The sequence below is a fragment of the Hibiscus syriacus genome, unplaced genomic scaffold (assembly GCF_006381635.1).
Source record: "Hibiscus syriacus cultivar Baekdansim isolate YM2019G1 unplaced genomic scaffold, ASM638163v2 tig00013680_pilon, whole genome shotgun sequence".
Lineage (NCBI taxonomy): Eukaryota > Viridiplantae > Streptophyta > Magnoliopsida > Malvales > Malvaceae > Hibiscus > Hibiscus syriacus.
Window position 1 is genome coordinate 373,165 of NW_024062306.1, and position 72,089 is coordinate 445,253.

General features: G+C 34.9%; 2 protein-coding genes, 2 long non-coding RNA genes and 1 pseudogene across 4 annotated transcripts; 2 read left to right on the plus strand and 3 right to left on the minus strand.

The window, feature by feature from the left end:
- Positions 1-6,062: 6,062 nt before the first annotated feature.
- LOC120206275 (ubiquitin-activating enzyme E1 1-like) lies at positions 6,063-11,495 on the plus strand. The gene is made up of 6 exons (XM_039205976.1): positions 6,063-6,655; positions 7,182-7,399; positions 7,765-8,559; positions 9,055-9,923; positions 10,019-10,451; positions 10,586-11,495. Exons 1-6 carry the CDS (start codon positions 6,094-6,096, stop codon positions 11,180-11,182), a joined length of 3,474 nt encoding a protein of 1,157 aa, XP_039061907.1. The 5' UTR covers positions 6,063-6,093; the 3' UTR covers positions 11,183-11,495.
- Positions 11,496-20,417: 8,922 nt separating this feature from the next.
- Positions 20,418-21,034, minus strand: LOC120206299. The gene is made up of 3 exons (XR_005524098.1): positions 20,948-21,034; positions 20,790-20,852; positions 20,418-20,603 (listed from the first exon to the last, which is right to left on the minus strand). It is a non-coding gene; the product is annotated as an uncharacterized LOC120206299 (long non-coding RNA).
- A 417-nt stretch (positions 21,035-21,451) lies between these two features.
- LOC120206300 lies at positions 21,452-22,143 on the minus strand. The gene is made up of 3 exons (XR_005524099.1): positions 21,988-22,143; positions 21,854-21,905; positions 21,452-21,486 (listed from the first exon to the last, which is right to left on the minus strand). It is a non-coding gene; the product is annotated as an uncharacterized LOC120206300 (long non-coding RNA).
- Positions 22,144-59,837: 37,694 nt separating this feature from the next.
- On the plus strand, positions 59,838-60,456 carry LOC120206276 (annotated as a pseudogene).
- Positions 60,457-62,552: 2,096 nt separating this feature from the next.
- On the minus strand, positions 62,553-66,327 carry LOC120206316 (ethylene-overproduction protein 1-like). Its single transcript, XM_039206002.1, has 4 exons — positions 64,102-66,327; positions 63,596-63,887; positions 63,207-63,516; positions 62,553-63,024 (listed from the first exon to the last, which is right to left on the minus strand). The coding sequence occupies exons 1-4, from the start codon at positions 66,060-66,062 to the stop codon at positions 62,789-62,791; spliced, it is 2,799 nt and encodes a 932-aa protein (XP_039061933.1). The 5' UTR covers positions 66,063-66,327; the 3' UTR covers positions 62,553-62,788.
- Positions 66,328-72,089: the final 5,762 nt, after the last annotated feature.

The window sequence follows — 72,089 nt, forward strand, 5'->3', positions numbered from 1 at the left end:
TTTAGGGTTTAGAGCCCTCTAACGTAAGGAGTGCATGATTGAACATTACGTTTAATAGTTGTATTCAATTGTTGAAGAATTGTTCTTAATTTTATATAAGGGTAGTTTTATTGGCTATGTAGTCAACATGAGTAACCTGGATAATTCTAGTTACATAACTGATTCCGGCCATGATTGCGGGATACTATAGTCTACATATTGTTTGGTATTTATGTGATGATGCAGATGAAATATTAAATGGTCTCGTAAGCCACAATCAAAATAGACTAAGAGAGGAAATTTTGTTAATGTAGGGTTAATTTTGTATAAGTTATATACGATTTATAATTTTGTATGTGAATTTAATTATGTATGAGATGAGAAAAGTTAGCAATAGGTTGTTGTACATGTTTCTTATACACAATAGGAGTCATGTTAATACTTACGATATATGGAGATAGTTGTCATCATGTGCGGGACTGAATGGCCATTCTATTCCGTCTTTGAAAAAATCAGTTGATGTAGGTTGTGTGCTTATATTCAAACTGAGCTTGACTTGAGGACATGTTAGTTTGTTATGTCCCTCACCGTTGCAGTTTCCACATCGCCTAATTTTCTTCTCGACCTTGTTCTTCGGTACTTCTTTTCGTTTGCGTTGTTTTCGTTGAGGACCGCGAACGTTGTTTACTACACTGCTCTAGTTGACTGAATCATTCAAACCAAACGAGTTTTCAAATTCTTCTATTATTCTTTTCATCTCATCTCTTGAGGTTTTGAAAGATACGTCTGTCTTTGATGCAATGTTGCATAACCTACTTGATGTTGAACGTAGAGCAGTGAACCTTGCCATTTGCATAACTTCTGGAGGCACATTCAAGTCAACATAACAGGGTGCAGAAGCCTTCGCATCCTTAGTCCACCTACTTTGAATCAAAGTCCCGGGCAAATGTGTGTAATCCAAGTGCTTCAAAATGTGAAGTTGATGGCGACACGGAAGTCCAACAGTTTTGATTTTTTTTGTAAGAGCAAATTAGGGTTTCCATACGAGAATCAAAACTAATTTCAAATGTTCTATTTTTTCTTTGTATTTTGTCAAAATATAATGTTGACATTAATCTGATAAGGACTGAATCTCTTCCTCAATCCGGTACAATGTCTCCCGTTGAAGTTCATCTTGGAACGCACGAAAAGATTCGTGGGTAAAAATCTCTGCAACATGGCTTTCAAGTTCGACCAGTTTTGTGATCTGAAAGGGCTTCGTCTGGGAACTTAAGTAATCCGCTTTCAACTCGTTCATACGCATTCTACTAATTCTATATTCAATTGCACGAACAACATCTAAATATATCTTTTTGTGTTTCAGTGCAATCGCTAGTGAAGCATTCATAGACTCGCACCTTTGTGTTGAGCGAATATTGGAAAAGAAATGACCGGTTAAATATGTTTGTGCCCATACGTGCCGAGTATTTCCCTTCTCAATCACCCATTGATGATTTTTGACGTTAAATTTTGAAACAACTGAACACCATTGAATATTGAATTCCTCAGTTGTCCACCAGGAAGCCATGCATTTTGAGAATGATGCTGTAAATTTTGGGTCACCAATGTTAGCTTGTGCATTGCGAGAAAGATGCCAAGAACATAATCTGTGCTTAGCATAAATGATAACAGATTTGATAGCCCTCTGCATTGCACTATCCCCATCAGTGACAACTGAAATAGGCGATTTATTCATCATGGCTTCTAAAAAATTCTGTAGCACCCACTCAAAAGATTGGGACGTCTCGTCAGCGATTATGGCAGTGGCAAACACAATTGTGTTATAGTGATGATTGACACCGAGAATAGGCATAATTGGTCGACCATACAAATTATCTTTGTACGTTGTGTCGAACGCAATTACATCACCGAAGTATATGTAATCTGATCTTGATGTAGAATCTGACCAAATAAGATTATGCAATGCCCCGGATTCATCTACCAAGTATGTCATAAAAACCTGGGATCATCATGTTTCTTATAATCAAAGTAAGCAATAAGCGCATTCACATCCCCATCGATAATTTCCTTTGCTTTACCTCTTTGAAGTGCATTGTAGATGTCTTTATGTGTAAATCCAACATTATGATATCCCCCTGCCTACTGCGTTAATAGTTCATTACTTGTGACGTGCCAACACTGACCTCTTTCAATGTTGTTACCTCATCGATATCAGCCTTACTTATAGCTTTATTAGAACGCATAAATGGTGTCATAGCAGGTATGCACAACGCATGATTATGTTTCTGATAAGACTTACTTATAACCCAATGATCGTTTGCATTTGTTACTGTAACTACGACTCTAGCCTTGCATCTTGTTCTTGTGACTGGCGTATGAGCACATTGATGATCAACAATATTAGCTTTTGATACTCGAAACCCTTCTTTAGAACAACAAAATTCTTGTGTCTTCAGATTCCCTTTTACGTCAAGCCGTGTTGTTCCCTTACGTGCACTAAACCCATGATCTCGTGCGAATCCCTTGTAAAAGTACCAAGTTTGATCACGTGAAGAGAATAGCTGACCAACCAATCTGTCAGATTCATTAACATTATGTACTTTATGGCATTCCTCGGTTGGCTTAACATTGTCTGCATCAAGATGATCCATGGCAAAAATTTTGTTGTGCAATTTCAGTGGTCCCGGAGTTGATGGAGATGTAAGTAAACGTTCATTCAACATGTTTCAGTCGTGCTTTCAATAGGATGTGGTATTGGCAGTAGTAGTTGAAGGGTTGGTACAACATTAAATTCGCGTGACATATTTAGGTGTGTACAATAACTACCTAAATATGTGTCGATACATTTTCTAAAAGTATCGACCCAAAAAACATCGAAACCAATAATTATAATGTAATAGGTAAATTAATAATGTAACCGGTATAAATATACCGGTTAATTAGAAAACATGTCAACATAATGTATCGACACTTGTGTAATTTGTGTCGATACTTATTGTCCAATAATTAAAATCGAAACCGATAATTATAATGTAATATGTAAATTTACAATGCAACCGATATAAATATATCGGTATAAATATACCGGTTTTATAAGAAAATAGGTCATCATAAAGTATCGACACTTATTAAATTTGTGTCGATATATTTTGTCCATAATGAATGTCAGACGGGTGCACTCATAAAATGTCGATACATTTTTAAAAAGTATCGATCCCAAAAATATCGAAACTCATAATTATAATATAATAGGTAATTTTGAAATATAACCGGTATATTTATACCGGTTTTATGTGATAATAGGTCAATATAAACGCTACCTATTATATTATATAAGCGCTACCTAATATGTTATTGTACTTGATAATATTTTCGGTTAAATTCCTATTTTATTATATAAGCGCTACTTATTACATTACATAAGCGTTACCTAATATGTTATTGTATTTGATAATATTTTCGGTTAAATAATATAACATAACCGGTCTAAACACTTATTTAACCAGTCACGTCGTATATTAGCCGTTTTTTAGGCGCCGCACAGCAGAAGTTCCCATCAGTCCATGGTACTACATAATAAATTACAATTATTATTATTATTATTGTTGTTGTTATTATTATTATTATTATTATAAAATGTAGTCATCATACGGTTATAGAAACCATCAATTTTTAGGGTAAATCATTGAGATAGTCGCCTAAATATTAGTGTTCTTTTATATTGATTACCGAATTGGGTTTTTTTTTTCTGATTTGGTCGTTAGCATTACAAAAGATCATCATTTTGATCACTCAACTTTATATCAATAATGATGATATGTATTATTTTTAATTGGATAATAATAATTTTAGCCTTTAATATTATACACTTTATCAGTTTAGTTATAACTTTAAATAATTCAATAAACTCAATCATTCACATTTACTGATTCTATCAATGTAATCTTCCAATATATCGTTATTGTGATCACCATCATCTTCGTGTACATTTCAAGAAAATCAAGGTATTTCCCCATCAAATTCACTTGAAGTTTGAAATGACCACTTTACTTCTTTCATTTTTTTATATTTTATTCTTATCATTCCTTTAGGGCGTGTTTGGTTGGGGGAATGTGAGATTATCGGGAGAATGAAATTCACATTCCCTCATTTGGTTGGCCGGTAATCTCATTCCCGGTAATGTTACATTACCAACAGTGGATTTTTTGGGGTATATTACCGGAAATATCATTACCCCTTTCCCTTATGTATTGTTGGATTACCGGCGTTTTGAACTAAAATACCCTTAATTTTTTTTTCTTCAAAAATATTCTTCTTCTATAATTGAATAATAAAAAATCTACGAAAGTTAAATTACAAATTTATCCTTAAACTATTTTAGATTTATAAAAAAAGTCTATAATTAAAATTTTATATGAAGTTCAGGGGTTAAAATAAAATTTTACCATTTCATTAAACATTTTTATATTGTCAATTTTGTAAAAAAATATATATATAAATTTTATGAATTTAAATTTTTTAAAGAAAATATATAAATATCTTATAGTAATATTATAGTAGAATTCAACTTGTTAAAAAACAAATATATAATAACGACAATTTGATCAAATATACATTCCAATAATTTTTTATTCCTTTAATCAAACACGTTAATCTTACATTCCTGCTAAACCAACCAAACACAAAATACAACATTCCAGTAATCATATTCACTGATAATCTTTTATTTCCACTGGTAATCTTACATTCAGTGAACCAAACACACCATTACTTTTTTTTTTTAATTCCATTCATTTTCTCATTCTTGATGTCCTCTTCTGCCAAACTCTCTTTTCACTCTTTACAATATTCAAACACCAAACAAAAAATAGAACCAAGTATAGCACGCCTAATTCTAATATTCAAAACTTATCCGAAATCAATCAATATAAATCTGAAAATGGATTCAATTAATTAGAATTCAAATTTCATTTCTTTTTAATAACTTGTTTGTCTAGTTAATAATTTAGGATTATGAATTTGATAAATAATGAAAGAATTATTATGGTAAAGTACTAAACTAAATTAAATGCATAGAGTAAAACCGAAACTATTTTAAAAATTATTATTTTTATATATTCAAACGGATGCTAGCCATCCTCTCTATATATAAAAAGTATTTTTTGCAAACCTAAAATTCTTAGTTTTCCGTTTATGAAAATTCTCTCTTATTTAAATTTTGATTTACCTTAAATAAAACATGTGATAAATCAGTTAAAACATATAATTATCATAATTATATATTTTAATTATTAAAACCGAAAATTATAATTATTTTATAAGCTTAAAACTCTTAGTCTTTTAGATTGGGTCAAGTCAATTGACGGCCCAAAGAATCTAGCCTCCCCCTAATATTTGCAACCATTCACGATTAATTTATGCAAAGGTAAACTACTCGAAAGACTACTTAATTATAGGGATGGTGTCAATATGAACACCATACTTTTAATTTTGTCAATTTGACCGCATAATTATTTAAATGGTTCCAAATTAAACCACATGTTGTTAACAATTAATTGAAGTACTGATCTGGCAGTTAACAATTAATTTGTGTAATTATACACTTAGTCCTTAGTACTTACATATTCTATCAATTTATTACTAGTGAAATGTGTCACAATAATCTGTTTACACGTGACAACTCTTGATTGTAGAGTTAATTTTTTTGAATAAAATTAAAATTATGACTAAATGCATAAAATATGTAAGTACTAAGGATTAAATGTATAACTATGCTAATTTTGTTCAACTGTCATGTCAACACTTCCGTTAAATGTTAATGGAAGGTGAATTGATTGAAATCACTTAAATAGCTATGTGGTCATATTGAAAAAATTGAAAGTATAGTGGTCATATCAATACCAACCCCATATTTAAATGGCCATTTGAGTAGTTTACCCTTGCTTAAATTAATTGTGAATGGTTGCATAGCTAGATTCTTTGGGCCGTCAATTGGCTTGACCCAATTCATCATCTCATTGGAACCAAAATGACTAGATATTCTATTCTTCTGTAGGTGATTGTCTTAGTCAGTGTGTCTTCTTTGCTTCTCATTTTTTCTTTAGAATCGGTTCGATGCTCAAGTTAGGTTTTATAGTTTTAGTTCCGATACTTGTTGGATATTTCTACCGAAACTTTGTTCCTCTCCTCCCCAATACCTGCTTATTAATTTTATATTCCACTGTGGTGGCAGTCGCCGTAATTTCTATGGCTTTTTGTGGCATTTTCGGTAGTTTACCTCTACATATGCTTCCTAGAAAGAGAGCTTCTACCGATGAAGTAGTTGCTATAGAAGCTGACCACGAAACCTCCAGCAACACCAACCACAACGGTGCAACCGCATCATCATCCTTCAAGAAGCACCGCCTTGATAGCTGCACCATCGCCGGCGGCGGTAACGAATCAACGGCTGATAACGGTGGTAATAGTGTAATAATAAGAGGTAACGGAGATCGGAGTAATAGTAGGGTTGTTGAATCTTCACCGTCGATCATGGCTCTTGGCGATGCGAATCATAATGAAATCGATGAGGATCTCCATAGTCGGCAGCTTGCCGTCTATGGCCGTGAGACTATGAGGCGTCTTTTCGCTTCGAATATTCTTATTTCCGGGATGCAGGGTCTTGGTGCTGAGATTGGTATGAATTTTAGAAACTTATATACTTTTTTTTATCTTTTATGTTTCCGTAATCCGTTAAATGTTTTGGATCGTTTCAGAGTCATGATTGCTTTTCCTTTGATCAAGATAGATCCGGTTGTATTTCCATGGAATGGGTGTCCGGAATCATGAGATTTGAAAGTTGATTAGATTTTTGATGAATCGATCTTTAGGTTTCCTTTAAAATTTGTTTTGTCTTGTTTATGATGATTTTATTTGATTGGTCGTTTCTTTCTCTGAATTTTCTTGTCCAAACTTCGGTATTTGGATTGCTAAGTGGTCGTTAAAAATTTTGAGCTTAAAAATTATTTCAGAACTAATAAATCTATGGTCTTTTATGAAATGCATGATTCCCCAGCCCTGTGTTTAAAAATCCTTTTTACCTTGTATGATGTCTATATTAATGATGGATTGAGTGTTGATGTCCTAGATTCGTTTGGTGCGTTTTTCTTGCAGCCTCAGGGCTGATATTCACTCTTATACTTTTATTTATTCTGCTTGTGCAGCAAAAAATCTCATTCTCGCCGGTGTCAAGTCTGTGACGTTGCATGATGAAGGGGATGTGGAGTTGTGGGATTTGTCCGGTAACTTTGTGTTCTCTGAGAGTGATGTTGGTAAAAACAGGGCTCTTGCCTCTGTCCAAAAATTACAAGAGCTTAACAATGCGGTGATCCTTTCCACCTTAACAACAAAATTAACAAAGGAACAACTTTCTGACTTTCAGGTAATTCCTTGTCGTTGGATCTCCTAATTTATAATTGCTTACCATTTATATTTGAAGTATTAAAGGTTAACTGAATTCCGAATTGCTCCCTTATGTTTCATATGAAACCTAGAGAAGTAATGCTGAAGCTTGATTATGTCATCTCAAAATTCCACCATTTAAATCTAATTTAGTAATAAAGCTAAGTTCACGGACTTTTAAGCTGGTAAAAGATGGGATGTAGAACAGAATCTGGGAAAGTGTGTTTACAAATGTGTTTGGAATTTGATCTAAAATCTCGCTCTATATTGCATTTGTATTTTTGATGATTTTATGTTCTCTGGATATTTCAGCATATAACTAATCTTCGTTGCTGTTTTGTCCAGGCTGTTGTATTTACTGATATCAGTCTCGAGAAAGCCATTGAATTCAATGATTACTGTCATACTCATCAGCCTCCCATCTCTTTCATCAAGGCTGAAGTTAGAGGTCTTTTTGGTGCTATATTTTGTGATTTTGGACCTGAGTTCACTGTAGTTGATGTTGATGGAGAGGATCCTCACACGGGTATAATTGCATCTATTAGCAATGACAATCCAGCACTTGTATCATGTGTTGATGATGAAAGGCTTGAGTTTCAAGATGGGGATCTTGTTGTCTTCTCTGAAGTTCATGGGATGACGGAACTAAATGATGGAAAACCAAGGAAGATTAAGAGTGCAAAGCCATATTCATTTGTTCTTGAGGAGGACACCACTAATTTCGGTACATATGTAAAAGGTGGTATTGCTACACAAGTGAAACAACCGAAGGTATTAAATTTTAAACCATTAAGGGATGCTCTCCAGGACCCTGGTGACTTTCTGCTGAGTGATTTCTCAAAGTTTGACCGTCCTCCTCTGTTGCACTTGGCATTCCAATCATTGGATAAGTTTGTCTCTGACTTGGGACGCTTTCCTGTTGCTTGTTCAGAAGAAGATGCTAATAAGCTTATTTCTATTGCTGGTAACATTAATGAGAATTTGGGAGATGGAAGGGTGGAAGATATCAACCCAAAACTTTTGCGACACTTTGCCTTCGGTTCCAGGGCTGTGCTAAATCCAATGGCTGCCATGTTTGGTGGAATTGTAGGACAAGAGGTTGTCAAAGCATGCTCTGGAAAGTTCCATCCCCTCTTTCAGGTTAGTGTTCATTATTCCTTTACCGAATTGCTTTTATTTGGAATGGATTATTTAGAATCTCTTCAACTCACCCTTGGTCATGAACATGTATTGTGTGAATTATACGTGCTTTGTGAAATTCTTTTTGGGTACAAAATTAGAAGGTTAAATTTTTTTGGTTTCGTCATATAAGAGAAAAAAAAAAGGAGTTTATCAGATTAGCAATTTAATCTGAGTCTTCTGCAACGAAAGGAGTTTATCAGATTAGCAAATTAATCTGAGTCCTCGGGAACGAAAGGAGTTATAGGTAACAATAGTATGGAATACCTTAATTTGTAGCTCAAACATCTAAATGAATCCATTTAACCTCCCCATCTTCCTCTTTTTTATTATTGCCACAGATACTTGAAAAAAGAGTTGCTGAATTTTTCTTTACAGTTTACTGACACTCATACAACTCCCCCCCCCCCCTTTTCCCCTCCCGTTCTACTAATTTTCTATCATTTGATTCTTCAGTTCTTTTATTTTGATTCTGTGGAGTCACTGCCAACCGATCCTGCAGACCCTAGTGATTCCAGACCATTGAATAGCCGTTATGATGCACAAATTTCAGTGTTTGGATCCAAGTTTCAAAAAAAACTGGAGGATGCTAAAGTATTTATAGTGGGATCTGGTGCACTAGGTTGTGAGTTCCTAAAAAATATTGCTCTGATGGGAGTTTCTTGTGGTCACCAAGGAAAACTGATAATCACTGATGATGACGTTATTGAGAAGAGCAACCTCAGCAGGCAGTTTCTTTTCCGGGATTGGAACATTGGGCAGGCCAAATCCACAGTTGCTGCTTCTGCTGCAGCATCAATAAATCCTTCTTTACGGATTGAAGCTTTGCAAAATCGCGTGGGTCCCGAGACTGAAAACATATTTGATGATACCTTCTGGGAGAATTTAACAGTGGTTATTAATGCATTGGATAACGTAAATGCCCGGCTTTATGTTGATCAGAGGTGTTTATATTTCCAGAAGCCACTTCTCGAGTCTGGAACTCTAGGTGCTAAATGCAACACGCAGATGGTTATCCCTCATCTAACTGAAAACTATGGTGCTTCAAGAGACCCACCTGAGAAACAAGCCCCGATGTGCACTGTGCACTCATTTCCTCACAATATTGACCATTGTTTGACATGGGCTCGGTCTGAGTTTGAAGGTCTACTTGAGAAAACTCCTGCTGAAGTGAATGCTTATCTGTCCAATCCGGTGGAATATAAAGATGCACAAAGGAATGCTGGCGATGCTCAGGCAAGAGATAATTTGGAGCGAATTCTTGAATGCCTTGAAAAAGAAAAGTGCACGACATTCCAGGATTGCGTCACCTGGGCTCGTCTAAGGTATTTCTTTTGATGTTTTGATCTAATTAAATGTGCATTATTGAAGATGGTGCTTTGTTGAATTTGTTTCTGACCTTATCCTTCTTTCTGCTCAGATTCGAAGACTATTTTGTGAACCGTGTGAAGCAACTGATTTATACATTTCCCGAAGGTGCTGCAACCAGTACTGGGGCTCCCTTCTGGTCTGCTCCAAAACGATTCCCTCAGCCACTTCATTTCTCAGCAGCTGATCCAAGCCACCTGCAGTTTGTTATGGCTGCTTCTATCCTTCGAGCTGAAACATTTGGCATTCAAATTCCTGATTGGGTTAAGCATCCAAAGATGTTGGCAGATGCCATTGACAGAGTGCCAGTTCCAGATTTCCAACCGAAGAAAGATGCAAAAATCGTAACAGATGAGAAGTCTACTACTCTCTCTACTGTATCCATCGATGATGCAGCAGTTATCGACGAACTCATCTTCAAATTAGAACTTTGCACAAAAAATTTGCCTCAAGGGTTCAAGATGAAACCTATACAGTTTGAAAAGGTTTGCTGTATTTATTGTTCTGATTGTTTAGCTTGTATATCCTTTGGGCATGCTTTTCACTTTTGAAACTTATGGAACTGGAACAAATGCATTTTAAAAAATAATAATTATAATATTGACTTGTGAATTTGCAGGATGATGACACAAACTACCACATGGATCTAATAGCTGGGCTTGCAAATATGAGGGCCAGGAACTACAGCATTCCCGAGGTCGATAAGCTCAAAGCCAAGTTTATTGCTGGAAGAATCATCCCTGCAATTGCTACTTCCACAGCAATGGCCACAGGTCTTGTCTGTCTGGAGCTTTACAAGGCTCTTGATGGAGGCCACAAACTGGAGGACTATCGCAACACTTTTGCAAACCTTGCACTGCCTCTGTTCTCTATGGCCGAGCCAGTTCCACCCAAAGTCATCAAACACGGTGATATGAAGTGGACTGTTTGGGACCAGTGGATCCTGAAAGACAACCCAACTTTGAGAGAACTCATCCAATGGCTTAAGCACAAGGGACTGAATGCCTACAGCATATCGTATGGAAGTTGCTTGTTGTATAATAGTATGTTCCCTCGGCACAGGGAGCGAATGGACAAGAAGGTTGTGGATCTAGCCCGGGAAGTGGCCAAGGCTGAACTGCCTCCAAATAGAAAGCATCTGGATGTCGTCGTGGCTTGTGAGGACGACGACGATAATGATATTGACATTCCTCAGGTTTCTATCTACTTCAGCTAAGGTTATTCTTTCACCCTGCTGCTTCGGGTTGTGTGGTCTACAATGTTGTTATGAGTGAGCACCCAAGATGGATATTTTTCACAATAAATTCTTCATCGCAACTTGAGTTAATATGATGACCTTCCCTATTTACTTGGTTTTCTTCTTGTGTGGCGATCTCGTCAGTCATCTACTGGGAAGATGCCCGTAGATTGCTTCTATTTGCATCTAGAAGTATATTTATTTTTAGGCTTAATATATATTTTCTCCTCGTATTTTACCTAAATTTGCAATTTGACCTTTATATTAATTATTTTCCCAGATTGGCATTGCACTATAATTCTATCATTTTATCCTATTAAGCATAGGTGTGGTCCATTTAGAGATTGACGCATGTAATTAAAAAGCAAAAAAGAAACTAAAAATCTTTTAAAACTAAAAAAATTAAATAAAATTGTTGATGTAAAAAGTTGGAATTGGAAGCTGGTGATTCTAGGTGGTTCACCTTGTTTAGTACGTGATAAAATTATACGTTGTGGCCATAAAAGATACTATTGATACAAAGTTGGAATTGTACGTTGTTGCCCTATCTTGTTCTTTTTGGGTGCAAACTTAGATATCCTCGGTCCACAGTAAACTTACAAGGATTAATCCTCATCGGACAGGAAATGGTTAAATAAAAAACACCCAATAAACTTTTCGAATCGAGTTTATGCTATACTCGAACTCGGCTCGATCGTTTACAGCCCTACTTCTGCCCCTTCAATTGTCTAGAATCAATCGATTTATTTCACCACGATCAGTTACATTTTAAGCACTGTTTCTAACAAGAAAGTATGGTTTTGAGCCATTTAAAACAAAATGTTTCGTTTTTTGTTTTCTTCTGTTAGCTACATGATGAATGGAAAAAGGATTAATTATTATGAGCGCTTTCATCAAATGCAGCAGAGTTAACAGCTCGAAAATCCAGCTGCTTCTGATGCTTTTTGGGCGCCGGCGTTCATCGAAGTCATCCCGCCCTTCAAACTATTCAAAGGATGGTTTTGATTAGGACATCCAAAATGACTTAACAACAACAACGAAACCCTATTCCCATATGCAATGGGATAAGGGGGAGGTAGAGTAGTAGGCTGCCCCCAACGCCAGGTTGAGAGCAACTTCCGTGGAAGACCTCCGACAGTCATAAAAATTACAAATAAAAATAAAATGCAACGCATGTATAAATAAATAAATAAATAAATACATAGTTGACCGTTTTTTTTAATAAGTAGTCTTCTTATGCGTTTATGTAATGGGAAGTAATCCCTACAAAAAAATCCCTGCAAATAAATCCCTACATAAAAATCTCTGCAATATAGACAGAAACGTAAGATCCGACTAAATTTAAAAAGAGGAAACATGAAGAGAATGATATACAGAAGTCAACGATAGCAAGCTACTAGAAGGAGTAAAGTCAAATGTGTTAAAACCTAAACTAAGGCAACACTATTCTGCTACCCTAGATCTAAGCCTTCATAAATTCCACTGATAGAAACGTGAAGAAAGTAGAAGTCAGTGAAATTACTACAAATGCATTAAAAAGAAGACATAGATGTTATAACCTATGACGACCCGCACTACTCGGCTACCCTGGTCTTAAGTCTCCATTCTTTCCTATTAGAGGTCAGTAAAGGTTAAATCCTTCAAGTCAGATCTCAAGCAGTCTTCCCACTTCCGCCTTGGTCGTCCTCTCATTCTGGCACCATCGACTGTAATCAACTCTACCCTCCTGACCGTATCCGACGATTGTCACCTAAGGACATGCCCAAACCACCGTAGTCTTCACTCCCTCAATTTTTCGGATACATGCACCACCCCCAATGACGTCCTAATAGCAGAGTTTGGTGTCATGTCCCACATAGTCCTACCACATGCCCATCAAAGCATTCTCATTTCTGCGGCCTCAATCCTCCTTACGTGATCCTTCTTGATTGCCCAACATTCTGATCCATACAGCAGTGCTGGTCTTATTGACATTCTATAAAATTTTCCCTTAAGTTTTAGAGGCATCTTATTGTCACACAAAACTCCAGTAGCAGCCCTCCACTTTAGCCATCCCGCCTTTATACGATGTGTCACGTCATCATCAACACCCCCATCTTTATGTATCATAGACCCTATGTACTTGAAACAATCCTTTGAGGGGAGAACGTGTCTTTCTATGCAAACTTCTACATCTTCATCGTTTTGTTTCCCACTGAAGTTTGAACATAAATACTCTTTCTTTTCAATATTGATCCTTAGACCTTTTTCTTCCAAAGCAGTCTTCCAAATAGCTAGTCTATTATTCAGCTCAGTTTTTATTTCAGCAACTATGACAATGTCATCAGCGAAAAGCATACACCATGGAACACCGTCTGGTGTCGCGCAATAGATGTCGTCCATAATCAAGGCGAATATGTAAGGGCTAAGAGCCGACCCCTGGTGGAGTCTGATTTTCAACGGGAATGCCTGGGTATCGCCAACTGTAGACCTGATGTATGTAGTAGAAATACAGTACATATCACGAATCGCCCGGATATAAGCAGTTGGGATCCATCTTGTTTCCAAGGTCTTCCAGATCGTATTGCGGGGAACGTTATCATACGCATTCTCAAGGTTAATGAACGCCATATGAAGATCTACATTTTTTCCTTATATTTCTCCATAAGCCGTCGAAGTAGATGAATCGCCTCCGTAGTAGACCTGCCTGACATAAAGCCAAATTGGTTTTCTGAAACCTTAGTTACATGTCTCAACCTAGCCTCTATCACCCTTTCCCATAGCTTCATGGTATGGCTGAGTAGTTTAATACCTCTGTAGTTGCCACAACGTTAGGGATCTCCTTTATTCTTATAGATTGGTATCACCGTAAACTCTCTTCACTCTTCTGGGATCTTGGCAGTCTCTAAAATAATATTAAAGATGTTGGTCAACCACTGAACTCCATCTTCTCCTAGGGCCAACCACCAGTGATGGGAATTTGATCTGGATTGACAGCTTTGTCCCTCCCCATCTTTTTAAGAGCCATTTTGACTTCATCAAACCCAATCCTACTTGTAGGGCAGACATTGCACATCTAGCTCAGTTGGTAGAGCACAAGGCTCTTAACCTTGTAGTCGTGGGATCGAGTCCTATTGAGGGCAATTCATAACGGAAGTCTTTCACGGAAGCTATTCTCAACCTGGCGTTGGGGGCAACCTACTACCCTACCTCCCCCTTACCCCATTATATATGGGAATAGGATTAGCTAATTTAAAATGACTCAAACCACAAATAAGGTCATTATTACCTAGATGTACATGTACACAACTGACGTAGGACGTCCATTGTGATTTCAGTGTTATAGAGATCCAGTGTTGCGAGCTGAATAATGTACTTCAAAGATGTTAATTATTACCGAGATGCAACGCCTGCAGCCACAGTAAAGACAATACGGTAATGCACGACTTAAAAGAACATGTTTTAAGGGATTTGACATTAACATTACAATTACTTCACAATGGAAACGTAGTCAAATTACAAGTAATATAAGGAGTAACCTAAAGATTGATGGATACAACTGTTAAATACTTCAAAGATGTTAATCCTTCCCACTGAAAGGCTTCATCTTAGAAACCATTTGCATCAAGGAACAGTTTCTACAAAGTGTTGAGATTCAAACACTAAATTGTATAAAATAATATACAACAAGTTAACCATGTATCTCAAATGAAATTCCTGGAACACAAAGGGGAAAAATGTTCAATTTACCTGAATGGAATTCAAACAGCTGATTTTGTTCGGTACATCATGGATGTTGTTGTTATTGACATCCATGACTCTTGCAGACGATCCACAATCCCATATTTCATCAGGTATGACTTTACAAAATCAAATCAACAAAATAATAAATTGGAAAATTTTAAACATAGGAACCTGACTTCTTCAAGCTATTAAGTAAATAAATGGGCGAAAAACAACACTTAAAAATATGAAAACAAGAAAAATGGTCGACTGACTAAAGCAATGCCCCTAAATCATCACAAAGATACCTTCAAATTGCAATCAGCCAATGCAATAAATCCAGTAGCCTTCCATCGTTCCAAACGACTCTTATCCATAATAAAATAGTTACGAGAACAGAAAATAAAACATGGAAATCTGAAAAGTAAAGATTATCCCTTCTCTTAAATCATTCATCATCTTCCATAATTGATGGTCTCTGTTTTCATCTAACTAAAAGTAAGAATGACAATTTAAAAATGTTTATAGAGAGAAATCAAAATATTGGTTAATCTCGAAGTGCTCATTGTGAAGAGCTCGAATCACATAATTTTATCTTAAAACCAAAGAAGATGAAACACATTCTTTAACCAGAAGACTCCAACAATCTTGTATATTCCAGTTCTAATTGCATCATGGCTTCTTTGAAAAGAACACACACCATGTTGTTTACTCCCTTGCCATTAAGGCAAACAAAGAACATGTTGTTAGATTTATGTGACATGAATTTCGTTTTGTTGAACTTGAATTGTGAATGAACTCTAGATTTATTATATTGTAAAAGTGGCATACAATACAAGGCAAACCAGACTTAGTTAAGCAACACAAGAGAACATGCAGTTACACGAGCTAACCTGTAACAAACTTACAACTGTATAACAACCCTCATAACAACCTCATAACCAATCAGTCTTCAGCCTTCTATACTACAATATGCTCTCTACTTCTTCCCATCTGAACACCTTCACTTTCTATCGAAATCCAGGATAAGAAACCGTGGACAAAGGTTTCATGAATCCATCAGCAATTTTATGCTGAGTAGGTATGTAATTGACAACCAGAATCCCGTCTGCCACCTTTTCACCAACAAAATGAACATCCAGCTCAACATGTTTGGACCGCGTATGAAAAACGGGATTTGCACTCATGACAACGACGCTTGTATTATCGCTCCAAATAACTGGTGGTTCATTTAAAGGCACACTCATATTAGTCAACAAAGCTCGTAGTAAGATAACTTCAGATGCAACATCGACTATTCCATGATATTCAACCTTGATTGTAGAACGAGACACAGAGCGTTGACGCTTAGAACTCCAAGAAACCAAATTTCCTTAAAACACACAGTACCTACAGACATACTTTCTATCATTCAAGTTACTTGCTCAATCCGCATCAACAAAGGCTACAATCTTAAACATTGCATCAGTGCTGTAAAAACAAGATCATAATCTAACGTACCAATCGAATAACGCAATATCCTTTTCATAACTGCCCAATGAAGTTCACAAGGTTGATGCATGTATTGAGCAACCCTATTTAGGTTAAAAGAAATATCATGACGCGTATGGCTGAGATAAAGAACTATACTTTTGAAAAATAAACAAATAGAGAGAAAAAACGACCAAATTGGGCAAATAATCCACCCGGGGTGGATTATTTGGCCCAATAGGGCACCCAAACTTTTAATTTGGGATCTAAGGCAATTGCAACAGTCCCCGTGGAACTCGTCAAACCGACGTGACGAGTTCCATGGGATATAATTTTTAATGGGCCGTATTAGGTGGGCCCTACAGCCAGAATAAATTTAATATATCTTGAGGGGCTCGTCACGCCAATAAAAAATATTTTTTTCTAAAATTTTTAAAAGAAAATTAAAAAAATAATATTTTAATGCCCATGGAACTCATCACGCCGGTGTGATAAGTTCCAATGGGTATACTTTTTACTTTTTTTGACCGTTAGATTAACCTTTGTTCAACGGTCGATTTTTTTTTTTAAAATTTCAATGGAACTCGTCACGCTGGTATGACAAATTTCAACGGGAAAAAATATGTATTCCCTTTAAGTTATGCACATCATCTTCAATCTCTTACATAACACACTTCTTTCATCTTCAATCTCTTACACAACAAACTCTTTTCATCTAACCAAAAAACATTTCAAACAATGAGCAACAAATTCTTCACAGTTGTTCATTATAATGGAGAAATTCTACAAACTAATGTTGGTGTTGTGTTTAAGTCAGACAAACAAATCAATATGATGTTTCCTGTAGATGTATCTCATAGCCAAATGAAGCAAAAAATTGAGAGAAAACTTGGAGTTTTTTGTTTCATGTTTAAGTTATCGGCACATGATCTCCTCAAATCCAATGACATATGGAAAAGTTCAGCTTGATGATGATGACGATGTTGCTGTTATGGTTGGACTTCATAAATCATAAAATAATAATATGGTGGAGATATACGTCGAAACCACAAATGCAACTGATATTCCAATATCATCAGTACCAGCTCGAAGAACAGAAAAAGCATGACCCTCTTAACCACATTCAAGTTATGGTGATGATAACCTTGTTGGACGGTTCGAGAAAACCTTGTTGAATTTAGTGAGGATGATGAAGATATTGTTCCATTGGTAGATGACACACCATTAGTTGATGAGTCTGATTTTTTTGAGGTTGCTTTAAAGGGATAAGGTTTGGATGTTGAGGTTGATGTATGGGAGGCAGCTGTTTCACTATGTCAAGATTGCAGAATGCTCCAAATGTTTGGGAAAGGACAGACCTTCAACCTAAAATGCCTCACCATGATTTGCCTAGATATCATCATAAAGTTGCAATGCATGACATTAACTACGATGATGTCGACAATGGTTTTCGTTCGAGTGACGTTTCTATATATTATTATTATATTTATATTATTATTATTATATACATAATAAATATAATTATTATTATTATATTTATATTATTCTACATGACCCAAATAAAATTACAACCCGAAGGCCTAAACACGAAGTTACAACCCGAAGCCCGATTACAATTAAATTCTAGCAGACTTGAATCCAATGAAGACATGGATTCGGCCCGAATAATGCTACAGGCCCAGAAGCGAACCCATGTTCAGCTAGGGTTTTCACGCAAAGTTCTAGCCCCGCACGAGTCCCAGCCGTCCGATCCAGAAGCCAGTCTAACGGACCACAGACGACCAGCAGAAACCCTAGGGTACTCATTATAACCCTAGGGCTATTCCAGCGCCGCCGTAGAGATGATGATACCCCGCCGATGAACTTACCAATCAGCAGCAACCACGTCCTCGCCAGATCTACAAGATCTGGGTGCATTTAATGCACCCAGCCTCTCCACCGCACATTTCACCTCCCCTTGGGTGAGTCACCAACGTAGCTTCAGTGACTCACTGGGGTTCATTCGTTTAATCGGTCTGAAATGGGACTCGAAAAACCCTATAACTAGGGCAAACCTGCGAAGAACAACAACGACAACAACAGAGAGAAAACCACCCAATACACAACAACCAAAGTCCAGGAAAATATAAAGCAGAGAGTGAGAGAAGCCTTACCCTCGTCGGAGCACTCACGCCATGTGCCGTCGGAGAAGATGAACCATCGAAGGTATAAAATTTTAGATCTACTGTTATTTAGGGTGTTTTAGGAGAAACGGTAGTCGAATTCGGTTTTAGGATGACTCGGGTTTCATTTATGTATGTTTGGGTAAAATCTGGCCACCGTGGGTGGTGACCGGTGGTGGCTATCGATGACGGCGCATGGTGGCTGGCCGGGAACGAATTCCCTTCGGCGAGGGAATTTCAGATAGATGTGAGAGCTCTCTCTAAAGAGAGAGAAATAGAGAAGAAAAATGGGAAGCTTTGGGGTTTTAGGCCTAATTCAGCCTATTTATATCTCTCCCCAAACGGTGTCGTTTCGAGGAGAGACCTACGTGTAATTTGTGATATGGGGAAATTAACCTGAGGTTCCTATAACCTTGTAACCTCATAATTTAGTCATTAAAAAACATGTTTCATGCATTTTAATTTTATTCATAAATTTTATTTATTTATATTATGGTCATTATCATGTATATATATATATATATGATTTAGGATAAATACCATGTTGATCCTTAGTATATTTAATAACTTACACTTTGACCTTTTTAACAACTTAGGGTAAATTACATTATTAGTACACTAGAATTATGTTAATTAATTTTAATATTATATGTTTACATCATTAATTATTATTTTAAGACTAATTATAATATTATTATAATTATATATATTATGATAATTTAAGTTATATAGTTTTAATATTAAATATTATAGTGTTAATAATATTTATATTAAGTATTTATTATTTATATTAAATTATTTTTAAATAAAAATATATATATCATTTACTGCAAAGACACTTAATTAATAAATATCGATACCAATTCTGGGCTTTGTGTGAATGCTAATTCTTTTCCATAAGTAACCGACTCCCGAACTCATTTTTCTAGTAAAGTAAACCCGAGTTGTATTATTTTAATATTATTCTTATGAATATGTATTAAAATAATATGATATTTTGGTGACCAATCTCACCATATAAAAGATTGGTGGCGACTCTACAACTTGGTGTTTTATCTGATTCTTTGAGGATAAACACTTACTTTTTTCGAGACTATTTACACCATCTAGGGTGTACTATTTGCACTCTCTATCGCCAGGGCAGAGAAACCAATTTATGTGTACAGATTTATTAATTATTCGTCTTTACAATAAATAATAAATTTGATTTGTTTTAATTTTGTTTTAATTATTTTTATTATTTTAATAACTTTTTGTTTTTATGTGTACATATTTTATTTTGGGTCATTAAAATAAAACAATAGGTTGTATATTATTTTATTTTTTTGTTATGCTTTTCCTCACCCAATGTGCACTGCATTCATGACATGAGCTAAAATCCTGCTTTTATACTATTTAAGTGAATGAGAAACTATTCCCTCGTGTGGTTTTCACATCCGTATGGGATTAGGGGTGTAAACGAGCCGAGTCGAGCTCGAGTATTGCTGAGCTCGACTCGAACTCGAAAACTTTAAACTTAGGCTCGACTCGACTCGACTCGAAAACTCATGAGCTAAAAATTATGAAGCTTAGCTCGAACTCGAAATATATTATTGAAACTCGACTCGAACTCGAAAAGGCTCGAACTCAAAAAAAATTCAGGAGCTCGATTGAAGCTCGATTCAAGCTCGAACTCAAAACTCGAATTTGAACCTGCAAAAATCTTATATTACATTTAAAATATATAAATAATTTTCCCTTTAATCAACCATCACCAATACATTATAATATGAATGTATGAACTATAAAAAATCTAAAAAATAAAAATACAATTACAAGAAATTTAGGATAATTAATATAAGCATTGATGGCTAATTTTTATCTTCCAAAACAATTCCAGTTGCAAAATGGAGAAGTCAAAATCTAGCTCACGGTAGAAAAAAGAATCAAGTCAAAAAAAAATTGCAAAAAAATGTTATGTTCAACAAAACTTGAAACAATGAACAAAACTAAATGTTTTCAATGTGAATAGTCATATTATAATGAAAGGTACCTCTTGTTGCTGCCTCTTCTTTTCGTCTCACTTCCTGCATGGAATAAGCTGATCAGCAAAAATTGTAGGGATCAAATGATTCATAGGGTGCCAAAGGGCAGAAAACAAATAATGTTCTTGCTATTTATTTATGAAACATATATGCATGAACAGAAATAAAACCTATGATCTGTAAAATAAGAATGAATTAGAAGTTCAAAATTTTCTTTCCACAATATACCTGCTCCCGCCTATTCAGTTCAGCCTCCTTAGCTTGGAGTTCATTCTCTTTCTTTTTCAAATCCTAGATTTATGCAGTAAAACCATAACAGTGAGATCAAATGCTTAACCAAAATAATCAAAACAGTATTCAGAGACAAGTTTTCAATCTTGGATAACCTGAGATGATCCTCCTGAAGCTGTATCCAGAGGAATGTTGATTGCTGCCTCACGACCGTAATTGAAACCATCAGGTTCTGGAGGTAGTGGTGAAAGCCTTGAGTTTGATGTGGGTGGAGCGCTTGGAACATTCTGAAAATTTATTCATGGTACACATTCAAGAAGCAAGTATTTAATATAAGAAAACTTTCCAGTTTTCCCAATGTTGGAGCAATGCTAAAAGGCCAAATTCGAGATGACCAAATCACAACAATATAGCAAGCAACCTATTCTTTCTGAAGTTATTCATCCTAAACCTCGACACACCCAAATTAACTGCTAAACCTATCAGCATCAGAAAAAGAATTTTGTTTCTAGGTTGATCACCACAATCTCACTATAGAATTTACCTTCAACAACATAGACTGCAAATCCTTGACATATTCCCTAGAAAGTAGAAACTATATAAACATGGGTTTCCTTTGGGTTTCATTTACCTTTGAAAATAGGCCTCTAAATTTAGAATGGTCAGATGCCTTCCCTCTCACAGCTGGATCCTGCTGGTAGAAATTATATAAAAGAAATAAACATATGAAAACTGAATTTGGCTAGCATTCGTATTATCGTATACTAAGTTATACTTATGAATCAAGTCATAAAACCCAGAAAATGCATCACAGTCTTCTTTTCAAGGATTCATCAAAGTGTAAAAGAACATATTACCTGTAGACGCCCGTTTTTGACCGGGCTTAAAAAATATTATAAATATTTATTATTATTATTATTATTATTATTAATATTAATACAAACAGAAGAATGTTGTGAGTTTTTTTTCTTCTAATTCTTGCACATCGATTTTTTGGTTTAGTCTTCATCCATCGAGATTTCAAGTATAAAAACAGAAATAAATAGGGATTAGGAGCTTACCGATTTGAGCCACCAGGCTTGAGACCGAAGCATTGAAGGTTGCTCGGGAAACCTTGCATAGGAGTTAGGGGTTAGTTCATCGGTTCAGATTCTAAAATAAAAATGAAATAGAAACGAGAGAGAGATATATTTACCTTTGTTGTGTTTGGATCTTCACCAGAGTAGAGAGGAGAGAAACGGTGTAGAGGATTTCAAAACTTTCGGTTGAAGAAGAAAAGGAAAGGTTTGAGTGATACATACCTTCACCATATGCGTTATCGACGAGTTGTGGGATCTTGGTGTACAGTCGTCGTTTGTGTGAGTGGAGAGTAGATGAGGTCTCGGCCAAAGAGAAAGGTTAAGAGAAAGGCAGCAACTTAAGGCTTCATAAGGGTTGTTTTCATTCGCATATGGAGGCCATTGGGGCGGTGGTTAAGCGTCGGTCATGGTGGCCGATGGTGCGAGTGGCGATGTGATTAGCCTTTGAGGCTCTCGGTTGTGGGAAGAAGAAGAAAAGAATAGAGGGAGAGAGCAAAACGGCTGAAGAGGATAGTTTTAGTTAATATTAGGTTTAGTTTATAATTAGGTTTCTATATATTAAATGTAGGGTAAATAACTCTCATACCCCTAAACTTAGCCGTACATTTACTTTAGTCACTAGTAAGGACTTTTTTTTAATTTATCAATTTATATTTGTCTCGATTTTATTATTTTTTCAATTTTAGTTTTAGTTGTAATTTTTGGGTTATTTAAGTTTAAGTCCCTTATATTTATGTATTCTTTTTATTTTAAACACTATTTTAACTCTTGATTTGTGTGTTTAATTTTCACTTTATTTAAATTTAGTTTTTAGTTACATTTGTGAACTCTAAACTCTACCCCTTAAATCCTAAATCCTATTACATAATTAGAATGAATGAGATGGCTTAGTGAAAGGAGAGAAAGTAAACTTGTTTTTGTTTTGCTTTCTGAAGAACAAAAATCTAATAAGAAGCTTCAGTCTTTTTGATTTCTACTCCTTTTCTCTTCTCAGTCTTCTCTTTATTTACTGCTTTGATTTTCCAACTCTGCAATTATTACTTTTTTTTTTCAGAGTAGAATCTAGTAAAGCATATATATATGTCTTGTTTTACTTTATATGGTACAAGTTAGTAGTAGGGATGATCATTTTCTCTCAAATATGATTTGATGTCATTAATTTTGTTAATTAAGATATTAATGTAAGTCTAAATGAATTTTTTCTTTCTTAATTCTTTATAAAATCGGTTACACTCTATTTTGATATTTTTTAAAATTATTAATATTTAAATTGAATCATATTTTTTTTTATTTTTTTTTATTATATTTATTTTCAAATAAAAAATTAGTTATGAGGTAAGTACAATATAGTATATTGATATTAAATTCTCAAATATGATATTTAAACCTGAAACCTCAAAATATAACAACAATTTAAAAATTATTTATTAAAAATATTATCATTAGAAATATATTAAATATTTGTCTTTAGATAAATAAGTTTTTATTAATTTAAAATAAATATAAGAATATTTATTCAAAAATAATTTTTAACCATTTTCAATTTTTATATTGTTTGGATGTTTTTTCTTATTTTTTATTTTATTTTTTTACGTTGTCAAGTACATGTGCAGTAAAAAGTTAAAAAAGAAAGAAAAAAATCAAATAAACACGTGTAATCTAACATATGGTTAATTAAATGAGCTTTTATTTTTCTTTTAGTAATATACAATGTAACAATTGGACTTGGGCTGATTAATTAAAAAAAATAAAATTTGAGGGTAGTTGTATTATAGAATTTTTAATATATTTTTAATATTTTATAATTATCAATAATGTATTTTTAATATATTTTTAATAAAGTAATTTTAAAAAATCTAAAATTATAATATAACATTTTTTCGAGCTGCTCACGAGCTTTTCGAGTCGAATATCGAGTAGCTCGTTTCGGCTCGTTAAGAAATCGAGTCGAGTCCATTCGATATGAGTATTTATCGAGCCTTGATCGAGTCGATCTCGAGTAGTTCGCGATCTGTCTCATCTCATTTACAGCCCTATATGGGATAGGGGACCATTCTTTGAGCTCACACCTTATGTTCCTTGTGTGGTTTTCACCTCCGTATGGACATAAGGAAGTGTGTTCCTTCGAATTGAACTTAATCTGAAAGTTTGTAATGGACTAGGATTACGGGTTTGGCAATCCAAGGGGACACCAACAAAGGACAATTTGTTGACCCTTTTTACCCTAGAGCCAAAACCTAACATATAGTGAAACTTAGAACTTAGGTTCAGACGAAACATATACTGATTAGGTTTTGTAAGATTTAGCACACAAGGAAAAACATGTTGAGTCTTTTATTATTATTTTTGAACAAATGCATGCGAACTAGAAATCATGTGGTTAGGTTTATTGTCTAAATAAAATTAGGCTTTAATTATTTTTTAATTTTATGTTCCATTCTCGTTTCTGCATTTTACATTCTCATATTATGGTGTTGATTCATGATTGATTTCATATAGAGAGCTGGAAATATGGAACAAAGAGTCCAATATGAAGTAGAAGATAATATAGTCGTTCTAATGTGGTCTGAGCAGACTCAACTTGTCAAGGGAAATAGTCTATCACCTGGATACATGTCAGATCTGGTCAAATATACACATATCAACGTTCGCCAAAATAACCTTGGTGAGTTAAAAAAAATCTGGGAGAAATGGGAAGCTGTGAACAAGCAACTATTTCATTAGTTATATGGCAACATTGCTTATCTTTTAAACATCCCTATTGACAGACATCTGTTCAGAGCCCTATCACAGTTTTGGAACCCTGCTTATAATTGCTTCACTTTTGGCAAGGTATATTTGACACCCACTATAGAAGAATATCGAGCTCTTATCTGCTGTCCAAGAATCTATGAAGACAGGGTATATATCAAGTCACCTAACACTGCTCCTTTCAAGAAGAAAGTGCTCTTATTGACTGGGATGAGTGAATAATGGGCTACAAGACATATCAAGAAAAAGGGTGATAGTGAATGCATTACTTGGGCTGCCTTGAAAGAACTAATCTACCACCATCCTGACAAAAGGAAGCAAGTTGATATGTTGGCTTTAGGAATTTATGAATTAATCATTTTCCCGAAGATTATGGGGCATGTGGATATATCAACCGTAGACATGTTTGCAAAATTGAACAAGAATGTAGATCCAGATCCTACCATATTAGCCGAAACATTTCGTTCCTTGAATTCCTACAGACGCGAGGGAGAGGAACGTTTTATAGGATGTGCACATTTATTATTGGTATGGATTTTGAACCATTTTAAACATGAAGAAAGAGCTCCTGGAAGAGTATTTCTAGAAGGCTTCTCACCTCTACAAGATTTCATTTCTCGCAAATGGCCTGGAGGTTATGATGAAGGAAAATGGATGAACATCTTTCGAAACCTTGAAGATAAAGACATATTATGGAGAACTTTATGGAATACTTCTTCAAACATAATGTATAAGTGTGGAGAACACGATTGGGTTCCCTTACCTGGTATATGGGGTTCTGTAAGATATACACCTTTGATGGTCTCCAGACAATACGAATCAAGGCAGTTTATTCCCGCAACATCTGGTTTATCCGAATCAGAATTTGCATTTAGAAGTGATCAGTACAAGGAAAAGATCAGAAAAGTTGTTGAGGCCTGGAAATGGATTCATCGAGTAAATTTATTTACTTTTAGTCAAGCTCTCACCTGAATACGAACAATGGAGAATCAATCGCGTCAACGACAACATTCCAGTGGTTAACTGCGAGAATGTTCAACCCATCAAAGAACATTTAAGAATTATATCATCTCCATTGGAATTGGCGAAACAAGATTTTGAGATCGAAAGAAAGCAGTGGAGAAAGACTCTACAAAAGCTGGAAGAAAAAGTCTACCACAAGGAAATTGAGATAGATATCTATAAAGGAAGAGCATATCAAGTTAGCAAGGTTGAAAAACAGCTCATGATAGATTTCAACGATTTCCAGTCAACCTATCAACAGGTGGTAAAGACTCAGATTGCTGAAGGATCAAGCAAACAAGAGTTGACATACCTGAAAAGAAAAGATGAAAAAGGTAAATATGAGCTCAAACAAAGAAAACACTAGACCAAGATGCTTGCTAAAGAAAATGAGACATTGGAGCAAAGACTATCGGAAAATCAAGCTCAAAACCAGAGACAAAAAAGCAAGATTGAAAGGTTGGAAACTGCACTGCAAAGTCAAGAAAGTATCTCGGAAGCTAAGAATCTAAGAAAGCAAGTGAATGAGCTGGAAATCAAAGTCCAAGATCTTCAGAGAAGGGAGAATTAACTCCCTATTGTTCCGTATGAAGGAATTTTGCAATGGCGATACCGTAGGGAACGCGCTTAATGGAAGGTCAAACAAAGAGATGACCTCATTACAAAATATCTAGAGTAAGCTCAGGGAGTGGCACAATATCTAGTGGACTTGGCATACGAAGCTAACACTTTGAGTGAGGAATTGGATCCAGAAACCGAAGAAGCTCATAAGGTCTTTGAGTTACTTGAACACATACAACAGTTAGAAGAAACTGCTTAGATATATATGTAGCTTGTACTATGTTCTAAAAGCTTTGTAATAAGACGTTGTTTTAATATAAAAGTTGTTCTAAAGAAATTATCTTGATATCAACACCTTGCATTTACATATTGAGCATGAACATTTTGACATTATATTTTTCATCCACATTCATTAAAAAGGTTTTTTCTTCTTTTTCGAAGAATACTGGACCCCTAAACATCCATATAATACCAGAAAAATGGCAATGGACGATAAGGTCACTCAAATTGAAAGGAATAAGCTTGAGATGCAAGAGAATTTCAAGAAAATCCAGGATGAAATGCATGAACAGTTAATGAAATCCCTGAATGAGATGATGGAAAAATTCGCAAGTATGTTACAAAGAAGAAACATGGATCAAGCAAATGCCCCAGCTGTTAGTACTTTCACTGAAGATCCTTTATATCCTCCAGGCTTCACACCAAGAGCAGATCGTATGAAAACTAAAGTAACTGATGAGCCTTTATACCCCCTGATCATGCAACCTCTCACGATAAAGTCCAGTCAGGGGCATTTACTCAAACAAGAAGGGTAAACATAAATTTACCTAGTGCTTCTATAAACCAACAACAAGTTGAGAATGTTCCAGATTTTGATCAAGAAGCAAAGAAAAGGTCAAAAAAAAAACAACTGGAACAACTAATGGAAGAAGTTAGGGAAATAAATGAATGCTCTAATGTGTATGGAATTGAAGCCAAGGAATTAAGTTTGGTACCTGATTTAGTATTACCACCTAAGTTCAAAATCCCAGATTTTGAAAAATTTGATGGTATGAAATATCCTTATACCCATATAACGATGTTTTGCAGGAAAATGACGGGTTATATAGGGAATGATCAACTACTGATCCATTATTTCCAAGAAAGCTTAACTGGTTCAGCCATCCAATGGTATAATCAATTAAGTAGAGCTCATATTAAACCTTGGAAAGATTTACCTAAATCCTTTTTGGAACAATATATGAATGTGAAGGATATAAGACCTAATCGAATGGTACTGTAGAACATGGAAAAGAAATTCAATGAAAGTTTTAGGCAATATGCCCAAAGATGTAGGGACATAGCTATACATGTACATCCACCCATGGAAGAAGAAGAAACAAATGTGCTCTTTGTGAAAACTTTGAAAGCTCCTTTCTTTACTCACCTCATAGGGAATTCTTTCAAAAGCTTTGCTGACATAGTTACAGTAGGTGAGATGATTGAAATGGCAATTAAGAGCAGGGAACTTAAAAATGGTGAATCTAACAAAAAGCCATTTATGAAAAAGAAAGAAAGTGAGGTAAATGAAGCAAGGAAATATGAGTCTAATAATATCACAGTGTCTTGACCTCAGGATATTGAATCTTCTACACCAAACTTATCCAAACAAGAAACAAGGGAACCAAGGGTGAAAAGAGAGAAATTTCAATTTGATCCAATTTCGATGACCTACAAAGAGTTATACCAGATATTATATGACAAGCATATAATATCCTCCTATCATGTATCACCCATACAACCTCCATATCCTAAGTGGTACAATGATAACTTGCAATGCGAATATAATGCAGGAGCTCGTGGGCATTCCATCGAAAACTGCATCGCATTCAAAAGAATTGTTCAAAGCCTGAGAACAAAGAATATCATAAATTTTGGTAATAAAGAGCAGCCAAATGTGGCTCAAAATCCGTTGCCAAATCATATGGGAGAAGGGATCAATTCAGTTATTGAGGAAAGAGGAAAACATGTGATAAAGCAAGTCATTGAAGTAAAATCGCTTATGTTATGGATATGGAATCAAATGATCAAAGTTGGTTTGTTGAAATCTAATATGTCAGTAGAATAATTAAGATGTGGAAATATATGTCATTATCATGGTTATGAACGACATGTTGTACAACACTGTTCAGAGTTTCGAGCTTTCATACAAAAAATAATGGATGAAAAGAAGATGGAATTTTTCAAGGAAATATCAGAGGAAGAAATATATATTTGTGTATCTGGGGGATCAGATAAAGAGTTTTATAACTCTAATCATCCTCTAATTATCACACCCAGAACTCAGGTGCTAGATAAGAAAACTCTAAAGGTGGTTATCACTTCACCATCTCTGTTTCCTTATAAAGATGACAAGTAGGTTCCATGGAATTACGAATGTCAAATGAAGGAAAAAATAGGAGGAAATGAAGATGTAGATGAAGTTGAACATTTTACCCGCAGTGGGAGATGTTATTATAAAGAATCTGAGAAACAAGGTCCAGTTAGTAAAGGGAAAAAGGTTGAGCTACAGTTAAAATAAGATGAAACTAACATCAATGAACCTGTAACTGAAAGCGAAGCTGTAGAATTTTTGAAGTTTCTCAAGCACAGTGAATATATCATTGTTAAATAGTTGCACAAATTGTCAGCTCGTATATCAATTTTAGCACTTTTATTAAGCTCTGAAGCACATCGTAATGCTTTGTTAAAGGTGTTGAATCAAACTTTTGTACCAAAGGAATTGCCTGTGAAAAAATTTGACAGATTGATTGAAATATACAGGCATATAATTTCCTTTCTTTTTTTGAAGAAGAATTCTTTCTAAAATAAATGGTAGCCCTAAAGCTCTGCATATTACAGTTAAGTGCAAAGGACATATTTTATCTCGAGTGTTAGTAGATAATGGTTCGGCTTTGAATGTAATGCCATTAGTGACTTTTAAAAGTTACCAATTGACAACACACTCATGGGAAGTAGTCAGAGTATTGTCCGAGCTTTTGATGGAACTAAGAATGAGGTATTAGGAAAAATTGATATTCCCCTAACTATTGGTCCAGCTACATATGAGATGGAGTTCCTTGTAATGGATATAATACCCACTTACAATTGTTTGTTGGGAAGACCCTGAATTCATCAGGCAGGGCAGTTCCATCTACGTTACACCAAAAGATAAAGTTTGCAATATATAGTAGGTTGATATGTCTTATTGCTGAAGAAAACATTATTGCTTCAGTCTCTACCACTGCTTCATATGTCGAATTGGATGAAGAAGCTATTGAATGCTCTTTCAGATCCTTGGAGTTTGTTAACGCAACATTTTTGGCTGAGGGGAAAAAGATGCCTAAACCCAAAATTTCTAATTGCACAAAAATAGGACTTAGGTTGACCCGAGGGAAAGGGGCAAAAACATGAAAAGGATTAGGAAGCTATTTGCAAGGAACAGTCTTTCCTAATTCCAAGAAAGATCGATTTAGTTTGGGATATCATCCAACAATAAAAGAGAGATAGAGGAACATTAGGAAGAATCAGGAATTGAGAAAGGCAAAGTTTGTTGGAGAAGATCTCACATGGGAATCAATGACCTTTCCACCATTAAATAATACTTTTGTGTTTGGAGGACATACTTTTCAAAAAGATCAGCAAAACAAAGGGCTGGTTGTTGAAGATGCTTTGAAAGAAATGAGTGTCAATGTCATATCAGATGATGAATCTGCAGCAAAAGAAGCTATGGGCATTTACCCCGCATAATCAGATTTTGAGTTAAATAATTGGACTGCAGAAGAATTATATGTAGTTTTTAAACCTTTTTCAGAGTAATACACCAAAACTTTCATTATTGCCTATACCTTGGGGCAATAGTTTGATTTTGTGTAAAGGGTTAAACTATGTGTTTTTCCTTTTCAATAAAAGATGCATTAATTCTAAATGGCAATTATTTTTAAATGCATTTTCATGATTACATGTATATACTCTTGTTTATTTTTCAGGAACTCAAATATCCATGACATAGATGCTAATGATGCTGGCCCGAAAATTGATTTTGAGCAGCCTATGTGTCCTGAGGAAGTTGAAGGTTATGGTGAAGGATGTGATTTACCCTCTGAACTGTTAAAAATGGTGGAAAAGGATAAACAAATTATACCTCATAAGGAACCTATTGAGATCTTAAATTTAGGATCCAATATGGAAAAGAAGGAGGTGAAGATTGGTACCACTTTATATGATAAAGGAAGACATGATTTGATTGAATTACTGCAATAATACAAGGATGTATTTACTTGGCCATACGAAGATATGCCAGGGTTGGATACAGAATTAGTAATGCATAAGTTACCAATAAGATCAGAATGTAAACCTGTGCAACAAAAGGTGAGAAGAATGAAACCTGAAATTCTGCTCAAAATCAAGGAAGAAGTAAAAAACAATTTGATGTTGTATTTCTTAAGGTAGCCAAGTACCCTGAATGGGTAGCAAATATTGTTCTTGTAACAAAGAATGATGGTAAAGTCCGAATGTGTGTTTATTATCGAAATATTAATAGAGTCCATCCAAAGGATAATTTTCCTTTTCCACACATAGATACATTAGTGGACAATACTGCTAAGAATTCTTTATTCTCATTTATGGATGGTTTCTCTGGCTATAATCAAATCAGAATGTACCCTGAGGTTATGGAGAAAACAACGTTCATCACCTTATGGGGAACATTTTGTTATAAAGTGATGTCATTTGGACTTAAGAATATAGAGGTGACTTATCAAAGGGCTATGGTAACATTATTTCACGATATGATGCATAAAGAAATAGAAGTTTACATCAATGGTATGATTGTCAAAGCCAAGTTTGAAGAAGAGCATATTGAGAATTTGAGAAAGCTTTTCCAGAGATTAAGGGAATGTCAGTTAAAGCTCAACCCGAATAAATGTACATTTGGGGTAACCTCTGGTAAACTCTTGGGATTTGTGGTAAGCCAAAAAGCAATTGAAATAGACCCAGATAAAGTCAGAGCTATTCAAGATTTTTCACCCCCACAAATACAAAAGGAAGTTCGAGGGTTTTTAGGAAGACTGAATTATATAGTCATTTCGCAGCTAACTGAGAAATGTGATCCTATTTTCCGCCTCCTTAGAAAGAATGATTCTGGAACATGGAATGAAGAATTTCAAGAAGCTTTTGAAACAGTTAAGAAATATATATCGAGTACTCCAATATTGGTAGCACCTATTCTAGACAAACCTTTAATTCTTTATTTGTCGGTTTGAGAAAATTCAACGAGATGTGTATTAGGACAGTATGATCAAACTAAGAAGAAAGAAAGAGCTATTTATTATCTCAGTAAGAATTTCACTGAATATGAAGTCATATATTCTTTAATTGAGAAATTATGGTGTGCATTGGTATGAACTACTCGATGGCTTAGACAGTATATGTTGTATCACACTACATGACTCATATCCAAATTTAATCCTTTGAAATATCTAATGAATGTTCCTGCATTATCTAGAAGATTAGCTCGTTGGAAAATCTTGTTGTCAGAATTTGACATCCAATATGTCAGTCGAAAAACAGTAAAAGAAAGTGCAATAGCTGAATTTATTGCGAGTAGAACTTCTCAAGAATATGAACCAATAGATTTTGATTTTCCTGATGAAGATTTGATGGCAATTTCAATAGGAGAAGCAAGTGTGTCCAATGATGAACATTGGAAGTTGACTTTTGATGGTGCTTCAAATGCTTTGGGACACGGAATTGGAGCAATATTAGTTTCGCCAGATGAAGAGCATTATCCGTTTACCAGTCAACTTAATTTTGATTGTACAAACAATAAGACTGAATATGAGGCGTGTATTTTGGGTCTTAAAGCTGCCAGTGAACGTAAAGTAAAAATGCTTAAGGTTTATGGGGATTCAGCTCTAGTAATTTACCAAATCAGAGGAGAATGGGAGACGAAAGATTTCAAGCTTGTGAAATATCAGAAATTGGTTCTGAAACTCATCAAAGAATTTGAAAAAGTGACTTTTGATTATATCCCCAGAGAATAAAATCAAATGGAAGATGCCTTGGCAACTTTGGCAGTCGCATTTAAGGTAAATGGACATGCAAGCATGATGCCTATCGAAATGCAGGCTTACGAATATCCAGCTCATTGTCTTAACATTGAAGAAGAAGAAGAAGAGAAACCTTGGTATTATGATATTTTGCACTATATCAAATATCAAAGTTATCCTGAACAAACAACTGAAAATGATAAGAGAACTATCCAAAGAATGTCATCCAGGTATGTACTCGATGGGGAAGTCTTGTACAAAAAAAGCTTGGATCAAGTCCTGTTGAGATGTGTGGATGCCAAGAAAGCTAAATTAATTCTTGAAGAAGTACATGAAGGAATATGTGGTACTCATGCTAATGGACATACAATGGTTAGACAAGTTATGAGATTCGGATACTACTGGTCAACTATGAAAACAGATTGTGTTAATTATGTCCGAAAATGTCACAAGTGTCAAATTTATGGAGAGAGGAAGCATACTCCTCCTCATCCATTGCATGTAATGACAACTCCTTGGCCATTCTCTATATGGAGCATAGATGTTATTGGACAAATTTTTCCTAAAGCTTCAAATGGTCATCGTTTCATCTTGGTAGCAATAGACTATTTTACCAAATGGGTAGAAGCAACTTCTTAAGCAAACATTACTCAGTCCACAGTCTGTAAATTTCTGAAAAAAGAGATCATTTGTCGATATGGTCTGCCAGAAAGAATTATTACAGACAATGCTTTGAATCTGAACAATAAAATGATGAAAGTAGTCTGTGAATAATTCCATATAAAGCATCATAATTCCACCACCTATCGCCCAAAGATGAATGGAGCAGTTGAGGCAACTAATAAGAATATCAAGAGGCTTATAGAGAAGATGACTAAAACTTATAAGGATTGGTATGGGAAACTACCATTTGCTCTGTTAGCCTATCGAACTTCAGCACGAGCATCGACTGGGGAAACTCTATTTTCATTAACCTATGGAATGGAAGTAGTCTTACCAATTGAGGTAGAAATTCCTTCATTACGAGTTCTATCAGAAGTAAAGCTAGATGAGGTAGACTGGGTACAAACCCAATATGACCAATTAAATTTGATCGAAGAAAAAAGAATGAAAGCAATTTGTCATGGTCAGATGTACTAAAAGAGGATAATACGAGCACATGATAAGAAAGTTCACCTTCGAGAATTTTACGAATGAGATATTGTGCTCAGAAAGATTTTACCTTTTCAAAAGGATCACCGAGGAAAGTGGATGCCAAATTGGGAAGGACCTTATGTTGTAAAAAAGGTTTTTTTAGGAGCTTTAGTCCTTACAGAAATGGATGGACATGAATTACCTTATCCAGTAAATTCAGATGCAGTTAAAAGATATTTTGCATAAAGAGAAAAATGATTTGAGGAACTCCATACTTTCATCATAATTTCGAGATCCTTTTGACAGAAGCTACATTCAAGTCACTTTGCGGTTTGCCAATTCAAAAGCATTTATGCTATTGGTATTTGAGGACACAAACTTTATCTTTTACAAATAAAAGTTTGCCATGTAAATACTTTGCATAAATAAAAATATTTTTCTTTTTGCAAAAGCATCTTGACTTGAAAGTTTTAAAACATTTAGTTTAATTTGAAATATATAAAATCATGTTGTATTATTGTACAAAAAAGTCTTTGAAAAATACTGATATTCTGAGGCTAACAATGTTTTAACATATGATGACATGATACATGAAGCATTGAAATACATAGGAGGTTTCAGATATTTGATGATGATCTGAAATATTTGCTATCAGCCGAATGGTTGTCATTTGTATTGGTGGAATTCAAGAAGAATAAAAGCAAGTTCAGGTTCAACCAAAAAGGATCAAGATGATCGGTTGAGATAAAATGATTATGTCTGCTATATCTATAATGAGACTAAGTAAAGAATGAATAACAAAAATGGGTCATTGTTCGAAGAAAAAGATACCCCAAAATTTTATCATTGCACACATTTTAGCCATAAATAAGGTCATGACATTCATAAATGCATGATAGAAAACACAATGTCACATTTGCAGGTTTTCCAAAATGAAGTCGAAAGTCCAAATATCGAGATTGGAATAATCAACTCAAAATCCCTAAAAGAGGGATATCCAAAAGATTACACGAGTATAGGACCCACGGAAGAGTAGTGGGAATGATTTCTTTCTAAGTCAATCTGATCACCAGGGAAGAGTAGTGGAATCAAATCAACTTCGAATCTGATCTTCACGGAAGAGTAGTGAAACAGATTCTTCTCAAGTCAATCAAGCCTTTACAAAATAATAGTGAAGCAATGCAAATCAAGCATTCACAAAAGAGTAGTGAAACAATGCAAATTAAGCCTTCACAAAAAGAGTAGTGAAGCAAGATCAAATCAAAAGTTTGATCTCCACGGAAGAGTAGTGGAATAGATTTTTATCAAATAAAAGGCCACTCGACGAAAACTGTTTGTCTTTTTATCTTTGTTTTATTCTTGCTTACACAATAATAAGCAAAGAGGGGCAGCTGTCGACAATGGTTTTCGTCCGAGTGACGTTTATATATATTATTATTATTATATACATAATAAACATAATAATAATTATTATGTTTATATTATTCTTAATATTTATAATTCTACAGGACCCAAATGAAAATATAACCCGAAGGCCCAAACACGAAGTTACAACCTGAAGCCTGATTACAATTAAATTCTAGCAGACTTGAATCTAGTGCAAACTCGGATTCGGCCCGAACAACCCTACAAGCCTAGAAGTGAACCCATGTTCAGCTAGGGTTTTAACGCAAGGTTCCAGCACCGCACGAGTCCCAGCCGTCTGATCCAGAAGCCAATCCAACAGACCACAGACAACCAGTAGAAACCCTAGGGTACTCATTATAACCCTAGGGCTATTCCTACGGTGCCGTAGAGATGATGATGCCCCACTGATGAACTTACCAATCAGCAGTAGCCATGGCCTCGCCGGATCTACAATAACTGGGTGCATTTAATGCACCCAACCTCTCCACCACACAGCTCACTTCCCCTAGGGTGAGTCACCATTGTAGCTCTGGTGACTCACTGGGGTTCATTCGTTATCCGATCTGAAGGGGACTCGAAGAACCCTATAAATTGGATGAACCTGTGAAGAATAACAACGACAAAAATAGAGAGCAAACCACCCAATACACATCAACCAAAGTCTAGGAAAATATAAAGCAGAGAGTGAGAGAAGCCTTACCATAGTCGGAGCACTCACGTACCTCCACGCACCACTGGAGAAGACGAACCATCAAATGTATAAAATTTTAGATCTATTGTTATTTAGGGTTTTTTTTAGAAGAAACGGTCGCCGAATTCGGTTTTAGGATGACTCGGGTTTCATTTTGGTATGTTTGAGTAAAATCCGGCCACCGTGAGTGGTGGTCGGCGGTGGCTATCGGTGACGGCGCATGGTGGCCGTCCGAGGACAAATTCCCTTTGGCGAGGGAATTTTAGAGAGATATGAGAGCTTCTCTCTTTAAAGAGAGAGAAGCATAGAAGAAAAATGGGAAGTTTTGGGGTTTTAGGCCTAATTCAACCTATTTATATCCCTCCCCCAAACGGTGTCGTTTCAGGGAGGAATCTGCGTGTAATTTTTTATATGGGAAAATTAACCTGAGGTCCCTGTAACCTCGCAATTTAGTCATTAAAAAAACATGTTTCATGCATTTTAATTTTATTTGTAAATTTTATTTATTTATATTATGGTCATTATCATGTATATATATATATATGATTTAGGATAAATACCATGTTGATCCTTAGTATATTTAATAACTTACACTTTGACCTTTTTAATAACTTAGGGTAAATTACATTATTAGTACACTAGAATTATGTTAATTAATTTTAATATTATATGTTTACATCATTAATTATTATTTTAAGACTAATTATAATATTAGTATAATTATATATATTATGATACTTTAAGTTATATAGTTTTAATATTAAATATTACAGTGTTAATAATATTTATATTAAGTATTTATTATTTATATTAAATTATTTTTAAATAAAAAAACAAATATATCATTTACTGCAAATACACTTAATTAATAAATACCGGTACCAATTATAGGCGTTGTGGGAATGCTAATTCTTTTTCATACGTAACCGACTCCCGAACTAATTTTTCTGGTAAAGCAGACCCGAGTTGTATTATTTTAATATTATTCTTAGGAATTTTTATTAAAATAATATGACATTTTGGTGACCAATCTCACTATATAAAAGATTGATGGCGACTCTACAACTTGGTGTTTTATCTGATTCTTGGAGGATAGACACTTACTTTTTTCGAGACTAGTTACAACGTCTGGGGTGTACTATTTGCACTATCTGTTGCCAGGGCAGAGAAATATCTCAGCAGATGCTATGCGGAATCCTGAAATATTTGATATGCTATAGTTATGTGCTACCCACTGAGGTTCTTTAGACGAGCGGTCATCTGAGTTGGCTATTGGGTCTTAGTTTGAAACAAAAAAGAGGCACAACTAGCAATCAAGGAGTACTGCATCAAAGCTCATCTTCAATTCTATGTCGTGGAGTCAGATCAAAAGACTTATTTTATAAGGTGTATACACCATGATGTTGGTTGTATATGGAGAATACGAATATCATACCTACAACGGAAGATGTTGTGGGATGTCAAAAGGTTCAATGCAGAGCATGCATGTACAATGACCTCCTTGACACAAGACCACATACATTTAGATTCATATGTCATATGCTCTTATGTGAAGCTGTTGGTGGAAACAAATCCAAGAGTGCATGTTTTTGTGTTAGTGGTATCCATTCAGAATACATTTGGTTATATTCCGACTTATTACAATGCATGTATGGCTAAACGAAAAAAAAAGACCTTGTTGTACGGTGATTGGGATCAGTCATATAATAAGTTACCACGTCTGTTGCAAGCAATGAAATTTTTCATCCCTGGAACCATTGTTAGGTATTATACTTATCCTACAGTCACGCTTGAGGGAAATATTACCCCCAAAAGAGAATTTTTGGTGGCTTGTTCTGGGCGTTTAAGCCAGCTATCGAAGGGTTTAGATTTTATAAACAAATGATTCAAGTCGATGGCACTTTTCTGTATGGGCTCTACAAACACGTCTTGATAATAGTCGTTGCACAAGATAGAGACAGAAATATTTTCCCCATTGCCTTCGCCATTGTTAAAAATAAATCGGAGGAAACTTGAAATATCTTTCTCTCCAACTTGTGTTCCCATGTTGTCACTCAAAAAGGGGTTTGCATGATCTCATATCGGTCTCCTGGGTTGTTAAACACAATTGGTAGACCCGAAAATAGATGGACGTCACCGCATGCATATCCTACATATTGTATATGTCATATCGCATCGAATGCAATGAACATATTTAAGCAGAAAAAGATCAAAAAAGAGATTATCAACATGGGTAAGTACCTTAACATTTGTCATTAATTATTTCTGCTTCATTAATTTTTTTTTCAATAACATTTAATTTACTGCTTTTTAGGGTATGCTTTACTCCAATCAAACTTTCGTGCACAGCTTGAAAATTTGAGAAGATGCAGAGATGATGTGTATGAGTTCGCAGCTGAAATACCAAGGGAGAGATGGTCACAAACATATGATGTTGAGGGTTGGCGTTACGACCATATGACTACCAACCTTGCTGAATGTATCAACTTAGTGTTGAAAGGGACGACATCTCCCGATAGAAAGTATTGTTAGGGAGACTTACTTTAGGTTGGGTAAAGTATGGACAGACAAAAGTGCACAAATTGATGCCATGATCAACAATGGGAGAAATTGAGTTCCAGATTTAGAGAAGGCATTGCAAAAGAATCAAACACATGCGACATCAATGTTTGTCCACAATTTTACCAGACTTGATTCTAATTTCGTTGTCCAAGCACTAGTTCGACCACATGAGGGAGGTAATTCTACAAAATACACTGGTAATCTGAATAGAAGATAGTGTGATTGTGGGGATTTTAAGCTTTTAGGTTCCCATGCGCTCACGTTGTTGCTGCATGTATGCACATCAATGTTGATCCATACTTATATGTTGATGACTGTTATAGCTTGCACACTATGCGCAACATTTACAGTTGTAACTTCAAATACCTCCTAAATGAAGCATACTGGGATACATGCACAATTTCTGAGGAATGATTGTCAAATCCTCAATTGCGTAGAAAGTTACGGGGTCGACCTGAATCTAGACGAATTCATAATGATATGGATGATCCTCAAAAAGAGTCAGATCAACCCAAACTTTGTAGCCACTACAGATATGAAGGTTATAACATAAAATATCGTCCACATCTTCCAAAATATCGAGTTGGACGCTAAAATAGGCGTTACAAAATATTATGTATTGTAAAACCCCTAGTTCTAAACTATTAGTAAAATTTGTTCTTTCTTTTTCAAGGATCAAGAGTAACCTTTGAAAAACCCCTAGTTATTCAATGATTATCGGTACAACCTTTGTAATTTTTAAATAAATCTAGCCGTTTAAGACCGTTGGGCTGGACAGTATCGATACTCCTCTTTATGGTATCGAGACTATTGTGTAAAGTAGTATCGGTACCCCCATGAGTATCGGTACCTATTTTGCATTCTGGAATTTGACCCGTTTGGAAAATACTGGTAGTATCGATACTACTAATTGAGTATTGATACTTCTTTTACCTTTGGTATCGGTACCAAATGAACAATATTGATACTATTTTTTAATTGAAAATGGAGAAGACAAATTTGTAATTGACAATTTAAATTTTAAATTTAAAACTTCATTAAAGTTTTTTAATTGATAATTTACTCAAAATTAATCATTTTGATAACTATAACATCTCATTTTAATGATAAATAAAATTTTGAATTTTAATTAGACAATAATTAATTAATAAAGACAACGTCATACATAAACTAAAACCATACAAATGAATATTTGAACATATGTTATTTTTTTTAATTTTTTACATCTCTCTATAATTCGATCTTTCTTCGTCTTATTCTTCTCAATTTTTATACTTCTTCTTTTTTATTTGTTCTTCCCTCTCAACTAGTTGTTTGCTACGTTGCTTCGGTAAATCTTCATACTCCCTCTTCTTCCCCTCTTTCATTTTTCATTTTATTCTTCTTATGCTCCTCAACTATGTACTTTATTGCATCCTTTTCACATTCTTCATCTGAAGAATAACTTAAATCCGAATCGTCGCTCTCCGAGTCGGTTTTGTGAAACCCATAAACACCGTTAGCCAAATCAAACTCAAATTTTTCCCACGACCACATATTTGATATTCTCAAATTTTTGTCAATTCTCATACATCATAATCTTCACCCTAAACCCCTATTTATACTAAAATTTTTAAAAACAGTCGTTGGAACTCGTCACTTCGGTGTGACGAGTTCTAGATAATTTAAAAAAATTGACCGTTCCACAACGATCACCCCAACGGTCCAATTTTTGAATTTATACCAGTTGGAACTCGTCAGACAGGCGTGACGAGTTCCATTTCGCTTTTTTTTTTCAAATTTGTTAAAAATTTCTAAATGTTTGATATTATTTTTAACTTCGAAATTTTAATTTTTTTTTCAAATTTGTTAAAAAATTCTAAAAGTTTGATATTATTTTTAACTTCGAAATTTTAAAAATTTTAATATTTTAAAATTCAAATTTGTTAAAAATTTCTAAAAGTTTGATATTAATTTTAACTCCGAAATTTTAAAAAATTTAATTTTTTTATTTTATTAACTACATTAAATATCTATGAAATTTAAACAATTATAAAAATTTTATAATTTTAAAAATGTACACTTTATTTAATTATAATTTTAAAAAATAAACAAATTTATTACTTAACAAAAAAAAATTTGATACAATTAAATATTCAGTACAAAAAACTTAAATAAACAAATTTATTATTTATATTTGCACAATTCTTGCGGATGTCGAGACATGGTAGAATGATAATGACGTGGTGATCGTCGACTTCATCGTGGTCGTCCACATTCTTCATTTTTCCTCTTCTTTCAGTTTCGGTGTATCGAACACTACTCCACCACTTTGATATACATCTTCGGGTGAAAACGATGGAGTACTCAAGGTATTTGACATCATCGCCTCAAATTGAGATTGTCCATGATGAAGAAGATGATCCCATATATCTCTTTCTTCCGGTTCTGAGGAAAATTGTTGTGAATGTGACACTTGATCCCACCCACTTTCTTCCTACGCTGCTCGACTCTCCATCGATGGTTGATATGCACCATATCCACCATAACTTTCTTGCGATGGATAATAATTGGCGGAAGCATAAGATGAATTTTTCTCTCTCCATATTTTGCCTTCATTATTTCCTACTCGGACCGCTCCTTCAACATTGTCAAGTATGGTTTCCCATTTGCTTCATAATTTTGGAGGTAGGGATAAACATTGAAATCAAAATCTTCGGATTGTACCTTGGAACAATTAGGCAATCGTAAATGTCTATTTTTCCATTGATGAATGAATGTAACATGCTTCCTCGGCCAATCTTTACTATGCTTCCGGTCAAAACGATTTTTAAAGTGGGGCGAGCGAGATTTTGAAAATCACGTCATTTTTAATTATTGATTTCTTTGATTGATTTTTAATTAAAAACAATTCGATTTTAGAAAACCTCTCGTTTCAAAAAATGTGGGATTTTATTTATGATAAAAAAAGGGTTCGAAGAGTCACCACCAATCCTTGATTAGGATGTGATTGGGCACCCAAAAACATTTTACCATTTTAAATAAAAATTAATTTTAATTAAAACGACAAATAGAGATCTGTTTTACCAGAAAATGAGTTCGGGAGTCGGTTACGTGTGGGGAAGGATTAGCACCCCCACAACGCCCTAAATCGGTACCTAGTCGATTAATTAATATCTTTGCAATGAATTTTACAAGTTCATCTTTAATTTAATTTTTGATCCCAACAAAACATCATATGAATTTTATAATATTCAAAAGCACCAAAATAAATTAAATTAAAATTACTAAGCCATTAGAAAGATAAAGAATATTTGATTATTTAAAAATATCGAAACCAGATCTTTAGGTGAGTTCTAACGATCTTTTCTCGATAAATTTAAATAATTGAGCATTTCTTTTTCTTCCATTACCAAATTTTAAAGTGACGAATTAATTTTAGATGTCACTAATGAGATACACTTTTAATTTAAAATCGTCAAAAGCGGATATCTAATCAGTTAAGACAACCCACTTAAAATAATTTTAAATTAAAAGGATATTACCCTTAATCCAATTATGTAATAATATCGAGTTATGCACGTGAGGATAACATACATATTTAAAAATAAATAAATTACGTCTAAATTTATGCGTAAGAATAACATACCTAAATTAAATATACATACATGTATACATATCATAATGATTCGAACATGCGATTAGCGTACACTCACTTTCTCATACATGCATGCATAAAATAACCTTACACCTAAGAAAATTAATATTCATCGCACTTGTACGTATATGGACATCATGAAGGACTAAAACAAAAAATAGGAAAAAACAGGAAGGTAAAAGTGTGAAGTAACAAATAAATGAAATAAGCCAATTAAAGAACTATAGTACAAGTTACTAGAATTTTTAATACTGTAACCGTAATATAATTAAATGCACAAATGGGATTAAATTAAAAATTACCAAAATTTCAGGCTAAACGAAATACTAAGTAAACTTTAAAATAATTATGCCTAGGGATGAAAACGAAAGTACAAAAAATAAAAAGGTGAAATCAGAAATTCCAAAAATCAAGAATCATGGGCAGAATGAAATGAAACAACAACTAGCGGGATTAATACTGTAAATGGCCCTAATTCGTAAAACACGGGCTGATCAACAATGAATCACTGCCATTTTAATTATATATATATATATATATATATATATATATATATATATATATATATATATATATATATATTATTTAAATGAGAATTTGACCTAGCCTTATTTGCTAAACTTAAAACTCTCACCAGTGCCGTTCTCCTCTTCTCTGACTCTCTTCACGAACGGCGGTTGTACACCAAGATCCACAGCTTGTTCATCGCTTGGCCGGCCACCATATTGTGGTGGCCACACTCCCCTCCGACTACCCCAAGGTAATATTTACTTCCTCTTCTTTTACTTCTCCTTTCTATTATATTTTGTTTCAAAACTTATGCTAAAAAATGAATATGATTTATTACCTTAAAAATGCTTTGCTTTGTGCTGTCGGGTTGTTGATAAAAATGGGGAATGATAAGTTACTTGTATTGCTTGTACGAAAAATCAAAGGAAGAAAGTTGATATTTTATTGATTTCGAATCAAAATCCCAGGAGACCCTCTGTTTACAATTTTCATCCGGAGTTTTAATACCCCTTTACAACATCTTTCTCATCCTTTGTTGAAAAACTGAGAACCCTTCGAACCCTCCTTTTGTTGATGAAATCCCCCTCTTTTGTTGGTGAATTTTTTCTCCCCCTGATAATTTCTGGTTCTCACCGAATGTCCTCCCCTGTTCGAATCATCCTCTCTTCTTTTTATCTGTTTCTTCACCGAATCTCCTTGTCATCTTACATGTTAATTTCGTTATGTTTGGTAGTATAATGACAGGTTTAAGTGAAATCATCCCCTAATTTTTGGGGTTAGGTGCATTTGGTTTTGATTTTATGTGGTTTTTCGGTGGGTTATTAATTCTTTGTTGACTTTGTTTGCAGGTGCTCCGTGAGAGGCATGGGTATTGATCACTGATTTCATGTGGGAGGTAGGAGCTAAAAGGGTCGGGTCTTGAAACTGGGTCTGGATCTGGATCTGGGTCTGGGTCTTAAGCTTGAACCAATATCTTGTAATTAGGTTGATATTTGTAACTGGGTTTAGTTGGGCTTGTTGTAAGGCATGCAATAAATAAAAAATAAATAGTAATAATAATAATAATAATAATTAATATTTATAATATTTTTAAGCCCGGTCAAAAATGAGTGTCTACAGCTGCTCCTCTTTGCGCATTCTTGTGTTAACAAGAATAGGGCAAAGATGAAAAAGACAATCAGTTTTTGTCCAATTCTAACTCTGTGCTTTAAAACTTGATGAGGGATCTGCTCCACTATTTCTGCCGGGGAAATAGGACTCGAGATCAATTTGCTTCACTACTCTTTGGTGAAGGCTTAAAATAGACTTGCTTCACTAGACTTCGGTGAAGGCTTAAGATTGATCGCTTCACAACTCTTCGGTGAAGGCTTAAGATGGATTTACTTCACTACTCTTCAGTGAAGGCTTAAAATGGCTCGAAGGACTTATCATCTTGCTAAAAAAACATCTTACCCGAAGGTTTTATGGATGACCCGAAAGACTTATCATCTTGCTCAAAAGGTTTATAGATGACCCGAAAGATTTAATCATCATGCTCGAAAGACTTACTGATATCCCAAAGGATTTCATCATCATGCTCGAAAGACTTACTGATGGATTTGCTTCACTACTCTTCCGTGAAGACTTACAAATTACCCGAAGGATTTAATCATCATGCTCGAAAGACTTACTGATGACCCGAAGGATTTAATCATCATGCTCGAAAGACTTACTGATGGCCCGAAGGACTTGCTAAGTGTGAAAATTTGGAAATCGCCTTCTTAGTTTTCAAATATTTCATTTTTTTTAAAATATCACTTTCTCATTTTTCAACTTAATGTGAAAACATCCTACCCGAAGGTCTTATTGATGGCCAGAAGGACTTATCATCTTGCTCGAAAGGCTTACAGATGACCCGAAAGATTTAATCATCATACTCGAAAGACTTACTGATGGCCTGAAGGACTTATAAATTTTGGAAATCACTTTCTTACTTTTCAAAAATTTTGAATTTCATATTTATATGAGAAGCATTTCTCATATTTCGATAGACATGTGAAAACATCATGCCCAAAGGTCTTATGGATGACCCGAAGGATTTATCATCTTGCTCGAAAGGCTTACAGATGACCCAAAGGGTTTAAGCATCATGCTTAAAAGACTTACTGATGGATTTGCTTCACTACTCTTCCGTGAAGGCTTATGAATTACCCGGAGGATTTAATCATCATGCTCGAAAGACTTATTGATGGATTTGTTTCACTACTCTTCTGTGAAAGCTTACAAATTACCTGAAGGATTTAATCATCATGCTCGAAAGACTTAGGTGGTGTTTGTTTTTACTGTGCAAGGTCTGCAAAGTTCTTATGTCTGCGCCGCGCAGACCACGCGCAGACATTGGGCTTCGCATACCGTTTGTTTTTTAGAAGACAGAAGCTCTTCTAACGTCTGTGCGGGGTCTGCGCGGCGTAGACGTGGTCTTGTGTCTGCAGACGTCTTCTAACCTCTTCAAAGAGGTTTTATATTTAATTTTATATTATATTATATTTGATTTTAATTTTAATATTAATTTTTTAAATAAATTAAATATTAATTTTTAATATTATATTATAGATATTAATTTTAATATTAATTTTTTAAATAAATTAAATATTAATTTTTTAATATTATATTATAGATATTTAATTTTATATCATATAAATTATTTTATAAATTATTAAAATTTTATATTTATTTTAATTATTTTGATTTAAGTTTAAATATAATATTTTTTGGATTTTTTGTTTTTAAATTATATTTAAACTTTTTATACAAAATGTAAGTATTTAAACCACATTGCTTAATAAAAAATGATTTCATTGTTTGATAATTAAGATTTTAAAATATAAAAAATTATAAATTATGTTTTTAAAATTTTAAAATATAATCACAATTAAATAAAAAATAATCATAAAATAATTTGATAAATTAAAAAATATTTTCTAAAAATATCATATAATTACAAAAATAAATTATGAATATATATTTAAAAAAAATTAAAAGTATTACATAATTGCATATTTTAAAAAATCATATAATTTAATGATCATTTATAAATTTTATTATATAAAACTAATAATACATGTGATTATGTGAGACTTATAATAGAATTAATAAGATGGTGTTTGTTTTTCTAAAATAATTATTATTGTAGTTGAATAAATTATTTAAATTTTAGTATTGTAAAACTAAAATTATTTAAATCTCAGTATTGCAAAACTCTTTTAAGTTTAAAAAATCAGTTTATTTATATTTCAGTTTATTTTAGCAGTCTGCAGACGTTAAAAAACAAACAGTCTTCTTCTTGCAGACTGTAGACTTTTGGTCCACCTCTTCTGTTGCAGATGTCTGCAGATGTGGTTCGCAGACTGCAGACCTTTTACCTCTACAAAAACAAACACCACCTTACTGATGGCCCGAGAGACTTATATAGTGCGAAGTATTGGAAATCGCTTTCTTACTTCTCAAAAATTTCATCTTCTTAAAACATCATTTTTTTTCATTTTCAAATTCATTTGAAAACATCCTACCCGAAGATCTTATGGATGGCCCGAAGGACTTATCATCTTGCTCTAAAGGCTTACAGATGACCTGAAGGATTTAAGCATCATGCTCAAAAGACTTACTGATGGCCCGAATGACTTATCATCTTGCTCTAAAGGCTTACAAATGACCCGAAGGATTTAAGCATCATGCTCGAAAGACTTACTGATGGCCCGAATGACTTATAAATTGTGAAATTTTGAAAATCGCATTCTTAGTTTTAAAAAATTTCATCTTCTTAAAACATTATTTTTTTCATTTTCAAATTCATGTGAAAACATCCTACCCGAAGGTCTTATGGATGGCCCGAAGGACTTATCATCTTGCTCTAAAGGCTTACAGATGATTTGCTTCACTACTCTTCTGTGAAGGCTTAAGATTGTTTGCTTCACCATTCTTTGGTGAAGGCTTAAGATGATTGCTTCACTAATCTTTGGTGAAGGCTTCAAATGGATCGCTTTACTACTCTCCAGTGAAGGCTTAAAATTATTTGCTTCACTACTCTCCAGTGAAGGCTTAAGATTGACTTGCCCCAATCTAATGTGTGCAAGTCCTTCCAATCGATCGATTCACTTCTTCATACACAAAAATCTTTGTTTTTCTTCTATATCTGATGGTCATCGCTTCAGAGTAATGCTTCTTCTATGGATTAGACCTCTCAATTCTTCAGGGTATGTCTCTCTAAACGTAACTCCTTGCGTTTGAGGCTCAAAATCTTCCTTTCAACTTAGGATTTGAACATCCTGCATCTTTTCTTTCCAATGGAAGACCTGTCAAAATCATGTGTTTATGCATGAAACACGAATGCAATTAGATGTATCAGTGTAATGCATTATCTTTTATGCAAATGATGTTCTCATGAATGCATAAATATCGATTTAATCTTCATTTGCCTTCAAAGTGGCAAACTCAGTCTTCTTCTACCTGATCACTCTTTCCAGGGTCTACTTCATATACCCGTGTAGTAACTCATAATTTTTCAATTTGCATATTGAAAGAGCTCTCTGATCTTCTTCTATCTTCTTGTCGTCTTCGTTTTCTATCTTTATTTTGGATAAAGTGTTTTCTCTCTCAACTTCTTTCTACGGTCAGAAATATGACTGTGTTGCCCCATTTCCGTCCTTGGCTCAAATTTGCTTTCAGATTTGTTCTTCCAGGACTCTGCCATTGATCAATGCTCAGTTAATTTGCTTTACAAGATAAGCTTTGCTCAAATTCAAGGTCTGCCCCTGACACTTCAAGTTGCGAGACTCATTCTCAATGACTTCTTGGTCTAAATCTTGTTTTCTCATCATGACGTGGGTTCAATTGTGCCCCAACCTTATCTTATACTGGTACAAGCCTTCAAAATGCCTCATCACCTCAAATTGTAATGATCATTCTTCATGCCTCCTTGGTCTGAACATTGTCATCTCAACATGATGTGGGATCAGTCGTGCCCCCACATTTTCTTATACTAGTACGGGCCTTCAAAATGCCCCATCACCTCAAATTGTAAGGCTCATTCTTCATGCCTCCTTGGTCTGAAAGTTGTCATCTCAACATAATGTGGGTTCAGTCGTGCCCCAATATATCCTAACTTGAACGTTCTCAATAGTAGTGTTGTCAAATAGTTTGAGGGCTTCTCTTTATGTTGCCACAAACACTTAAGAAGTTATCAATTTTCCTAACCAAATATCTTGCATTTTATACAAGTTGTTATATGTGCCCATTCTGAACAATGAGGTCATCTCCTTCTTGATGGGTTACTGACAACGTCACAAGGAAATGTTGTCAGTTCTATCCTTCATCCGTTCTAATCTCTCGGACCATCTGCTTCAAGATTGTGGAATGCTTCATATCCTGGAATTGCTTATTCTTCTTCTCCAATGGAGGCACAATGAGCCTCACCAACTTCAAGGACCTTTTACATTTGAACTGTCATGTTTGAAAATGTTTTTCTTCTTTCTCTTATTTCAAAGATCAAAGAATGAATTTTTTTATAAAACATTGCCCCTTAATTCAAGCTCGCAATCAAATCAAATCATAGACATGAGTTCACAGAATATCAAAAGAATCAATAGCTCTTTGATAAGTGTCAAAATTTAGGGGTTGACTTCAGGTTGGCTTCCTATTTTCTAAGGTTTCGACCACCAGAATGTCATTTCTTTCTTGATCATTGTGAATATCGCAACATGCCTTTCTTTCTTGGCTTGGTATTTTAATCGGATGCGGACAAAATGACGCAACTAGCATAATCAATTACTAGACTTTCTAGAACACTTTCATTTCAGTTCTCTGAAATCTTTCATTTGTTCAAGCTTCATAAGCTCCTCTAATAAAGGCAGTGCATAAATATCGGTCTAAAAATGAAATTTCTGAGTGCTCGTGTGAAATTGACTATAACAGGTGTTCCTTAACTCCCTTAGTCAATCTTTACCGAAACTCCTTATTCATAAAATTGATTTAATTTGTCATTTTCTGGCTAGCTGAAATCAGCTTTATTGTAATTTGTCTTTATCGGGCTAGCTGAATGATTCATCTCATCACAAAGTCTTTGACTTGACAATCACAGTGGAGCATACACCAAATTGCCAGGTACCCAATCAAGGTCATGGTTTGAATATAATCTATTCATAAAGCTAGGGCTTTCAAGTTTCCTCTATGACCAATTACCTTAGCGCAATAACTCAACTTTATTGTATACACATATTATATATATATATATATATATTTGTTGGGTATGCGGATTCAATTTCTTAAACTTGTCAAGAAGAACCTGTCATAGTCTAGGTGTCGTTGAAAGTCAGAAAATCTCATCGTTAGAGTTCAATTTCCAAGCAATTGACCTAAACTAGATTCACCTACTCGACTATTATGTCCGTAAAAATCATAATCATCATCGAACTTTGTCAACAAATGTATGGTATAGACAATTTTGTAATGTCATACACAAAAGATACCCCACGTTGTCCGCTCCTATGCATACCTGAATACCAAGCCTATGGTTCATTTCTTTATGATAGAAGAAGGCTATATCGGTCCCTATAATAAAAAGGTATGGTGTTCGATTGTATCTTCTGGGGATAAGGTCAAGGTCCTTGTTTTATCAGGTTTCAACCCTGTCATTTTGTCAAAGATTTATAAATATATTCATTAGAGAGCTTTTAATTCAATTGATATTCAAAGAAGTTCAAGTCATAAATTCGATTCAATGCTCACCATCCTTAAAGTAACATGAATTCATTTAAATATCATTACAAAAACTGATGAGAAAGTACAAAAAACATGTTCAAACAAGATGTTGCACACAACATAAAGTTTCATGATGAATGAAATGATTTTTACGCAGTCAAGATGCCCTATTATTCCTCTAATGCAGTGGTGTTTGATTTGATCGGGTGCTACACATTGTGCTCTGGTGCCCCACTTGAGCTCGTCATCCATTGTTTCACCAATTCTTGTGTCAACGTCCCATTTTTCAAAAGCATCTCTATCTCCTTCAACAGCGGCCTACAATTTCCCGTAGAATGCCCCAATACCCCCAAGTGAAAATCACAGACACTATCTTGATTATAGCTGTGAGCAGAAGGGTCTGGATGCACTTTCACTGGCCTCGGTGTGAGGTATTGGCCTTTAACCAAATGGGGATACAAATCTGAGATAGAAGTTTGGAACACTTTCAAAGTATTTTTTGATCTTGGGACTTTCTTTGGACGACTCGAGTAGCTTGTTGCCCTTTTTATTTTACGACTGTGGGAGCTCTGGACGTGACATTCATTCACCTCATCAGCTTTTCCCTCTTGACCGGTTGGACATTTAAAAGTGAACTTCAAGTTTCTTTTGTTGATTGCATCTTCAATTGACTCTCCAGCCAGAATAAGATCCTTAAATCCATTCGTTGAGCTTCCCAGCATTAACTCAAAGAAAGGAGCTATGAGAGAATCGTGAAACATACATGATATTTCTTCTTCTAACAAATGAGACTAAACTTGTGCTGCCACCCCTCTCCATCTTAGGGTATATTCTTTAAAGCTCTCAGTAGCTTTCATCCTTATCCTTTGAAGGTCATGACGTTTTAGGGCTAAGCCTTTAACATATTGATATTGCCCCAGAAAAACATCAGCTAGGTTGACCCATGTCTTGATCTGTTCTCTGTTCAACCAGTTATACCATACTATAGCTGGACCAGCAAGACTATCATGGAAGAAATGAATCAGCAAGTTATCATTATTTAAGTACCCTTCCATCTTTCTACAAAACATCCTCAAATGTATTATGGGACAACTAGTGCCATCATATTTTTCAAAGCTAGGCACCCTAAATTCATGTGGGATGACCAAATCATGGACCAGACGGAGTTCTCTAGCTTCTAACTCCTTGTGAGAGGCATTAACAACCTTCATATGTTTAATGGCTTCATTCAACCACTTGAATTCGTCTTCAAATTGCTCAAAATTGACGAGGCTCATTCTTGGGTTTGAGTTTGATGCTCCAGGGCAAATTATCGCTCTTGATGTACCAGTCTGATGAGATTGATTTCCTTTATCCTCTATTTTCTCTTTACCAACCGCTTGTGGTACCAATACCTGAATCATTTGATTCGATGCACCTTGTAGAGAACTCGATGCTTGATTCCTCGTATCTTGTTGTAACCCGACCAACCGTTCTTGCAACTGATCTTGTGATTTCTCATTAGATTGCTCTATTTCTTCTATTTGTTTGTTTTCTTCTATTTGTTTGTTCATGATGATGAGGAAGTGGTATGAATGAATGATCTTGTTATTACTGTCACATAACCTCCCATAAGTTATTTTCATGTTTTCATAATTAATACATAAAAAATGCTTAAATAAATACATGCAATGCAAATACAAATGCTAAATGAAAGTACAAAAGGTGTCATTCCAAAGTGACCATCTTTAAAACAACTTTCATTGAACACAAAGGTTTCGGTACATCAAACAAACTTTTACAGATAATGGACAGCTTCCACTCCTAGCTTTTCTATCTCCTTCAAAAGTCATTTTAACTTCCACTCATGCTCGGGGGTTGAGTTGTCAATCTTCTTTAATTCTCTTGCAAAGCCAGCTAAATCAACCAATTTGTGAGCCACAATGCTTGCTTGGGTCATAGCTTCTTTCATGACGTTGTCCATTTTCTCTATCTTGAGTGTCGATTCTTGGATTTGTAGACACTACTATTGATTTTTCCTTGTAAGAAAGTCATTATGGTTATGAAACTCTTGCATAAGATCACTAAAATTATCCACCATCTTCATCAACTTCTTGTTCTTGGCTCTAGTGGCTTCTAGCTCAGTGTCAGCCTCCTGCTTGTGGCGTTGACATGAAATTTCCATATTGGCAATGGACCGGTTCAATGTCTGATTTTCAACTTGATATCTACCCAAATCATTGATAGATGTATCGCGCCTTTTCTCTGCAATCTGTAAATCATAAGAAAACTTATCCGCTTGACCTTCATGTACCTTGCAATTCTTTCTTCACTGTTCAGTATCATTCTTTAATTTAGCGACCCCTGCTATCCACTCCTATGGGACATTTCCTATTCCGGTAAATTTAAAGGCTTGGTTGATCCTTTGAAAACTATCCCGCATGACTTCCATATCTCTGCTTAATCTATCATTTTCGCTCCTTAAATGACAAATTTGAGCTTCATATATTGGCAAACTATCTTTTTGGATGTCCTCCCTGATCCAAACCCAGTCGACTCTAGCTTCATACATTTGAACACTTTCGGCTCTAGCTTCATTGGATAATCAGTCACCAAACCCAGTCGACTCTTTATTTCGAACTTCAAAACTTCATGATCCAAAAGATGTTGGACTCGATGTTTGAAGGCGGTGTAATTCTCAATGGAATGTCCTTGAACCCCAACATGATACTCACAACGAACATTGACGTCATACCATTTTGGATACGGAGGCTGCAGAGGTTTCACATAATGTGGGGACACTTCTCGGGCTTCTAGCAGTGCATCATACAACTCCTTATATGATATTGGGATAGAATCAAAAGGAGAGCCATCTCTCGACTTGGGTTGGACTGGAATTTCCCGTTTTAATGCCCTTGATGTGGGGAGTAGACTATTAAACACCAACGAGTTCTGATTGCATGGCTTCTTTTCATCCTTCTGAACTTCTACGGTTGCCCCTATTTTTTTGTGTTTCCAAACAGCTTGTTGATACGAACAATGATTATATGTGGTCTCTCATACTGGCTAGAATTAGCAGGCTCTAAAGTAGTCTCTTACATATTTGACACCTCAAGGTTTCTTCTGTCGAGCTCTTTCTTTTCTGTCATAGAAGTCTCTTTTCCTTTGGACAAAGCATCTATCCTATCCATCATCTTATACATCTGCTCTTTTATCTCTCTTATCTCCTTTTGCTTTTCCTCAACCATTCGATCTTCGGGTACATATCTTTCCACTATTCTCGAAGCTTTCTTAGGATGTCATTTCTCATATGTGTTATAGTCTGCTTGATCATGAAACCCCTTGTCCATCATGAAAACCTTCTACTATGTTGACCACTCACAAATCGACACCTTTTGATTATGTCATGATCATGCAATGCAGACAAAAAGAAAAAAACATAAAAAACAAGTTAGTACGAATAGGATAACAAAATGACAAAAAGCAACAATAACAAAATAATTAATAAGCTAATGCAAAAATAAGAATGCAAATGCAAATGCACGAGGTGTTAATTCCGAAAGTGACCACTTATAGAACAACCTTCATTTAGACGACAAGAATTCAGTAAGTACACCATGTAGTCAAAATATAAATGAGATGCTTCATCTCTTCATTTCATTGAGTTGTACTCTTCATGGAATCCAATATTGAACCCCAAAGTTATTGGCATATTTTATCACCTTTGATGGCGTCGGATGTTCTTAAATTGAATCTTGAAATCTTCATTCTTACCTCCGATGCAAAATGGTCATCATGTCTTTATGAAGGGTCTTCTCGTCCTTGCTATGGCTATATCTATCTTTTGAGTCAGCATCTCGGCCTTTGCACCTTTAAAGGAATTCTCCAATCAGCTTCAGGTTTCTTTATTCATCAGATGTCCTTTTTCATTGATCACCTGAACATATTCTGATCTCCCGATTTTGACTACATGGATGAGAATTTCTTGCTTCAATATGCCCAACCTTCTTATTAGTCAATCACTTGCGAATTAACACCCCTCGATGACATGAGGATGCAAATGCAATAAAATCACAATAACATAAACATAAGACAAAAACGAGTTAGTGCACATAAGATAAACAATAAGATAGTGGGTACCGTAAACATCAAATAAAACCTACCCTCACATGTTGGCTACCCAATCATGCTTTAGTAAATCCTACCCAACATGATATCTACCCACATGCTTTGTCATTCACAAAAAATTCTAATCGCATGGTATCTAATTCACATGTTTGTTCAAAAAATAAACCTAACCGTATGTTTTTCTAGTTCTCATACTTTTCGAAAAAATAAATTCAAGGAAAATGTTAGAATGAGTTTCCCCTTCGTGTCTGCGGACAGAGATTCAGCATAAGACGGGTAAAGTTTTGGTATCACTAAAAAGGTACTCGAATTGTCTTTTACTGGTGCCCCCTTGGGCTTGCCAGACCCTCGATCCTCACCCATTATAAGCTTAAAACGGATCAAGTTCAATTCGAGATGATACATTTCCCTATGTCCATACGAGGAAACTCAATGTTTCACTCGTAAACATAAGGCATGTACCCCAGAGGTTACTTGCTAAAGCCCATGCGGAGAAAATCAATTTTTCTCACGTAAGCGTAGCGTTCACCCCTACCTAACGGGACAGAGCACAGTTAGAAGGCTCTAAATATCAAAAGGTTATAGCAACAGTGAGGGGAAACTCATAATCCTTTGCCCCGATCCAAGAAACACAACAAACCAAAGTGAAGGTCAAAAACTGAAACATGGAAATCACACGTGAGTACAACTATTTACTAGTTAATCAAATCACACATTAAAATGCAAACAACCATTTAACACAAACAAGGGATCAAAAACCAAATTAGGACGACCCTATAATTTTCGTTTGCAAAGACAATTAATTAATCGACTATCGACCTGACTCTCTAAAAAAAGTCCCCAGCAGAGTCGCGAAGCTGTCGAAACGATTTTTAAAGTGGGGCGAGCGAGATTTTGAAAACCACGTCATTTTTAATTATTGATTTCTTTGATTGATTTTTAATTAAAAACAATACGATTTTAGAAAACCTCTGGTTTCGAAAAAATTGGAATTTCCTTTACGATAAAAAAATGGTTCGAAGAGTCGCCACCAATCCTTGATTAGGGTGTGATTGAGCACCCAAAAACATTTTGACATTTTAAATAAAAATTAATTTTAATTAAAACGACAAATAGATATTTGTTTTATGAGAAAATGAGTTCAGGAGTCGATTACATGTGAGGAAAGATTAACACCCCACAACACCCTAAATCGATACCTAGTCGATTAATTAATGTCTTTGTAATGAATTTTACAAGTTCATCTTTAATTTAATTTTTGATCCCAACAAAACATCATATGAATTTATAATATTCAAAAGCACCAAAATAAATTAAATTAAAATTACCAAGCCATTAGAAAGATAAAGAATATTCGATTATTTAAAAATATCGAAACCAGATCTTTAGGTGAGTTCTAACGATCTTTTCTCGATAAATTTATATAACCGAACATTTCTTTTTCTTCAATTCCCAAATTTTAAAGTGATAAATCAATTTTAGATGTCACTAATGGGATATACTTTTAATTTAAAATCGTCAAAAGTGGATCTCTAATCAGTTAAAACAACCCACTTAAAATAATTTTAAATTAAAAGGGTATTACCCTTAATCCAATTATGTATTAATATCGAGTTATGCACGTGAGGATAACATACATATTTTAACAAAAATAAATTACGTCTAAATTTATGCGTAAGAATAACATACCTAAATTAAATATACATACATGTATACATATCATAAAGATTCGAACATGCGATTAGCGTACACTCACTTTCTCATACATGCATGCATAAAATAACCTTACACCTAAGAAAATTAATATTCATCGCACTTGTACGTATATGGACATCATGAAGGACTAAAACAAAAAATAGGAAAAAACAGGAAGGTAAAAGTGTGAAGTAACAAATAAATGAAATAAGCCAATTAAAGAACTATAGTACAAGTTACTAGAATTTTTAATACTGTAACCGTAATATAATTAAATGCACAAATGGGATTAAATTAAAAATTACCAAAATTTCAGGCTAAACGAAATACTAAGTAAACTTTAAAATAATTATGCCTAGGGATGAAAACGAAAAGTACAAAAAATAAAAAGGTGAAATCAGAAATTCCAAAAATCAAGAATCATGGGCAGAATGAAATGAAACAACAACTAGCGGGATTAATACTATAAATGGCCCTAATTCGTAAAACACGGGCTGATCAACAATGAATCACTGCCATTTTAATTAATATATATATATATATATATATATATATATATATATATATATATATATATTATTTAAATGAGAATTTGACCTAGCCTTATTTGCTAAACCTAAAACTCTCACCAGTGCCGTTCTCCCCTTCTCTGACTCTCTTCACGAACGGCGGTTGTACACCAAGATCCACAGCTTGTTCATCGCTTGGCCGGCCACCATATTGTGGTGGCCACACTCCCCTCCGACTACCCCAAGGTAATATTTACTTCCTCTTCTTTTACTTCTCCTTTCTATTCTATTTTGTTTCAAAACTTATGCTAAAAAATGAATATGATTTATTACCTTAAAAATGCTTTGCTTTGTGCTGTCGGGTTGTTGATAAAAATGGGGAATGATAAGTTACTTGTATTGCTTGTGCGAAAAATCAAAGGAAGAAAGTTGAAATTTTATTGATTTCGAATCAAAATCCCTGGAGACCCTCTTTTTACAATTTTCATCCGGAGTTTTAATACCCCTTTACAACATTTTTCTCATCCTTTGTTGAAAAACTGAGAACCCTTCGAACCCTCCTTTTGTTGATGAAATCCCCCTCTTTTGTTGGTGAATTTTTTCTCCCCCTGATAATTTCTGGTTCTCACCGAATGTCCTCCCTATTCGAATCATCCTCTCTTCTTTTTATCTGTTTCTTCACCGAATCTCCTTGTCATCTTGCCTGTTAATTTTTTTATGTTTGGTAGTATAATGACAAGTTTAGGTGAAATCATCCCCTAATTTTCGGGGTTAAGTGCATTTAGTTTTGATTTTCTGTGGCTTTTCGGTGGGTTATTAATTCTTTGTCGACTTTGTTTGTAGGTGCTCCGTGAGAGGCATGGGGTACTGATCACTGACTTCATGTAGGAGGCAGCAGCTAAACGGTTCAGGTCTTGAAATCGGGTCTGGATCTGGATTTGGGTCTTGAGCTTAAACCAACATCTTGTAATTAGGTTGATATTTGTAACTGGGTTAATATTTGTAATTGGGTCCAGTTGGGCTTGTTGTAAGGCCTACAATAAATAAAAATAAACAGTAATAATAATAATAATAATAATTAATATTTTTAATATTTTTAAGCCCGATAAAAAACGGGTGTCTACACTTCTCAAGCACATCTATTTTATGCAAATCGTCAATGTTATATATTGATATTTCTATCGATTGGTGAAACCCGAATTATCGTAAAACTTTATCAGCGGCATGGATCTCAACAATTGTAAAATGGAGCAATGGTGTTACGACACACCATGTCTCCGCTCCTTCAAAGAACATTAGCGGTAGACATCGTTAGATGTCCGACTCATAATAAGACATCCAATTAAACTGTGAAAACTATTATGTTAGTATAATTAAACAATTAATATTACAATTTCAAAGTTAATGCAAAAAATACTAAAATTTATCGTATGTCTACTGGCGATATCAATCCTCATCTAAATATCTACTTTGGTTGCACTCGAAAACTTTGTATCTGTTATTCGGTGTCGTCATTTAAAAAAATTATGTTGTTTATTGTCATTTTTAAAATATTTAAATAAATATTATAAAATATCAAAACTTTAAATATATGAATTTACCTTGCGGCTAGAGGAAACTCCATAGGAGCGAATGTAATAGGAGTCATAAACGGGAGACGATATCACACCCATGATTGGAGCAAATCTGAACAACCCGCTACATCCACTTTTTTTCCTCTAACGACTACGGTCGCCTTACATAGTTCACGATACAAAAACGCCAAAATTGTATAACCCCAACTATATAATAACATACAGTGAAATCCTTCATTATCGAAAGATATTAGGTGTGCACCAAATTGCCCGATTTATCCAGTAGCAAGATCCCTCTAATTAACGTCATAAGATATGCTTGAGCTGCATATATATCCTCTTGCTCCGTTGATTGTTCATCTACTCTAAATTCTCTTTCCAACAACGTCATCCGTACCCGCAACTAATCAATGACATCGATTGGAGCCTATTTTTCCAATAAATTTGAAATAACATTATTTACCTTATAAGTGTTGTGAAGCACCAATGACATACCATTAATCGGAACGCCAAGTTGATACGCGACATCTTCCAAAGTTATCATCACTTCACAACAAGGTAAATGAAACATATTCGTTTCGGGCCTCCAACGCTCAATCAACGCCGATATCAGTGCCGACATCACCTTAAATACACGAAGAAACGTCGCTCCATATAATCTGGATTGTGAAAGATATATCACCATTCACTCATGTGGCTCTTCATTTGTTATTCCTCGATGACGAATGGTTCGTTATTCTCGCTACAATTTGAAAATAAAATATTTAATACAATTATATAAATAATAATTATTAATACTATAATTTTGTCAAAACTAAAATGAAATAAAACAAATTAAACTTACCGTTATCAACTCGATTGACGAAATATGAACATCATCAAGACGTAACATTTCTTTTCTTGAAGTCATTTCAACACAAATTCTTCAACACAAAAGTTTTTGCTCTCAATAAAATGTTTAATTACAAGTAAAAAATCAATCCAACCAAAACCTCTATTTATAATACTCTACTCAACATCTAGTTTTTTTCAAACTGAAAAATAGCCATGAAAATTTTAAAAAAAATTCGACCGTTGAACAACGGTAAAAAAAGTCAAAATTATACCCGTTGGAAGTCACACCGGCGTGACTAGTTTCATGGGTATTAAAATATTATTTTTTTAATTTTCTTTTAAAAATTTTTAGAAAAAATATTTTTCATTAGGAATCGTCACGCCTCAAGATATATTAAATTTATTTTGATTATGGGGCCTACCTGACACGACCCATTAAAAAATTATGTTTGACAAGTTTTATGAGAATTGTTGCAATTACTACAGATTCCAAATTAAAAGTTTGGGTGCCCGGGCCAAATAATCCACCTTTGGCCAGAAAGAAACAAGTACATATCTGTTGAATTCGTACAAAACAACACTAATACAAAACTATACTTTTACAATTAGAAAAAGTAAGAAATTTAATTTGAGTAGATTTTTTCCTATGTAAATTTCTTTTGTATTAAAGTTATTATCTATTTAAATAAATACTAGAGGTTAGAGGATAAATGTGAATTGATTAACCCATCAAACGATCTAAGTGATAAAAGAGAGTGTTGTTCTTCTTAGAGATATCGAGTTCTAAAATTTTGACTCATTTTGTACTTTCTGAATTTAAGTATACGCCGTTGAGAATCCAGTTTTAGTTGAAGGGTCGTTTATAGAGTAAAGCAGACGAAAACATAAATTTTGGTTTTTTTGGAGTGAACACTTCACTTGTGCATCAACCATCAATTATGGTCCCCAAACACCACTTTGTCTCCCTCTCTTTTTAATGTTTCCCTTCTATCTTGATATTCTCAATTTACTTGCAGATTCAGAAATCTCAGTCGCATATGAAGTGAGAACGCATTCATGGTAATATTTACGAGTATATACACTTCAAGAGGAAATATGAGTGAAACTAAGATTAGGGTAAACAACATATTCAATCATCTATCTATTTCAATTCAATGGTTTTGTTTTAATCATTTAATAATTTTTAAAAAAAATCATACTTAATGTTACATTTCATTCATCCGTCGTTAAAAAATTAATGGTAATACTGATATTTCATAAATTAATGTCACGTTATCATTAGAGGTGTAAATGAAAAGAGTGTTTGATGAGCTGTTCTTGAACCGTTCGTATAACGTTCGTTTATGTTTGTTTGTTAAGCTAAATAAACGAGTATGAGCAAAAAAAATTATGTTCATTTAATAAATGAACGAACACGAATAGAGGTGTGTTCGGTTCGTTTATGTTCACGAACAAGCTCATTTATAAGCTTGTTTATTTATGTTTATGAACATGCTCGTTTACCCGATTCTCTTTTTCCTTTTTTTTTCATTTTAAATATTGGTGAAGGTAGAGACTAAATTGAATACATGATAAAAGTTCAAATTTAAATTGTGGATTTTAAGGAGTTTAAGCACTAGTGGTGTAATTTTATCATTTTTTTTATCTTGCAAATGATAGGATAAAATTAAAAATTGAATATATAAACTAATGATAAAAGAACACTAAACGAACTAAAAGAACACTTAACGAACATGTTTGTGAACACTAAATGAACAAGTTCGTGAACATATAAATGAACACGTTTGCGATCATTAAATGAACATGTTCAAAGACAATATGTAAACGAACGCGTACACTTTCAAAAATAAATAAACGAACACAATATTAAAAATTTAAACGAAAACAAACACCTTAAAAAGATAAACGAACATAACATTGTTCGTTCAAATTTGATTCATTTACGCTCCTAATTATAATTGAAAAAATAAAAAATTATTACGTCAGCAATTCCTTTTTTTTAACGGAAGATAACTAAAATATCCCACCTAATTCCAAAAGGCCGCCTTCTAAGAATAAACTCACCCTCTCAACAACCTTCACCCAGAGATGAAAATAAAAACGATTTTGCACTCCCTCCTTCAATCATTGCCCTTCTTCCCCTCAAGTAAACTGCTACTTTCTTTGTTTCATGGTATTTTCAATTTCAATTGAGTTTGTTTTCTTCTACATTCCAACCGCAAACAAATGTGGCGGCCGTGGGGCAACAAAAAGTCACCAGTGCTGTTTCTTAACACGTCGCCTCCTTTCCCCTGCTCTTCTTTCAAAGATATCCAACACCTCTGCGCAGGCGATTCTTCTCCTTCTTCTCTCTCCCCCGCAGCCAAAAGAACCGTTAATGTTTTCCACCGTGTCCGAATCCAATGGGAAATTCCCGGATCGATACATTTCGATCCCGGACTCCGATAACCGCATTGTGGTTTACTTCACCAGCCTTCGTGTGCTTCGGTCGACGTTCGAGGATTGCAAGACCGTCTGGTCGATCCTTCTAGGATTCCGAGTCTCCATCGACAAGCGGGATTTGTCTATGGATTCCCGGTTCTTGAACGTGTTGAAAGGGATCCTTGTAAAAGCAAGTTGACCTTGCCGCAGATTTTCATTGGAGGGAAATACGTGGGAGGGGCTGAGGAGATCAAACAGCTACACGAGACGGGCGAGCTTAAGAAGTTAATGGAGGGACTGTCGGCGGACGAACCCTGCAACTGCGGCGTTTGCGGCGGTTACAGGTTCGTATTGTGCGACGGATGTAACGCTAGCAATGGCGTCTGAGGAGATCAAGGCTTGTACTTACTGTAAAGAAAATGGCCTCATCAGGTGCCTTGCTTGCTCTTATGCGCCCTTCTAAAAATCAATTATTATTTTTAACTAATTGTAGTTTTTTTTTTTGGGTTTTAATCCTTTTTGGGGAGAATGGGTCTTAACGAAACTGAAGGACAAAGCAATGGGTTTGTTACATAAGAGGCCAACAAGTAAGAGCTAACCTTCTTCTTCTGTCATTTTTCTTAACTCATTTCCTCCCATTCTGTAGTGAACATTGAAAAGGATTTAACAGGCTTACGTTTGTGTCAATGGCTAGGGATTTTTTTCCTTTTCTTTTCCCCATTATTCGCTATGAACTCATACTTTGGTATTTATCATAATTGGTAAATGCGCATTGAACTAAACAGAATGTTGGCACTTTTCTTTTCTTTTCTTTTCCTTAATTTTCAACGTGAAAGACTGATGGCAGCAAAACCTTGACCGTGTGCGCACGTATCTATCAAAAGAGATGCTGGGTACTTATCTTGTTACCTAAAGCTCAACAGGTTTATTAAATGAAGCTAGAGAATGCTTAATGTTTAATCATTTGTTCATAATAGAAATTAGCTGGCAAGATACATTACATAGCCTCCAAGACTGTAATTAAAAACTATGATCAGTTGCCAGAATTTATGTCCGAGATGGAGGTCATTGTACAATTTGGTTGGGATTAAGTCCAAAGAAGAGACAAACATTTCAAGTCGGTTTGCCTGCAAACCTTTAGTAATTGTAATCTATGGCTAAATCAGCTATATTGCTCCAATGGACCTTTGACCTTGACATGACTTGTATTTTACTACTATGGTTGTTGCCTGAATGGCAAGACAACATTATCTCCTCTTCTCCCTGATAACTTGAAATAACAGTAAAGATAATACTTTGAATTCACATCAGATGTAACCTTTGAGGACTGGACTGGACTGGAATTCTCTGAATAACTGATTTTAGGGAATCCCTTTGGGCATTAGTTTTGGGCCATGCCTTTGGGAAAGGTTAGGAAAGCAGAGCAATATCTCAAAACCTTACCAATAATGGAGATCTCAAATTTTGATAGGAACTTGAAACCCAATTTGATAAATTTTGAATTTGATTATTAAAGTTAACAATCGAACTTGAATTATCTCGAACTCGATAGTGATTCAAATTTGTAGTGATTAGAACTTGAATAAACTCTAACTCAAAAATTATCTCAACTTTCAAATTAACCAAATTCGAAAAGATTCCAACCTAAAATTAAGTTGACCTAAAATGATTCATTAAAACCTGAATTGAATAAATCGAAATTCACCCAACCCAAAATCAACAAATTTGTCCAAAGTGTTACACCAACTACATATATATTGCTAGAAACATCAATTATCAGAACAGAAGATGTCTCATCTTGAAAAAGACAATGGGACATTTCGTATTGCACCAGGGGAGATTGTCTGGTCTCTTCAAAACGAGTCCGATTCTACTCAAAAACCAACAACTAGAAACATTTATGTTTTAAGAAACTGTGGTCCACAAAGAGAGCATGTCACAAGGCCTTTGCACCCCGTAGCACGTATGGTGGTGGCCTGGTCACTGAGCCCCTCCATGTGTCGAGTTATAATAAGATAGCCATGCCCCTCTATCACACTTTTTTTCTTGTACCTACTACTTCAAAGTATTCCCATTACCATCCAAACATAAATTAACAAATTGTTGTCGGTTTTTGTATGGTGGCCTGTCGATTTCTTGCCACATTTTACTACCCTCTACAGTGCTGCACCAAATGGCTTCTTCTCACTCTCCAATGAAATTACTGAATTTTGAGCTAAATATTCATATTTGCAAAAGTTTCATTTTACCGCCCTTAGAATTAATCATTATCAGGGGTCATTGTCCCTTAAGAAGCATGCTTGTGATCAACGAACTTGCTACTCGGAAATAAAAAAAAGGAAGAGAGGGAAACATGGAGGAAGAACTTTCAAATTGTATGAAATCGAAACTGAACAGAAAATATACAGTATGAACTAAAGAGATGACAAGATCTTCTCCAATGATAAGATACATATTTATAAACTTCATACCATCTCTTTTTGCAAGCAATGAATAGTGTGTAAGCCCTTTTAACCTACATGTCTAAATCGTTTCTTGCGTGGCAAGGTAGACCTGATTCTATAAGGCTGCTCAAAACTTGCAAGCAGCTCCCACCGGGTTTTTCCTTTTCATGGTGAAGTCATTCAGAAGCTAGGTGTGAAAGAATCCATGATTCTTTTCCTTTTAACCGAAGGCTAAATCAACAAGTTTATCAGAAATGTAATAGCAATGATGCCTCTTACATTTCTTGTGGATTGATGGCTTGGTCTCGTGCTCTATTATATAGATCAATCGTGTCCATATGGTTCGGTTCCAAGCAGAGTGCTGCTTCACAATCACGGAGAGCTGACTTCATATCACCCATTGACTCGTAAAACGCCGCTCGAAGATGAAGAATTTGCAGGTCAGGCTTGAAAGCTATGGCTTTTGTAAGCTCATCAACTGCTTCGGTTTCTTTTTGGTCATCCATTAACACTAACAAAGTAATTATATAATGCAGCATGTCAGTACTTTGAAATTTATCAGATCATATATACATATACATATGTATTAACAAAAAGTAATTAAATATGAGTTTCATGCCCTTTCTTATGATGATAGTTTTCCTTTGAATCAAATTAAAGAAACAGAGAAAAAAAAAAGAGATTGAAAATTACCAGCTGCCCTGTATCTGTAGGGGTAAGTTCTTAGTGGATCCAGTTTTGTGGCCATGTTGAGATCATTCTTTGCCATCTCACGATCAGAATATTCGGATCGTTTTTCATAAGCCGATGCATTATTATGTGCCTTCTCTATTAGTTTGGTCATCTCTTCGTATGCAGCTTTCCGCTGATTTCTTAAAAAATATACACGTGCTAAGCCTTGATGAGCTCTTGTGTGTTTGATTTCAAGGGCATTCATATAGCAGGTTGCAGCTTGATCTAATTTACCACAATCCACAAGTATTGTGCCCAAATTATTGAGTGCCTGTAAAATATCACCAAAAACAGAAAAATAGTATGAATATGATCGTTTAATAATGGAGTCCAAGCAACAATTTACTCACTTGTCCTTTCCGGATACCATCTGAAGGGCATCGAAGGGCTTCCTCCAGAAGCTGAATAACATAAGAACAAGATTCAGGATCCAAACTGGAGTCTGCTAACGTGTATGCTTTCAGGAAAAAGGCTTCAAACGACCTCTGAATCGAAATGGACTTCTCAGCTCTAGCAAGAGCTTCTTCACGATGGCCAGTGTCATATAGAATCCATCCTTCATAAACTAACTTTTCATGCTCAGAACTAGAAAGATTACGAGCTAATCGCAAACACCGCATTGCAGCCTTCTGACAGTTTAGCCTGCAATCATACGCCTATTCTCTAAGCTTAAAGTGGCACATTCCCATTACAGGACAGCACTGAATTACAATGGATTTCAGAAAACACACGATTGATATTCTAAAGACAGAAGGATTCTAGAAATGAAAAACCTTACTAAAAACCCTCATGAAGGTCAAGAATTGCATTTCAATAAGAAATTCGGTAAACAAAAACTTGATAACAAAAAGCTTACCTCAAAAGTAGAAGAGATTGCCGAAATCTAAGGAAGCTTTTTCGAGGGTCATTAACCAGCATCTGGTGAATGACAGCTAGAGAGCCAATATCATCTACAGAAGACCATCGATCATAAAGTTGCATCCAGCAGTCAGCTTGACTTCCTTGCTGGACCTTATGGTTCAGGAGCTCGATCAACATATCACCTCTTACTTGCCCATGGAACATTTTGTAATTTGGTTCCAAAGTTAACAGTGCTCTAATGTCTCTCAAAGCACTTCCATAATCCTCAATTGCTATGAAGAACCAAGCTCGTAATTCTAGGCAATCGGGTGCAAGCTTGAATCCGATGATTCTGTCAATCTCTGAAATAGCAGCCATAGTTTGCTTCTCCTCTACCTTTGAGACTGCTCTATATTTGTATGGGAATGGCAGGGTGGGATCCAATTCAGTTGCAGTGTCCAAATCCACAATCTTTTCCTTCCCGATGTTATATAAAGACCGTTCTTGATACATCCACCCAACAGGTTTATACTCGGAGATAAGTGAGCTCATCAACTGGTAGGCTGAATATTGTTGCCCTTGCTTGTACCTACATCTTGCCATACCAACTAACGAATAAACATGACCCGCCTCACTAGCTGCTTCGAAACAACATTGAGCACTTCCGTACTCTTGCCTCTCAAGCAACAGACAACCCAGTTGATGCAAAGCTAGAGCCTTTTGCCACTGTTCCATGGCACATTCTCTCAACCTTTCTAACAGCATAACTGTTGCATTTGACAGCATGTTTTCTTCCATAGCCACCTGGCTTAGGAAATAATACAAGAGGAAAGAAGCATGCCCTGCTGAAGCCAATCTCTCCCTAGCCTCAAAGCTACAAAATATTTTCATCACTTTCGGGTCATAAAGAGAACTCGGGAGCTCTCTTAGCAACACTTGCAAACATGAAGCTATTAGAACATTTGCCCTTTCTTCTAACCCGTACTCGATAAGATCCAAAGCATCCTCCATGGAACTGACTAAAGAAGCCAAATGATTATCACAAGCAGACTTCATTTCCTTACAGCAGAACCTATTTGCAAAAGATAAGAGTTCCAGAACAATCTCGGGAGAAAATGAGTCCACCCTCCTTGTCCTACTGTACAAATCCACGGCTCTCATCCCCTCAACAGAGATATCATTTTGTGAGAAATCAATTTTATAAGTTTTTGACTCCATGAAACTCCCGTATAGCATTGCCTTAAATGGGCTTGAAAGTGCAGCAATTTTGAACCTAACACAATTAATTTCTTCATTGCCAACACAAAAGGAGATATCACTATCTTCTTCCAATGTCAAGAACTCGTTCGCCTCGGAAAATTGTGCTTCAGAGGGCGTAGTACACTCTTCATAACACTTGCAATGGCCATAAATTGAATTTGGATCGTACCCGGATACCAGGGCAGCCTTTGGACATTCAAGAATGAACCTACTACAATCCATTGGTGATACACCATCAAGCTCATCTTCTCTCCTCTCATACCTTAACCAAGCTGATAAAACTACCTTCGAGTGCACATCAAAGGCATGTTGCCTCGCAGCACGGAGGCACCTTCTCACTAACTTGGGATCACCAAGGCTACTCAAAACCGAGTACTGCTCAATGCATATAAAAGCTTTCCCCGATTCTGAACAAGCCTTGAACCGACGGTAAAGGTCGGCTAACGTTTCTATCAACTTAACGGGTTTCAAGTGAGGTTCTATGGGTGGTTCAAGAAGGTCAGTTCTAGGGAGACCGAAAGGAAGCAGTGTTTTAGCTCTTGAGACGGAGCAGGCCTTATGGGATTTGAGTTTTGACCTTATAAAGTTGACTCTATGATTACCAAGCTTACTGGATGTGGAAGAAGAGGCAGTAGTGTTAACAACAGTGGTATCTGGTGGATTCAAGGCATGAACTTGAGTGCTTTTGAACCTTTCTATAACCTTAAGACCACGCATGTTTGTATAATCACTATTATACCATATGGTAATTTTCCTTCACCTTTTTTCTTCTTCAAATATATACAAATTCACTATCTTCTATTCACATAGAAATACCTAGTCTTTCCCAAGAATCAACAAACAAAAATGAAAGAAGAAAGCTTTTAAAAAAAGGGTTGTTTTTTACCTCCTTTCTTTCCTTCTTCAAGCACCGAAGAGAGGGAAGTGATGCAGTGCATAGAGAAGAGAACTTTGCAAAAAGTTTTAGCCTTTGAGTTCAATTGAGATTCTCCACAGCTTTTTTTTCTCAGTGAAGCCTTATTATATGAAAAGTTTGGCAGTTTTGGTGTTGGGGTTACCAGAAAGAAAAGTGGTTGATTTGGTGGCTAACTCCAATGCTAAAAGCAGACCAGTGTGGAACCGGTAACCACTGGGTTATTGCCTCGTCATCGTCAGATGAAGATGAGGAATGAGAACATGCCAACTAATCTTGGTCAACGGTTGGAGCAGATGAATTGATTTCTTATAATTAAGGTAACTTAAATAACATTAAAACTTGATTAATGTGGGCTTATCAACAGTTTAAGCAAAGGTGGGTGCCTCCGAAGTAAACAAATACTATATATATAAATATAAAACACATCCCCATGAATGTATCAAAATATTAGGTTTAATTGTGGTTTTAGTCCCTTTATCATGTTGAAATTTGAGATTTAATCTCTCTATTTCATTTTTCCATAATTTGATCTTATCTATTTTTCTGATGTTATCAGGAGATCCAAATTAATACTATTTAGATGTTATCAATAGAATTAAAAAAAACCTTAAAAATTTGGATGATATGTAAATTCATTATTGATTGAACATGATTGAGTTTCTATGCAACGTTAATTGTGTAACTTATTAACATCAAGAAAATTTGCATAATCACTTTTCAGGATATACATATAATATTATAAAATTAGATGAGCTAATTTCTAATATTCTACGCTGATTACAAGATAGTATATATTTAGAATTTTTCTAAGTCATTAATAACACATACACATTCTGCAATCATAGTTGCTTGAGTCCAAATCTTTTAAGACGAAAAATACTCCTTTACCATTGAGGACATTCAACGGGTTTTTAGATGAACTAAATTACACCAATTAGAAGTAGGTGGATTAAATCTTAAATTTTCAACATAGAAGAGGGACTAATATCATAATTAGATCAAGAATTATTGACCATATTATAGCCTATACAATATAGTGTGTATTGACATTAAAAAAACAAGGAAAAACACATGATAGATCTAGGCATTGTGTAGTGATTGGATCATGTAATAAGGTGATGGGTCTCATCAAATACCAAACAGATCCTACTGCTGAGGTTGCTGTTTCCAAACTTTCAACGACAATTTCATTCAAAATTTATGATGTTTGGTTCTTTATTGGTCATCACAAGAAACCCCATGCAATGTTATCCATTCATCTCTCAGTTTTCTTACATTTAAAAACAATATACCTTTCCTTAATAAATTCTGATTTTCCTAATGGCAGTCACAATCATGCATACTTTATGATTAGAGTACGAATTTTTAAAATTAAAAAAAAAATTTATAAAATTTTAAAGAATAAATATAGATTATTAATATAAAAAAAACATGATAATTTAAAATTTTTAAAAGAAGATTATCCTCAATTTATTCCGATTACCATTGCTATCAAGAATAAATGCTAAACTAAAAGGAAAAATATATTATTATATTCTGTCATCACAAACCAGAAAAGAATGTAAGCTTGCTGTGTCTAAATCATGGATGGTCCTGCATAACCTATTCAGATCATTGATCGTTTAATAAAATTAATAATATTTTATTAATTTTATTATTAATATAAAAAAATATGAAAGTTGATCTGCCATGCATACACCAAGACACAATGAAAATGATTCTCTGATTAAAAAAATAATCAGATTAACGAAAGGTTATGTAGCCAATAGATCTAACAACATCATATTTTTTTCATCAAAATTAATTTACAATCCTCTTTCATCCGTTATGAGTTTTCTGAGGTATAATTATGATTTTAGTCCTTATATTAATTAAAATTTTGAATTTTATTTGATTATTTTAATTTAGCATAATTTGATCTTCTACTTTTATAAATGTTATTAATATGACAATTAATTGTTGCCACTAAATTAATAACGTCAAAGTTCTTATTGTTATTACATCATACAATTTGGGTCATATGAAAATCCAGTTAGTTTATTTAACTAATAATAAATTTTAGGTTTAAGGGTGTTTAAAGTTTTTGATTTTTTAAAAAAAAAATCATTTTTTTAATTTTACATCCAATTAAATTCTCAAATTGAGAAATTAAATAAATTAAGTCCTTGAATCGAGAAATTGAATCAATTAAGTTATTTGACCATTTTTTACCATTAAATCTTAATATTTTCTCTGAGATATTACTATCACGTGACACACTATAATTTTAGTACATAGAATTTACATATTTTACAAAAAACAATTCTAAACATAACATATGACTCTAATAAATAAAAAACATACACAATTACAATAATTCATTAACATATGACCCTAAACATAAATTTTAATGCCAAATAAATACACAAGGATGATTCATTAAAAAAAATAATTCACACGGTCGCTTTAACAGCTACACAATATTATGTCAAACCAAAGAAGATATCTCTCAAATTGAAACACAATAGAGGGACTAAAATTAAAAGTAAAACGTTTTGTTAAGTTGTTTAGGTGAATGATTAAAGGATGAGTTGAACATCTCCTGTATAGTTTTAAGTCATAATTACAAGTTGTCATCTATATTTTACAAAACAAAGTGGGAATATACCCTTGGGAGTGTGAGAAGATGGACGGTAGGCATTGCCCATTTTGAAATCTAAATTTTGTTTAGTTAATTACTTGTTTTGTTTGGTTAATTACTTATTTTATTGATTGTACCTTTCGTTAATCATGTTCATCTTATAGGAATTTTTCGTGATAGTAATGCATATGTATTTACTCTAAAAAATATTTATAGATTCGATACTGGTACTGGCTCCCATGTGAGGACCCTGCATGGTTCTGTTTTGTTGCCTGGTTGAGAAAGAGTCGGATAGTGGTGAACCCCAATTCCCGTGATTTATTAAATCATGAATTTCGTGGGAATCTTTTGAGGTTCACTACATTTTCTGTCATCAATCGTCTCATGCAACACATTAAATGATTAAGAACACTGGCTTCTGCAACTTCAAAGTAGAGCCTTAAAAATGTCAAATTTACTTACTAAATCAACTAGAATATATTGCTGTACATTATAATAGCTTTCAGTTTAGTAATGTCTCAACTGTAGTTGACACTCGACAGAGACCAGTATCAGTTACAATACATTGACAGCCTAACTACTTAAAGGGTAAACTACATTTGTAATTTACCCTACTGAAATTACATCACTCAACTGAAATCTATAAATTATTTACTGAATATCATTATTCTTTTGGTTACAACAAGAAATTAAGAGGAAACAAGACTAATTCACTGCAAAGCCTCTAGGGAAAAGGAATACCCCTAGCATCAGCGTCGAGGAATGAGATAATCTCAACAGGCGGTGATTCAAAGACTATGAGCAGCTCCTCCTCAATGCTACAACCCATCTTCGATAGAGTATCGACACAAATTCCCTTCACGAAAAGTATATTTGAAGATTATCACCCAATTACAGGTCTATGCTAGGGCATCTACACAAAAATCAAGTTTATGGGAGTCCTATGCTAAAGCTCTTACAATGAGACTACTTGACAAAGAATATTGCCCAAGATTTTCATTTACATTCATCAGTTTTATACCATTTTTATAACCCAAAGCTCATAGTTCTTTATATACAAATATACAAGGCAAGGTCCAATCAAGCTGGAATCATATAGTCGCCTGCAGAGATTAATATAAGTTTCCAAGTTTTTTGGTTGTTGGATTCTTTTCCTCAGTTCCTGAAAAACAACAACCCCATCTAAATATTATGGATGAAATCCCATGTCAAGCATTTTAATCACTGTTTCAACTGCATTAACCATATGCCCTCCTTTAACGTAACCTCTCAATACCCATGATAAAGTTTCCCTCCTTCTTTGAGAGCTCGAAACCTCAATTCTGGTAAGTAATCGTGAGATGGAACTGGTCTCCCTCTGTGAAGCACAAATGGATAAAACGATGTCGTAAAGGTCTCCACCGGCATCTTTACCTGCAACCTTCATTTTCCAGAGCTATCTTTCAGCTTCGAGTCCTCGACCTGTGCATATGTACATAGCAAGGAGCCTTTGGTGAACCGATCCATGGAGTGAAGGGTTTCCTTCTTTTATTGCCCAGTTTGACAATCTTAGTCCATCATGTTGGTAATGCTCAATCCCACATAGTATTGGAAACACTATTGGGAATAGTATTTAAGGCTTGGCTTTCCCACTTCCTTGTTGAGTGATAGAGAACAAGAGAGACTCTCGCGCACCGCCGCAGCCGTCCGTCTCGTCTAGTCTCGGCACGACACGACTGGGCTCGGGTCGAGTCGAGTCGTGGTCGTGGTCGTGGAGATGGTCGTGGTCATGGACTGATTTTCCAGCTTTGTACAGAGGAGACAAGCTGTTAATATCAGGAGTTACAGGAGTTATTTGATTTAATTCCATGGGTTACATGATATAATTTCGGGAGTTATAACAGCTGAACAATGATACAATGAACCTGGACTATTTTTGAGTTAGGTTCATCTAGACGTTTCAGCTGTTACAAAAGAAGAGATTTAATCCTGAAATTTTATGGACGATTTTAACCCTATTTTTAGCCTATAAATAGAGGGCTATATTCAGCTTCTTAACTCACTCTCAAACATTCACAATTCATTTACAAAAGTGTTTTCTACAATTCTCTCTGTGAGTTCTCTTTGAGTGCTTTCCAATCAGAAGAGCAATACCACCATCAGTCCACTCCGGTTTCGGGTGTACGGAATTCGGAGCGATCATGTTAACCTCGGGGGACGGTCCGCCTACTGCAGTGATTACACACATCGGGGCGAATTCGTTTCTAAGGTAGTGGTTTTTACCACGACACGGTTTACGAATTTGTTCCTTTTAATTACTATTTATATTTCCAGTCAATACTAACGGTGTAGTTTTGCAGTTCATATATCCAACAATTTAGAAACAAATTCCATATACTGCAATCATGACAACACCTTTGAGCAAACTAATCCCCGATCTTTCAAAGCTCGATGCACTTGATGAAAAGAATTATAGAAGGTGGTCCCAAAGAATCCTGATATTCTTCGAGCAGCTTGATCTTGACTACGTGCTGCTCAAACCACCACCTACCAAGCTGCCAACCCCAGCTACCGGTAATGATGCGGATGTGGTCCTCAATGATGATGCCTTAGCAACCGCCGCCGCCGCTCTCGCTACCTGTGAGAAATACAACAAGACGGTGTGAGGACATCTGCTCAACCACATGTCAAATAAACTATTTGATATGTTCCTTAGAGAATTGAGTACCAAGGCAATATGTGACACTCTCGACAAAAAGTATGGTGCGGATGATGCGGGCATCAAGAAGTACGTTGTTGGCGAATGGCTCAAATTCCAGATGACAGACGACAAGCCAATAATGGATCAAGTCCATGACTATGAGAACTTAGTCGCTGACATCATCGCTGAAGGGATGTAAATGTGTGAGGTGCTGCAAGCCAATGTACTCATTGAGAAGCTGCCCAAGTCATGGTCTGACTATCGCAACTCTCTTAAGCATAAGAAGAGAGACATTTCGCTTGAAGAACTTTTGGGCCATATGAAGATTGAAGAAGCCAACCGTTTAAAAGATAAGCTTACTAATTCTATGAGTAATTTATCTTTTAAAGCTAACTTGGTTGAGTCTAAATTTAAGAAGATCATGAAACGTGGGAATCAAGACAAGAACACGAAACCACAGAAGGCTACCAACTTCAAGAAGTTAGGAAAGGCCAAACCGGAAGGAAAGACGTTCAAGTGTTATGTATG

Coding starts and splice junctions, on each gene's coding strand:
- LOC120206275 (XM_039205976.1), top strand. CDS start 6,094: ATGCTCAAGTTAGGTTTTATAGTTTTAGTTCCGATACTTGTTGGATAT. Junction 6,656..7,181: donor GGGTCTTGGTGCTGAGATTG/GTATGAATTTTA, acceptor CTGCTTGTGCAG/CAAAAAATCTCATTCTCGCC. Junction 9,924..10,018: donor GTCACCTGGGCTCGTCTAAG/GTATTTCTTTTG, acceptor CTTTCTGCTCAG/ATTCGAAGACTATTTTGTGA.
- LOC120206316 (XM_039206002.1), bottom strand. CDS start 66,062: ATGCGTGGTCTTAAGGTTATAGAAAGGTTCAAAAGCACTCAAGTTCAT. Junction 63,517..63,595: donor ATGGTATCCGGAAAGGACAA/GTGAGTAAATTG, acceptor GATATTTTACAG/GCACTCAATAATTTGGGCAC. Junction 63,025..63,206: donor CTACAGATACAGGGCAGCTG/GTAATTTTCAAT, acceptor TTACTTTGTTAG/TGTTAATGGATGACCAAAAA.